At 34.5% G+C, this 69,821-nt stretch overlaps 7 protein-coding genes across 15 annotated transcripts; 1 reads left to right on the top strand and 6 right to left on the bottom strand.

Annotated features, from left to right (window-relative positions):
* Positions 1-3,198: 3,198 nt before the first annotated feature.
* LOC21396950 (pleiotropic drug resistance protein 2) lies at positions 3,199-12,691 on the bottom strand. Of its 6 annotated transcripts, none has more exons than XM_024177228.1 (21): positions 12,021-12,691; positions 11,805-11,925; positions 11,567-11,655; positions 11,328-11,412; positions 10,809-11,099; positions 10,450-10,540; positions 9,321-10,221; positions 8,693-8,853; positions 8,466-8,569; positions 8,089-8,254; positions 7,884-7,970; positions 7,690-7,728; positions 7,400-7,536; positions 6,946-7,278; positions 6,156-6,446; positions 5,979-6,062; positions 5,178-5,311; positions 4,773-5,000; positions 4,496-4,685; positions 3,873-4,127; positions 3,199-3,664 (listed from the first exon to the last, which is right to left on the bottom strand). In XM_024177228.1, the coding sequence occupies exons 1-21, from the start codon at positions 12,374-12,376 to the stop codon at positions 3,392-3,394; spliced, it is 4,416 nt and encodes a 1,471-aa protein (XP_024032996.1). In that variant the 5' UTR covers positions 12,377-12,691; the 3' UTR covers positions 3,199-3,391. The 6 variants fall into 6 exon arrangements, with proteins under 6 accessions (XP_024032996.1, XP_024032997.1, XP_024032999.1 ...); XM_024177229.1 differs by having other exon boundaries at positions 4,514-4,685; XM_024177231.1 differs by having other exon boundaries at positions 9,321-10,023.
* A 5,875-nt stretch (positions 12,692-18,566) lies between these two features.
* On the bottom strand, positions 18,567-21,994 carry LOC21396949 (26S proteasome non-ATPase regulatory subunit 7 homolog A). Its single transcript, XM_010091090.1, has 9 exons — positions 21,619-21,994; positions 20,514-20,606; positions 20,336-20,417; positions 19,935-20,031; positions 19,654-19,729; positions 19,440-19,498; positions 19,129-19,251; positions 18,781-18,838; positions 18,567-18,673 (listed from the first exon to the last, which is right to left on the bottom strand). The coding sequence occupies exons 1-9, from the start codon at positions 21,992-21,994 to the stop codon at positions 18,567-18,569; spliced, it is 1,071 nt and encodes a 356-aa protein (XP_010089392.1).
* A 4,427-nt stretch (positions 21,995-26,421) lies between these two features.
* LOC21396948 (protein BUD31 homolog 2) lies at positions 26,422-27,616 on the bottom strand. 2 transcript variants are annotated; one of them, XM_024177226.1, is made up of 3 exons: positions 27,496-27,616; positions 26,795-26,908; positions 26,422-26,684 (listed from the first exon to the last, which is right to left on the bottom strand). In XM_024177226.1, exons 2-3 carry the CDS (start codon positions 26,886-26,888, stop codon positions 26,437-26,439), a joined length of 342 nt encoding a protein of 113 aa, XP_024032994.1. In that variant the 5' UTR covers positions 26,889-26,908; positions 27,496-27,616; the 3' UTR covers positions 26,422-26,436. The 2 variants fall into 2 exon arrangements, with proteins under 2 accessions (XP_024032994.1, XP_010089391.1); XM_010091089.2 differs by having other exon boundaries at positions 26,795-26,896.
* Positions 27,617-30,432: 2,816 nt separating this feature from the next.
* On the bottom strand, positions 30,433-41,317 carry LOC21396947 (BTB/POZ domain-containing protein FBL11). The gene is made up of 19 exons (XM_024177238.1): positions 41,065-41,317; positions 40,926-40,976; positions 40,713-40,833; positions 37,970-38,105; positions 37,668-37,717; positions 37,319-37,407; positions 37,136-37,241; positions 36,566-36,602; positions 36,321-36,472; positions 35,562-36,087; positions 34,690-34,959; positions 34,230-34,375; positions 33,519-33,863; positions 32,751-32,994; positions 32,431-32,486; positions 31,839-31,919; positions 31,370-31,414; positions 31,202-31,270; positions 30,433-30,872 (listed from the first exon to the last, which is right to left on the bottom strand). Exons 1-19 carry the CDS (start codon positions 41,241-41,243, stop codon positions 30,699-30,701), a joined length of 2,877 nt encoding a protein of 958 aa, XP_024033006.1. The 5' UTR covers positions 41,244-41,317; the 3' UTR covers positions 30,433-30,698.
* Positions 41,318-42,313: 996 nt separating this feature from the next.
* Positions 42,314-47,006, bottom strand: LOC21396946 (serine/threonine-protein kinase D6PKL1). The gene is made up of 3 exons (XM_010091087.2): positions 46,791-47,006; positions 43,718-45,871; positions 42,314-43,393 (listed from the first exon to the last, which is right to left on the bottom strand). The coding sequence occupies exons 2-3, from the start codon at positions 45,661-45,663 to the stop codon at positions 42,550-42,552; spliced, it is 2,790 nt and encodes a 929-aa protein (XP_010089389.1). The 5' UTR covers positions 45,664-45,871; positions 46,791-47,006; the 3' UTR covers positions 42,314-42,549.
* A 14,450-nt stretch (positions 47,007-61,456) lies between these two features.
* On the top strand, positions 61,457-65,610 carry LOC21396944 (monodehydroascorbate reductase). 3 transcript variants are annotated; one of them, XM_024177222.1, is made up of 11 exons: positions 61,457-61,595; positions 62,691-62,762; positions 63,157-63,208; positions 63,375-63,455; positions 63,568-63,686; positions 63,781-64,000; positions 64,124-64,242; positions 64,329-64,454; positions 64,740-64,880; positions 64,985-65,143; positions 65,268-65,610. In XM_024177222.1, exons 1-11 carry the CDS (start codon positions 61,545-61,547, stop codon positions 65,430-65,432), a joined length of 1,305 nt encoding a protein of 434 aa, XP_024032990.1. In that variant the 5' UTR covers positions 61,457-61,544; the 3' UTR covers positions 65,433-65,610. The 3 variants fall into 3 exon arrangements, with proteins under 3 accessions (XP_024032990.1, XP_024032991.1, XP_024032989.1); XM_024177223.1 differs by having other exon boundaries at positions 64,985-65,173; positions 65,298-65,610; XM_024177221.1 differs by having other exon boundaries at positions 64,985-65,218; positions 65,343-65,610.
* Positions 65,611-67,178: 1,568 nt separating this feature from the next.
* LOC21396943 (60S acidic ribosomal protein P2-4) lies at positions 67,179-68,918 on the bottom strand. Its single transcript, XM_010091084.2, has 4 exons — positions 68,838-68,918; positions 68,665-68,753; positions 67,870-68,102; positions 67,179-67,385 (listed from the first exon to the last, which is right to left on the bottom strand). The coding sequence occupies exons 2-4, from the start codon at positions 68,750-68,752 to the stop codon at positions 67,359-67,361; spliced, it is 348 nt and encodes a 115-aa protein (XP_010089386.1). The 5' UTR covers position 68,753; positions 68,838-68,918; the 3' UTR covers positions 67,179-67,358.
* Between the last annotated feature and the right edge of the window lie 903 nt (positions 68,919-69,821).

Raw genomic sequence — 69,821 nt, 5'->3', positions numbered from 1 at the left:
TTAAAAAAGTTTTAGGTATCTCAACGGGGGCTGGGTATCAAATAGAAAATTTATAGAACTATAAAGTATAACAAGAATGATCCTTTTTTACTTCAAATATATGGGCACTTAGTGTAACTACCAGTATAAATATAATTAAGAAAATATTTAAATATTTTTATAATAATTTCATTAACCATAATTATCCTATCAACGTATTTAAGGTTCTTAAATAGAATTCCAAGTATTTCATCAACGACGTTATAAAAAGTTATGTTTATCAACATTACCAGCTAAACTACTTTTATTTATATATAACAACCTCTCATTAGTTCAGTATGCATGTAATGTATTCTTCAAAATATTCATTTCACTGTTATTGACTAAGTGCAATTTTTTGATCTTTTTTCGTTTTGTTACTTGAGGGATTGGAGAAGATACAAATACTAACGAGGAATATTAATAAAGAATTTAAAAGAAGAAAAATTCTAGAGTAGAGTATTATAAATACTTTACTGTTAAAACATATTTAAATGGTCAGATTATATACAAATTATTATATCAAAATAAGGAAAATAATGTACAATATTTAACAAAATATAACGATATATCTAAACTATCACTGATTCTCTTATAACATGATGTGCAGTAATATTTTTTAGTTTTTTTTTTTTTTTTTTTTTTTTTTTTTTTTTTTTTTTTGTGGGTAGAAACACAAACCGTGCCCTATTGGACTAATTTAGATTCCACATCTGCAAATAATTCTATTGAATGACCAACTAGAAAAAAAAAAAAAAAAAAAAAAAACGGACTCACCTCAAGAGACCTGAAAATTAAAAACTTATGTATATATATTCATGCGCATATATGCTCAAATTCTTTTTTAACTCCAATAATATCAATTACGATCTTATATCACGTCAATTAAAAAAATTATAAGAGTTAAATTAATATTTTAATTGACGTGACATAATTTTCTTGGGGAGATACAAAAGAGAACACGAATAAGAGAACATATAACCTCAATTCACATATGTATATACCATAGAAATTGACCAAAAATATTTATGACAATTAATGAAATTAAATTCTGGATAACTATTAAAACTCACACACACATATATAACGTTGGACCCACCCTCACATTAGCTTTCAATTCTATTTATTCAAGTCAACACTCTAAGTCCAACATATTAATATCCATGCTGATACATCAACCACGGATGCAGTCCAAGTCCAACTATATATGATTATATGAATATCTACAGCTCAAACGTCATCTCTCAAAATAAATTAGCTGTTGAAACTTGAAAACAAAGCTTATCTTAATGCATGTCTGGCGACATTCATGTGCATATGAATCCAAGGATATATTCGTGACTTCAGACTACAATTAACCAAATCCCACGATCTGAGGATTTTTTTTTTCTTTTTCCCCTAGCTGTACAACTCTTTTCTATTCTCTCTTTTCTTGTACACTTGTGTATAAATAGGCTCGATCCGTCTGTTTCAATAATGAATATATATAGTGTTATCAAACTTGACACGTTTTGACCTTTATAAAATTTCAAAGTTATATTATATTTTACAACTCATGAAGAGGTATGATAAAATCTTGTATACCTACATATCTGTTTAAAGACTTTTTCATTTGCTGACAAATTTTGAGAAGCTTCCTCACTATTACATTAAGCTTATCTGATAAGTAAATTGTATTGAAGAATGACAATAAATAGGCTTGGTAATGAGGCAAGATCATGTACGAGAAGAAATTGAGGAGTAGTAATAGAAGGAAAAAAAAAAAAAAAACGAGAGGGGAAAACTATTGAATGAAAGAATAAATAAATGTTGTTCTAATTTTCTTGTTTTTCTATCAGTTCCTTTAGTTTTATTATTATTTTCTTGCAGTAGTATTTATAACGTATAGCCAGTTTTTATTCGTAAACTCACTTCCTTTTATTGTATTCTTTAGGGAACCTTCCTTTCTAGATTATACTTTCAATAATATTAGATAGACAATGTATAAGAACATATGCCTGAGAGCATACTCTCACGTACGCTTACTGTTAACGCATTAATATTTGGGAGAAAGAGAAAAATAGGCCAAGATTTGAGATGAATTAAAATTAATAGACCAATAATTTACATAAGTTAATAAATAGGCCAAATTACTGTTTTTGTCCATAACTTGTCTGACTATGAACCATAACTTGACAAGTTTGTCCATAACTTATCTGGTTATGAACCATGACTTGACAAGTTATGGCCTATTGATTTCTATAACTAAAAGTTGACCTATATACTTTCTTAAGCTTTTCATATTGGCCTATTTTTTACTATTTCCGTTAATATTTTACGGGATTGGATGACGCTCCTTGTTAGAGGGGTACGGTGCGCCTGTAGGAACTTAAGCGAATATTTTAATTAATGTTTAAGGGTATGCTAATGTCGATCGCTCCCTCACGATACTTTTCTCATCCAAAAAAGTTGTACAACTAACGTTCCGGCCAAAAAAAAAAAAAAATGTAAAACTTAAACGTCATGTACAATTATTTAACTTCATATGATCAGCCTACTTCAATCGGTGTGGGATTTTGAACACGACTAGTTGCCAATAGCATTGTTCCTATATAGTATATCCCAATATAATATTTTTTTTAATTATTCTATCTGTTAATTATCTTTGTCTATTCTCTATCATAGACGTCTGCTGAATGGTCCCCCGCTCAATCAGACTGATCTAATAATGGAGATTTAGTGCTGCCATATCGTCCTACATGTATTGATACATACTGTATACGTACGTATGAGTCATTAACTTGTCTGTGGCGAAGTAGTTGAGTTTTTTTATGTCTTTTTTGCTGGAAAAGTGCTCGAGTTTTCAGTTGCATTTATGTAACCATTACGAATCATGATATATATATATATATATATGTGTGTGTGTGTGTGTGTGTATATATATAAAGAAAAAAAAAAGAGGAAATAACGAGAAAGTTAGACAACAGACCGCGGTTTGTGCATACAAGTTTGTTCAAGATGGGACCCGAGAAATCTTTTCTGTACTTTGCAGAGTGTGTAAATGATGTTCGTTGTCGTCTTTATCATGTTTTTAATGCTATATATATATATATATATATATTATTGTTATGTTTGGTGGTTTGGTGCACATTTAAGAAACTTGTATCATGAACAATATTTTAGAAGTGCCCATTCTGGAAGAAACATTTATTTTCCTGATAAATTAGAAGAAACAAAGTTAAATTTAGAAGATCATGAGCAATATTTTGGAAGTGCCCATTCTGGAAGAAACATTTATTTTCCTGATAAATTAGAAGAAACTAAAGTTAAATTTAGAAGATGTCGTCCTATAATCTATAATTCTATATATGGGAGTGAGACTGACTATATGATTTTATCTCCTCTGGTAGTTGAGGAATTTGATGCCATATGCAAATACAAAGAAGAAGAGGAGGACCCAGCCAACATGGGCCACAGCAACAGTTGGAAGGAAGTTATAGTCAAAGCCCAAGTTGTCCTTAAGGAACACCTTCAATGGAATACTAGTCCCAAGCCCAGGTATCTCCAGATCAGCATCTTTGTCACCCACTTGAGACGTGACAAGCCCATATAGTGTCCAGGCCACAGGAGAAGCCCAATAGTACCATCTCCACCAGATGGGGATTTGCTGCAACCATTTAGAAACATTTAAGTAATGCAATTTATTATAAAATAACATATAAGCGCATAATACAGTGCTAAATTAGTCTGTTAACATCAAAATTTAGTATTTTAGTAGGAAAACTACTCTTAACAATATTACTATTTAATTTAAAATAACATTATGCATTTACATTGAAGATGGTCTAAGTAAGTGTATATTATGATAGACTTACCATCCTGGGAAGGAGAAAACCAGAGAACAAGTTCCAGAAGCTGAGAAAGAAGGCCATAACAATGGCGGCGATTTGGTGGCCAGGGGTCAAAGCAACCACCATCATTCCGTACATTGTGAAGTAGACAAAGCACATCGTCATGTAGTAGTAAAACCACAAGAACTTTCCTGCTTTCCACTCAAACCCAATCATAGAGTAGAGAAGAAGCGTGTAAATGAAAGTTTGTATTGCTGTGTACATTGTCTCTACGGCCACCTGCAAAATTTTGGGACATAATTCTTTAGGTTAACTATTATATATTTCCCCTAAAGCATACTTTCATTTTGAAATGTCACTTATTTTGAATATATACCAAATGATATGTCGTATGATTTTGTTATTCTTTTATTGGTTGGAGAGAACTTTTTAAAACTAATGCTTTGTTTGGTTGAGAGATTCGTCTCTGATTATGAATCATAATTCTTGATTCTCTATCTCTACAGTGTTTTTATCTCATAAAAAATTTAAATTTTAAAAATTAGAATTATGAATCATAATTTTGAATCACTCAACTAAACGTCCACTAATATTTTACGTACAACTATTTTAAATATCTATAAATAGATTGATAATAATCTATTTACCGTGATTTGTCGTTGTACCTGAGCAAATGCGTAAGGAAGTGCTGAATACATTCCCGCGGCTCTTTCGCGGTAGAAAACCGTTCTCTCAATGGCAACGATGGACTGCACAGCGGAAGCATTGCAGGCTCCAAGGAAAAGCACAGCAGCATACATGGCTCCCAAAAGATTCGTTAGATCTTGTTGTTTGGTTCTGTTAATATTATTAAACAATAAATAGATTATTATATTCAAAACCAAAATCAAACAGAATTATTTGTTTATGGACGCCATAACTTACGTTTGTTGTCCCTTGTTCCAGAAAATAAGACCAAACAAAACACCGATGACTATTGTCATGAAGAACCGGATGGCATTGTATTGAGGGTTTCTCCAATAAGACCAGTATTGCTTCCAAACACAGGCATTGCACTGAACATAAAATGGTTGGGAGTATTTGGTAGGGAAGAAGAGGTCCTTTGACCCCGGTGCCGGCGTGCTAAGCTCTTCGATAAGCTCCTGATTTCTCCTAAAAGAATATCAATATGAATCTTAAAATTAGAGAACCTAGGTAATGGAAGAAAGTTGATGTTTAGGGCAAAAAATATATATATCAATATGAATCTTAAAATTAGAGAACCTAGGTAATGGACGAAAGTTGATGTTTAGGGCACAAAAAAAAAAAAAAAAGTGTCAAATTACTTACAGGTAAAGTGAGGAGTTGGCATAAAGTTCTGCAAAGTCAACATCAAGTTGAGCCCCAACTTGAGGGGTGGTGACCTCAAGCATCCACGTGGCAGGATTATAACCATCCCTAATCTTCGGTACCCCAGGGATTGCCTATAGTGGATCAGAGATATTACTCTATTGCTCGGAGAAAGATATACGGCGCGTTTAAAATTCGTTTCAAAATAATTTTATTTTTTATATAAAAATAAAAATAAAAATATTTTTAATCTTACACAGAAATTATTTTTAAAAAATGTGTTTGGTAGTATTATTAAGATATTTTTTTCAGTGTAAAAAAACTCATTAATGTCTATCTTTCTCTCTTTGCTGAAAGAGGAGAAAATGAAAATAAAAAATGAAAAACGACTAAAATTCATTTTTCATTTCTCTCATTTTACACTAAACCAAAAAATCGTTTTCATTTCTGCTTTTTATCTTTATTTTGCCAAACGCCGTTTTGGAAACGTTCTCATTTTCTTTTTCTCGAAAAACGCGGAATCAATTCCAAACATGACCATAGATTGATGTTTCACGGGTTTGAATCACAGTTCCCAATTTGAACTGAAAAACTAATCTAGATTGGTGTTCGGGGGAGAAAATAATGAATGCGGTTCAGAATTTTTAAAAAGAGAAATATTCTCAGTTTAAATTGAGATTTGTGGTTCAACTATGCAAAACAAACGGATGCTAAAGAACACGAGATTAATGAACTTATGAATAAGTACTTCTTTCTAACTCATCAATCTGTAAAAAAGAACATGGAAAAATAAATACTCACTTCAAAGTATTCAATGAGCTTGTGAGAACGGCGACCAAGAGGTCCAGCATAAATCACTTGTCCTCCTCGTTTCATCAGTAGTAACTGCGGAAATGCAATATCAAGTTGGAATAGGCTAAGGAAATAGTATTCATGAAAGAAATATGTTAACAAAGATTAAGAAGAAGCTATTAATACCTCATCAAAAGCTTCAAAAATATCAATACTTGGCTGGTGAATTGTGCACACCACTGTTCTTCCTGTATCGACGGTGTTTCTCACGGTACGCATGACAATGGCGGCCGCTCTGGCGTCAAGACCGGATGTTGGTTCATCCATGAAGATGATTGACGGATTAGCAACCAACTCCACAGCTATTGTTAGTCTTTTTCTTTGTTCTGTTGAAAGACCATCTACACCCGGAAGTCCCACTAGAGCATTTCTTATTGGATTTAACTCCACGAGTTCCGTAACTTCTTCAACAAACATCTGTTCCACGGTTAAACATTAAAATGAAAAGGGCTATTAGAAAGTATACTATCAGTTTTGTATTTCATCAAATATATGCATTCGGATTACATTTAATATACAAATCCAAACCTTTTATGGGATCAACACTCGATTTGACTTAAAATATTCAAAATACCCTTAAATAGAAACATTAAAAGAACTATGGAAAGAGAGAAAAAAAACACATTTAAGAAGACTTTATTTTAATTTTTATCTTTCTTTAAAGATTTTGTTTTTTTTTTTTAAATATTGTATTCAAGAGTATTTTGGGTCTTTTTAAGTAAAAATCAAGTAATTACCATGAAAATGTATAGATTTATGTACTTAATGTAATCTAAAGATATATATTTTATAGATAAAAAACTAAATATATACTTTTAAATAAACTTAAAATACATGGTACAGAAATATATCATACTTGGGATGTAAATAATATATGATATCCTTCAAAAGAGGGACCCTTTTGTGTTTAACATACCTTCCTTGTTCTTAAATCCACATCTGTAGAAAGACGAAGCCACGCCGAATAGAGAAGGGATTCATAGACAGTGACATGTGGTGAATGAATGTCATTTTGTTCACAATAGCCACTAACCCTAGCAAATGTTGCTTGGTTCTTTGGATAGCCTGAGATAAATATGCTTCCTTCAATGTAACCGCCGGTTTTTCTTCCGGCCAAGACGTCCATAAGGGTCGTCTTCCCTGCGCCACTGACCCCAACTAGCGCCGTCAAGATTCCGGGCCTAAAAGCGCCACTGACATCACTCAACAGTTGAAGACGATCTTCTTCAACTCCTTGACTCTTCATTTCTTGGTATGATAGACCAAATATGTTCCTCAATCTTTGCTTCAAATAAAAATTGATAAAAGTGGTAAATTTTTAGAGGTCTAATTAAGTTTTGGACGTTTTTGTATTGATGTGATTAACTTACAGCAGGCATGTCCACGTAGTAGTTCACATGGTTGAAGGCAAGAGATAGGGGTTGGAAAGGCAAAACCATTCCTCTTTTTGGTGCATCTTTAGAAGAACCAAAATCTTCAGAAGTGCTTCTCACTTCCATATCAAAACCTGTCAATTATTACCCAAATTAAGGGATAAAAGTTTTTTTTTTTTTTTTTTGTTCTTATGTGGCAAGCTAAGCAAAAATGTATTCATTTATTTTTAACGCTTTCATGGATTAGTGATTACAGACACAGTTTAGTAGTAAATCCACACTCATACTTTCATGTTGAGGTTTTGAGTTCGAATTCCCCACCGACACTGAAAGAAAATAACATGTTAGTTTTAGTTAAGATTGTTTTTGGTATAAGAAGAGAAAATGTGGTTTTGGTGTTGTAAACTTGCATAATAGTTACTAACTTAAACAATAATAAATATATTAGAAAAATAATTGAGAAAAGGAAAAATGGTCAAACCTTTTTGGCTAGAGGAGTCTGAATTCTTGTTCTTTTTGTCCTTTTCTTCATGATCTACACTAATGACAGCGTTCGTATCTCCAAAAGCTGATTGATTTCCACATTAAAAATAAAAATAAAAAGTGGGATTCATCAGCTTTAGAACATTAATACCATTACTGAAATTCTTATGTCAAAAAGATATAAGAAGCAAGAGATGACTCACGGTTCAAATAGGTCAAAGATGCAATGAATAAAATGTTGAAAAGAAGAGAAAATCCAAAGAGTGCCCCAACGCAAATCCAAAACCAATATTCTTCCGTAAAAAAGCCTCTAGACTTGAGGAGGACTTTCCCAACTGTAGGTTCATTTACTCCAGGATCCGTATTTTTCTACAATATAGACAGAGAATATATATATATATATATATATACACACACACACCAAGGATGGAATATAATTAAGTGAGACTTAGCTCAAAGGCTCATATCGTCTGTCTATTTTTTCCGTTTCGGTTGTTAAAAACCAAATGATTTGACGATGGAACAAGAAAATAAAGACAACAGATCTAGACTCAGTTTTCGAACCACTAAGAAAGCTTACCGCGCCCCATCTATCATCAAGGAATTCATTGATGACAATTGCATTCTGTCCGTACATCATGGGAGAAACGTAATAGCCCCACAACATCCAGGGCTCAAGGTCATCTACGGACGAAAAAGAAATGGAGAAGGAGAAGATGCTTAGGCGAAATTGATTTTCACATATACATGAAGTATGAGGAAGAAATGAATACATGAATTTGTTAAAACCAAGATCGATTTACTTACTTTTGGCGACGATGAAACCTCCAAGGACAAAAACCAATAACAAGGTAAAAGTACCCAGTGTATTCGCAACAACTTGTGTTCTTCCGACTGCGGCGATGAAACGGAAGAGAGATAGAGCCATCTGATGAATTCCAAAGAATGCTAACAACTGTTTGAAAAATCTGTAGTTCAAAGGAAGAAAAGTAACAAGTTCTGTAAGAGAATGTGGTTTGTTGTACTTTAAGTAACATATGAAAAAACTAAGGATACGTTCCATAATTATTTTGTTTTTTTGTATGAAAATTAAAATGATAACGTTTTCAATCTCAAACATAAATAATTTTTAAAAATGCGTTTGTTAGTTTTATTAAGAGATTAATTTCAGTATAAAAAAACTCATTAATGTCTCTCTCTCTGCTCGAGAGAGGAGAAAACGAAAATAAAAAATGAAAAACGACTAAAAGTCATTTTTCATTTATCTCTCATTTTACACTAAACAAAAAAATCGTTTTCATTTTTTTTTTTTGACTTTAATTGTGTCAAACACTGTTTTGGAATCGTTTTCATTTTTCTTTCTCAAAAAATGTGAAAAATGAAAACAAGAACAATTCTACACAGTAAAAATGTGAACCTTTTTTTTAATATATACCTGCTAGCAGCTGGAGCAAATCCAATTGAGTAGTATGTTAGAAGAATCCATATTGCGGATTCGAGAAAAGACAATGGAATCCTGAGGACCCAAATTGGTAAGCAAAATGCCCAAGCAGGGTAAAACAAGAAATCTCTTTGTTTGAAGAAGACAGGAAGTCTGAAAACGGTCATTGCGAGCTCGGCCATCCCATTGAACATGACATTAATTAGACTGAAAAACAGTGCTCCAAAGAACTTTCCTCCGTCTTGTACCGTTCCCACCGGCATTTCGGTCCTAAGAAAGACAGTCAGGGCAATCACCGACATAATTGTTATTTGTGTTGTCTTGAATACATAGACAAAAGAATTGCGCTTCATCAGTAGCCACTCTCTTGAAAAGCATGCTTTGAATAGTTCCCAATTTGAAATCCCGTATTTCTCGGTCACCAATGCAGCCGGGTGGGCTGTGGATTTGTCGTAAGGAATTCGAAGATCGTCTGCGAGTTGTTGACCTACATGGAAAGATTTGAAGGCCTCAGCGAAATCCGCAACTGATATGAATGTGTACGGTTGGTCCTTCTTAAACCAATACTGTTCTTGGTCCTTATTCGACATTACTTCTTGAAGAAAGTCGGCGACTCCTTTCCTCTCGGGGCATTTGAAGCCCATGTGCTCGAAGAATTCGAGGACATTTTCTCGGGGACCATGGTACACAGCCTGACCTGCAGAGAGCAAAATAATGTCGTCGAAAAGGTCATAAGTCTCAGGAGCTGGCTGTAGAAGAGAGATGACCATTGTCACATCAGAAATGTGAACCATTTGTCTCATGTACTTGCAAATTTGGAAAGTGGTGGAACTATCTAAACCAGTTGAAATTTCATCCATCAAAAGAACCTTCGCTGGCCCCACCAACATCTCCCCTAGAACATGATTCATATGATGAAACCTATTAGAAATAGACGCAAGGGATAATAACAAGTGGACTGGACCTACCACAGGAGTATGAAGTTTCTACGGATGACCTAAAAACATATTATATAGTTTTTCTGGTAGACCGTCCTACCGGTAGAATCAATTTTCTGACCGTTAGATCTGATCAAAATTAAATTAGATTAAAAAAATATGTAGAACATACATGTACAGTGTACCTGTAGTAACGCGCTTTTTTTGCCCACCAGAAATACCTCTTCTCATGTCGTCACCAACCATGATATCCGCACAAATATCCAACCCAAGTATCTGTTACCATTGTTGAGAAATCAGAATTTTCTCAATAAAAAAAATATCATGTATCTTTATCAATATTCTGCATAATTCTGAACGTCAAATTACATTAAAAAAATGTATTAAAACAACATTGATCAGATTTTGATGATAATATGACATTTCAAAACTGCGATAATTTGTAGCCTACCAAATAATTATGTGTGTGATTGTGTGTGTTTTTTTTTTTTTTTTTTTTTTTTTTTAAATTAGAAGAGATAGATTAATAGAACAACTAATTAACCTTGAGAACATAATCCGTGACCAAACTAGTTTTCTGGCCGGACATTGCGGTAGCCTTCATGAAGGCATCGATCTCGGGATCCGGCTTAATTCCTGCCTCTCTCTCTCTGTTTGAGAGTTCAGCCAACATTTCATACCTTGTGCCGACACCCAAACAACGTCCTGAGAAATCCAGTGTCTCTCTCACCGTCATCTCTCCGTAGTGAAGATCATGCTGACTAATGTAAGCGCAGGTTCTTTGAGGAACAAATTCATCCATTTCATGACCACAATATGTCACTTTCCCAGACACCTGCTCATGTATAGTTTCAACTAATCATCAATAAAAACAAAGATATAGGAGATAGGTTAGAAATTGGCTTGATAGTTCCTATTAATGCCTTAGACCGTTTGGTGTCGAACGGGATTTTGGAAGATTGCAGATTCGATCTTGTCTTTGTATTAAAAAAAAAAAAAAGAGAAAAAAATTAAAATCAAAGACCATTAATACCAAAAAAAAAAAAAAAAGATGGAAACACACCCTGAGATCTTGATCAAGTTTCCCTGCAAGTGCCAGCAATAATGTTGTTTTCCCTGCACCAGGAGGGCCCAAAAGTAGGGTCATCCTAGAAATTAAAGGATTCAATTTATAATTACCATAAAAAAAGAATCTCAGACACTAAAATAAAACACTGCACTCATTATAACTCAACCAAAATGAGATTAACAAAAAAAAATTTATAAGCTCATTTCATCATTTATAGATTAACAAAAATATACCTACAAGGCCTGACGATCCCACTGACATCTTTCAGTATCTGCATCTTCCGCTTCTTGGACGGAGCTAACCGAACTGAACCGAGTACACTCTACCCTCCGAACGATATATTCAAACACCAAAAAATTAAAAATTATCAGCCTTAAGTACCTATTAGATTCCCTTAATCTTGTTTTATTTCAGTTCTATAACAAAAACATATATATATATATATATATTTTTTTTTTTTTCAAAAAATACCTCTATGGTGTTAAGTGTAGCATTAAGCAGAGTAGGAAGAGCTCTGCTTCCAACGTACACATCTCCTTCGACCGATAAATTCTCGTATCGAACTTCAATCTTCGGAATCTCAATTCCCACCCTTTAAAATAAATAAAATCGAAAATTTATACATACAAATTCTAGGATTTTTTTTTTTTTTTTTGGTGTGGTGAATATAATATAAATTAGTATTACCGATCAGTCCTCTCCCTTAGGCGTTGAAGGAACTTCTCGTTGTCTTCTTCCACAAGGCCAAGGATGCTCTCCATGAGCTTCTTCCTCTCCGGCATCTCGAGCTTCGTGACGTCGACCTCGTCGTGGACGACGCGGCCGTTCTCGAGCACATGCCGGAGCATTCCCTTCCTCAGGCGGTCGTAGGTCGGCAACCGCTCGATTGCCGCCCACCGCAATTCCTCCTCGTCGTCTTCCCGCCGCTCGCTTTTGCTGAACACGTTCGGCGGCGCTGTCCACGCCTCCTTAAAGCTCGACGACCTCGAGCTCCTTCTGCTCGTCGATCGAGCTAGATCATCTCCTACTAAAGCCGCCGCCATAATCGAAATTAAATTGAATCTCAACTATGATCTTTATTCCTTGAGTACTCTCCAAGTAGTACTATAAACAGTTCACTTAAAGCTTGTGTAGAAATCACAATCTTCGAATCTCAAATGGAAATTGGATTTAGTTAATCTCTCTCTCTCTCTCTCATTTTGTTATGGCCACTCCGGCGATGTACCGCTCTCTCTCTCCCTCTCTCTTTTATTTTGTTATGGCCACTCCGGCGATGTACCGCCGGAATTTTGGAGTCATTTTGTATAAGAGAGGCTTTTTTATAGGCGTTTAGTTTTTTCTGAGTCAGGGAGAAAGTGGGAGTGAGAAAGCGTAGGAAAAATAAAAAATATTAATATTCATGATACTAATAATAATAATAATAATAAGGTGATAAGAGTGACGATATATATTACATAATTATGAGAATGAGAATATTGGAGAGAGATATTTCACAAGGAAGCAAAATGAACCACGTTTTTAAGGTCAAAGAGTGAAAATGTGTTTCTCTTTTCTTAAGAAAGTTTTTATACGTCCCGAATGCCCAAGATAAGTATCATTGGGGGGTTTTGGGAAAAATATCTATAATTTCTTTTTTGAAGAATTATTTATTAGTTAGGTACAAATGTTATCAATACTTTGCAGTTTTGAACTGTTATCAGACGCTCACTTATATATAACTAACGACAACGTACAATAAGACTATACGAGTTTGCATGTCTTTTTTTTTTTTTTTTTTTTTTTTTTTTGGGGGGTAAGCTTTAAGGATTCCTTGATGAAAGCCATTGTCGTTCTCATAAGCAGGAGATCCGAATTGTCGGCCTTCAAGAAACACCAAGTGGATTAAATCTTCCATTAAATAACGTCTTTGGTGATTTTTCTTAAAGCGCTTTTAGGCTATTTAGTGGAAACTGTTGAATTTAAAGGATAAGATGCCTCAAAATAGAGTACATCAAGAACATTTGAATACGTGACTAGTGTAATAATAATGATAATAATAATGAATAAATGATTGTATCAGTCTAATACATATAGCATTGCCCTTTTTCTTTAGGTAATTAAATAGTAAAATATAATATATCATTATCTTTGAAGACTCAAGAGCCATTCTTACTTGAGAGAATACTTGTGGAAGATTATTTTATAGCTTACTTTGGAAAAGATTCATGACTTTAACGAGTAATATATTCCACACAAACTCTCACTAGAGTTAACAGATCAACTTTATAATATTCACTAGAGGCGCAATAGGACAGGAGTCATTATAGCATAAGCCACATTAATATATATATATATATATAACACTAAAGCATTGATTTAAAATATTATGCGTTCCAGCTTCCGGCCCCAGGAAGTGCAGTAATAATAATATTAATATGGAACTGTAACTAAATAAGCAAAATTTATTAAATATATAGTACACGTGTCATCAAAAGCAAGCATATAATTTATGAAATTTAAAGGCAGTTAAATTAAGCAGAAGCTACGTATGGTTTGGTGTTCACTAGAGTCCAAATATGTCATCCCCACTTTTTTATCTTATTAGTGATCATTCACTAATTATTTATCGTATTATTTAAATTTAATAATTCAACCACACAGATATTAATTATATATTAAAAATAACTAAATAAATTACGAATTATCAAAATTTAATTTAAATAGCAATAAACGAGAGATAGGAAAATGAAGTTGTCAAAATTTAATTTAAATAACAATAAACGAGAGATAAGAAAATGGACAACAAATCTTGATTTCACAAAAATAATGATGCAGGATTAGACGGTGTAGGGCAGGGCCGTCCTACCAAAACGACACAGCAGTACCACGTGTCTCTTTATGTGCTATTCTTTTGCCATGTCAAAGAATTGTACCATGATGGTCACTTTCCTAATACCGCCAGGTTGGAGAAAATCGTTTTTCTTTTTTTTTTTCACAATATATATATGGACTTATTTTAATTATTATTAAATATAAAAATTTAATGAGTAACGTGATAATAATTTAATTTTATTAATTTTTATTAATTTTTTTAATTAATCATTTAATTTATTACAATTATCATATTAATATTTTACGGTTAAAATAATAATACAATATTCAAATAACTATTAAAATCATATATATATATATATATATAATCTATCTATGTGTTGTGTAAATGGTATCTGGTCAATAATATATACGATATACATCTTTTGCTAACATTTTCGTCTAGTTTTGATTCATGATTCCTGACCTTTTCCTTGTTAGCTCTTTGCTAGTAGGTTATTTTGTTCTTGATTTACTGTTTGGCCGGCCTTTTCTACCCAAAAATTTGTGGATCAATTTGAATTCCCTATGTTACAACTATTTGAGACAAAAATCCATTTAATTTAAATAATGATTAAATTTAAATTGAGTCTTTTCCATGTCGTTTGATTAATTTCACAATTTTCCATTTGCATGCTTTCTGATTTGCTCTCTAGAGGCAATTCAGAATTTCATGCATATATATTCTCGGAAACATATGTAATGATTAAATTGGTAGTTAATTCGTTCTTTTTTGTAATACATAACTTACTCCTTCTAAGTTGAAATAATTTGTTGAATAAATTAAAATGGTACATATCACGTTGAGATCTTAATGTTAAGATATTGAGACCTTGTGTGTCACGGACTCACAGGACTACCGTCTTATTCAGCTCCTTCTAGAAATAACTATTCATAATAAAAGAAACTTTCAGAAGTTGTTATTATTACAACCACCCCTCTTATTTGTTATGACTAAAAAAAAAAAACTATCACTAATTTCTTCTTTTTAGTCGTTAAATAATCTATATAAAAAACTATCAATTCTGTATACTTTTCAATCTGATGTGATTTTGATTGGATCTAATGGTCAAAATACTGAACCTATCAGGCCATACCAAAATAAGTCCCTACAAACAAATGATATTGCCTCCTACTTTCAATGCGACAAACAAGCTAAAAGTTTATAAAGTCCATCCGTCTTGGACATATCTTCTTAAAAAATATTTGTAATTTGTTTTTTTAATTTTTATGTCCATTTTAGGGAATATGTTTAGAAAAAATGATTAAAAAAAAATAAACTAGTAATTTGAAAGAGATTTCTTGTAAAATCATGATCTAAAATATCAAAATTAAGGTATTTTAAGGTATAGGTATTTCTATATATCGTGCTACATTGAAATATCAAAACTAATTAAACAATATGTAAATTTTAGCCATACAAAAGCGAGCCCTAGATTTTCATACTTTCAATACATGCGAAAGCAAAAGGGGGGATTAATTATTCTCTACCTTTTAGGGAAAATAATAATAATAATAATAATAATAATAAAGAAATAGTTCTTCTTCTTCACTAACAAGTGGAAGCGGCGATAAGCTTTTGGAATTAAAGGTTAACAAGTCAGCCGGCTTAGATTTTCATCTTTTTGTTCTCTAAAACCAATTGCCGGATTGGTTATCCAAAAAGAAAAGTGCAAATTGCCGGAGCCCAACATTTCAACATATTTTTTTTCTTTTTCTTTCTTTTTCTGAGTAGATAATTTAATTAATTGCAATATTCGTGTACCTTAAACTTATAATATTTCGCAATTTGAAACATATATTTTAAATTTTATCTTAAATTTATGAATTTGTTACAATTGTGGTCCATTAACGAACGGATCTCAATTAAATTGCTCAAAATTTGTAAACAAGTGCACCCCAAATTTTTTATTGAGTAGCAAATTGAATCCTAAATTTTTGAATTTTAGAATTTCAAACCCCTAATGGCCATCCATAAATTGAGTTGTGGATTAAATTGTATTAGCAAAGATTATAAACTTTGAAATTCAAAGTGCAACCTATAAATGATGATAAATATTTTCTCTCCATGAGTACAGTTTACCCCACGTTTTCCTAGTTGCCGATTGGTGGGTTGGAACTTTGGATTGAGTGTTGGATTAGACATAGTTGAGCGAACAAAAGTGAGTGGAGTGATCAAAACAGGTCCGTTGTTCAGGTTTGAAACTAAAGGAAAAGTTAAAATTGACAAAAGAGGTTTCCTTTTTTTGGAGTACCTCTAAATTCCACCAATCAGACAGATTTTCGTTTGAAGTATCCCTATAAAATGATTAAGGCCATGTTCACTTCACCGATTCGAGTTTAGAATTTGAGTTTCGTTACAGTAAAAAATTCTCAGAAACAGTCACATCTAAATTTTTTACTACAGTAAAAAGCTCTCACATAAAATCACATCTCAACTTGAATTACAAACTCGAATCAGCGAAGTGAACGGGCAAAAGTCTCTCTCTCTCTCTCTTCAGAGAAAAGGTGATCAGGATCATAAGTAGGTTTCCTCGTGCCTATCAAATTCATAATCAAAACTAATCATTTCTTTTTTTTTTTTTTTGGTTGAAATGAAACTAATCACTGGTAAGAGTAACTTCCGCCCAGTTTCACTATAGTATAATGTACCAAACTAAATTATCGAAATATATATATATGTACCAAACTAGAATTTTCAAATATAATTAGAATAACAACAGCAATTCTAAATACTATTGACCGACACAATTCCAAACTATTAAATTTTAATCATTTTTTTACTTGATATGATCCGATGGTTTAATGTTGTGAATTGTTGATAACCTTTTCTTTCCCACGTAATTCTCTTAATAACAAACTACGTAGATTTTGTTCTGCCACAACTATATTACAACTTTTTTGTGTTACATTATTGCACGAGCTATTTACCAGGTGTTCAATGAATCAATTTGCACCGTTGAAATTCGAACTACATTTGCCAGATAGGGACAATATTTAAAAGAAAAGAAAAGGGAAAAAAATGTGATATAAACATTTTTTTTTCTCTGAACCAGGAGCATATCCAACCATATGAAATGTGATATAAATATTTAATATGGCTCGATAATGCATCAACATCACCAAACTAGGAGAAAATAGAAACTTCACTAGTAAAACACTATCGATGGATGGACTCTATATATATACAACCAAAGCTATCAAATATCTAAAAATTAAGAGCTTTCATAAATTCAAAAGAAATACAATTAATTTCAATCTATTGCTAAAGATAACGACCAAAAAAAAAAAATCCCTAATGAGTAGGAGCCAAAAAGAAAAAAAAAATCCATAGTTCAGATATTTTTTGGCCATCATCCTCTCCAACATAACAAATTAGATCACAAGAGAAAAACCTACTTCAAAATATATTTTGGACACATATTAATATAGTAACACTAGATTATACATTAAGTCAGATCCAAATCTTGTACGTGCATGCTTATATATAGATATATATGAAAGAAATATTTTCTGAGTGAAAAGAAAGAGAGAGAAATCTCTGTAAACCATATTTGCTGTTATGTTTGCTTCGTAGTACATCATCTTGTTCATCGTCCTACATATGGATAAATTATTGTAAAGGAAAGCTACAAAAACAATGAGCTCACATTTTATGGAGAAATTAATGTTGGGAGTTGAAAATGCATTTTAGCAATTCCGTAAGATAAAAAAAAAAAAAAAGAATAAGAAAATATAGCAACACAATGGTATGATTTAATTAAGACAAAATCGTGTTAGCTTGCGATGGAAGCCCACTTTGGCTGTATATATTTGTTTCGAGAAATAGTCCAACACTTGAGATGAATTAAAATTAATAGGCTAATAGTTTACATAAGTTAATAAATAGGCCAAATTACTGTTTTCATCCATAACTTGTCTGGTTATGAACCATAACTTGACAAGTTATTTCCGGTTTTTGTCCATAATTTAGCTGGCTATGAACCATAACTTGACAAGTTTGTTCATAACTTATCTGGTTATGAACCATAACTTGACAAATTATGGCCTATTAATTTCTATAACTAAAAATTGGCTTATATACTTTCTTAAGCTTTTTATATTGACCTATTTCTTACTATTTTCCATTTGTTTTTTTTAAAATGGCTTGGCCAAAGCCAACTTCCCTTCATACCAGTTCCCGGGTCAAGATATTCGTTGGGAACAAGTCAAATAATCCTACTCTACGTATAACAACACACATAAATAGTTTTCCAGCAATATATATATATATATATATATAACACATTGATAATCATAGTGATGTTCCTTTCAAGTCATATATACATGCAAGTTGCAAACGATAAATGAAAAGCATGTCACTGGATGCTTCTGGTAGAAGAGTTAGAAGAAATAGCATGATACCTTGTTATTGATCAAGTTATGGAGGGCAATCACACTTCGGATGAGAGAAGAAAGATATATAACCAGCATCATATCATTTGTTTTCACTGCATATGACAAGGATCAGATGCTAATAAAAAATATCTGGAATATAATCAAAATGGACTTACGTTACTAGAAACTGAGAACATATATTTCTGCGTGCATAACATACCTGCAAAGGCCTTGACTAACTCGGTCACATTGAGATTTGGAAGCAGATTAAACACGTCCTATAATTGTAAATATAAATTACTTTGAGTATAAATTACTTTGGAAAGTATACTCAAATCATGATTTGGGTTCATTGGCGGGAACTTTGTGAGAGAGAAAATTTTAAAATTCGAACTCTTTGTGAGATAAAAAAATACTGTAGCAGAATCATGACTTGGGTTTGAGTATATCTTCCAAGCTAAAGCCGGAACAAAGAGATTGAAAACGCAGAAGCAGTAAAGCATACATAAGAACTGCAAAACAGGATAGAATGCATAGAGGGAGCTGAGGAAATGGCAACAGAAAGTACCTGCAAATGGTAAAGTATCTCATGATTTAACGGAAGCTTGTTATCAACAACAAGATCTAGGTAACCACGTATTTCTCGCAAGCGTGCATCCAAACCCTTTAAGGCTGTAAGTTTTCCAGTAACCTGAAGAAGGGAAAACGGAAAGGAAAATAAAATAAAACAAAAACAAAATAAAACGTAATCCATTATTTAAGTTTGATATTAATACAACTAAAGCATCAACTGAAAACGTACTCCTGCAGTTGATAATAAAAGATGGCAGCCTAGAATAAGAAACTGCAAAAAGAAACAAAGAACAAAGTCAATCTGACCTGCGTTGCAAGTGCACTAATGGTTGAATCCTTGACATCCCTTAGTAAATGTTCCACTCCTGTTATTGGATGTCATATGGACACGGTTAGTTTTTATATGAACATCACTAGGTAAATAATCAATCAACTAAAGTATCAAGTTTGTGTCTACAAATACCAAACACCGGGAATGTGCATATTAATTATTACTCAACATAAAAATCCATACGCATACCTATTTCCTCAACCTCATGAGCAGCAATCTCAGAGGGCACATGAACAAAAATCTTTTGGCTTTTCTGAGTAGCATTCTGTTACCACAATCAAGGAAGATAGGCTCGGCAGATGTTTAAATGGAGATAATGGACAGGAAAAAAAAAAAGGAAAGAGAAAACCTTGTAAATTTTATAGCCAGTCTTTTTCAATATTTGACAACGTTGTATCAGTTAACAAACCAGAAAACAACATAATTGATTAGGGCACAAGCTATATAAAAACAAATGATGCAACATCTACCTCTTTAACCTCTTCAACGTCATAGTAGGCCTTGGTGGGTATTCCCAGCTCCTTCGGTTGGACATCAATGATGACCAAAACGGGATTTGGAACATAGCTGCAATATCAAAAGGATTTGTTTATAAAAAAGAGCAATAAACACATACAAATACTGGGGTTTATTATAACCAAACTAAAAGTAAAAGTTAAGCCATTAATCCAGATAAAAAGTCTCAGAGCAAAAAAAAAAAAAAAAAGACCAGGTGAAAAGCCATGCTGGTGAAGTAGAGCTCCAAATGAACTCAATTGTTAAAATAAACTTGAACTATATCCACACATTTGGACAATTATAAAAACAGAAATTAGATACAGAAATCAACAACTATAAACAGTTGACTCCAATTGAATGCCCATGATCTTACTTGTGGAACAATCTGTGAATATCTAGATCATTCTCCCGTAGCTTTGGTCCAGTACTATACCAACCTACAACATGCTCCTTGGCTGAACATTACAAGAAATCCACACAAAGATATAAGTAATTATTCCGTTGAAAATTCAGAAAATAATCAGTAACTTAAAAAGTTGAGGTACACTTACCATTTATTCTCTTGAACATCGAAAACATTGATTCATGGTAGTTGTGATCAAGAAACCAAATACTGGGGTCCTTCTCATCCTCTTCAAAGGGAACTGAAATTTAAGAAACATTTCAAGTAAACAATCGTGTCTAATTACACGGTAAATCGTGTCAACAAATGACAATGCAGGCATTTAATTATTCAAATTTAGCTCGGTGTTAACTCCACGTCCTCCTCCAAAGTTGAGATCCTAAGTTCAAATCCCCAGACTCTGAGTCTCTGATTAAAACTTTATAGAAAACTATGAATTTCATCTCACGGTGTCTCTCTAATACTATACATTTACAATGGTTTGTGATATTAAAACAATATGAACCATTAAAAAAACGGTAGGCATCCTCTCAATCAATGATAAATGATAGGATCCATATATTTTGGCCAAAGAATTACTTATATGAACTTATTGAACGTGAATAATTTCCCAAATAGTCTGCATAACATTTAAGTTGTGGTACAAGTGTTAAACATTACTACACATACGAATTGTGGATTATCTTTCAATAACCCATAATAAAATGTTACCAACTACAGATTTTAAAGTAGGACGAGTCAACAATAAAGCATAACAAATCAACATCTAAAAGCCTTCATGATGATACAAATCTTGGAGCTTCATGTGATAAGCCTCCCCTACGATTCACTTATGCCCGGAAGAGACTACGCGAGAAAGGTCATGCGGGGACAGGAAAGGAGATGGAAGCTGCAGCACAGGGGAACACTTTCTCAGGACGGTTAGGAGGGGGCTGAGTTGGCACGAGAGGATGAGCTGGGTTGAGAGAGGGAAAGGTCTGTTAGTTAGTTAGCTGCATTGGAGTCTGTAACTAGGGAAATGTGATCGAATAAGTAGGGAGGGAGGACACGTGAGAAGGGCATCAGAAAAGTGTAAAGTTGAAGTTAGTGAGGGAGTGCATGGGGTCACTCGAAAACCCCCATATCCTGTAATTCTTTCCCTATTTTCTGCCTATTAATTTCATTGATCCAGTAAACTTACTCATATTCATGTGTAGAAGTGTGCTTGCAATTTGTTATTAGTCTGTGAGCTTATCATTTGGTATCAGACTCACCTTTCTGGGAATGATGAAGAGGACTGACGACCGTGAGAAAGAGAGGGCGGAGGGAACGAAAGAGGATTTCATAAGGAATTGGAAATGGTGAGAGAAGATTTGAAGAAGATTCCCAGGCTTGAGTAGGGAATGGCGCTGATGTTGGAAAAACTAGACGAACTGATGCGCCAGAGAGCTGAATGGTAAGCTTAAATGGAGAAGCTTTGGCTTGGTTCCAGCCGGCGGGTGATACAGGACTGGGCGGATCTAAAAGTGTTGGTGCTCGAGAGGTTTCGACCAACACAGGAAGGAAGTTTATGCAAGAAATTCTCATCTCCGCGCCAGGAAACGTCGATCCGGAAGTATCGCAAGCTCTTCGAAACGTTGGCTGCACCATTAACGGAGGTTTCCGAACAGGTCCTAGAGAGTATGTTTGTGAACGGATTAAAGCCCGAAATCAGGGCTGAAATTCGGATGCTGAAGCCCAAGGGATTGGGCCGAATTATGGAATTCACCCAGCGGGTAGAGGAGCGTAACCTACTAGTACGAGGCCCAAAGGCCCACAACTTATAGCCCAGCCCGGGAAACAAAGTAAGTTCTAGAATTCCTGAGTTTGGACCAAGAGAAGGTTCAGTTCAAGCTGGGTTGGGACCGCGAGGAGGAATGGCGCCATGAGGAAAGATGACCCCCGCCACAAACCGACCATTGAGCAGCAGGACCGAAGCAGCACCGTTCCGGCGTTTGACCAATGCCGAACATCAGGCGAAGGGGGAAAATGGCCTCTGTTATCGCTGTGATGGAAAGTATGTTTTCGGGCATTGTTGCCCTAACCGGGAGTTGCAAGTGTTCATCGTGCGAGATGAAGAAGATCAGGAGGAGATGCAGAAAGGAAAGGAGGAGGCACTCGAAGAAGGTGAAGTGGTGGAGCTCTCCATCAATTCGGTGGTTGGACTCACCGCCCCGAAGACTATGAAGCTCCGAGGAGTGATTCGTGGGAACGAGGTAATAATTTTGATCGATAGTGGGGCGACTCACAATTTTATTTCGTTACTTGGTGAGACGATTGGATTTACCTATAGATCGGACTGAAGGATATAGGGTGGTTATGGGAACGGGGTTATCGATAAAAGGGGAAGGAGTTTGCTGTGGGGTGGCAGTTTCGCTACCAGAGGAAGAAATTGTGGAAGATTTTCTTCCCTTGGAGTTGGGTAGTGCAGATCTAATTTTAGGGGTTCAGTGGCTAGAAACTTTAGGGATGATGACAGTGAATTGGAAGACTTTACTAATGAAATTCAATCTCGGGGATCCCGGGTTAAACAAATCCCTAGTCACCCTTAAGGCCTTAATGCAAGCTCTTAAGCACAAGGTATGTGGGTGGAGTTGAATAACCTGGGGATAAGCCAAGAGAAAGAGGCTGTGGAGGCACCAGAAGAGCTGCAAGCCGTGTTACAACGGCACTCAGCAGTGTTTGAATCTCCGTCAAAATTTCCACCAGAAAGGGCAAAGGATCACTCGAGAGTGTTGAAGGCAGGGACTTCTCCGATTAACGTCAAGCCATACCACTATCCACAGATACAAAAGGACGAGATTGAACGTTTAGTGGAGGAAATGCTAGCAGCAGGTATAATCCAGCCCAGTATGAGCCCATACTCCAGTCGGGTCCTTTTGGTGAAAAAGAAAGATGGAAGTTGGAGGTTCTGTGTGGATTACCGTGCACTAAACAAGGAGACAGTGCCGGATCGTTTTCCAATACCGATAATAGATGAATTATTCGATGAGCTCCATGGGGCTACCATCTTCTCTAAAATTGATCTCAAGTCGGGATACCATTAGATTCGTGTGAGGCTGGAAGATGTGCCCAAGACGGCTTTTCACACACATGAGGGGCACTACGAGTTCCTTGTCATGCCATTTGGCCTCACGAATTCATGTTGTTTGGCCTCACGAATTCATGCCGTTTGGCCTCACGAATTCATGCCCCGACAACCTTTCAGTCACTCATGAATGAAGTGCTACGAGCTTTTCTCTGTAAGTTCGTCTTGGTTTTTTTTTTACGACATATTAATCTACAGCCGTACTATGAGGGAACATGAGCACCATTTGGATCGGGTATTGGCCGTTTTGCATCAGCCCCGTTTGTTCGCCAATGGGAAAAAGTGTAGCCTCGGGCAGAACTCAATCGAGTACCTTGGGCATATTGTGTCTAGGGAAGGGGTGTCGGCAGACCCAACCAAGGTGGAGGCTATGGTGCTCCACCCTCCCGAACTTGAAGGAGTTGCATGGCTTTCTTGGGTTAACCGGCTATTACAGGAAGTTTGTGGCAGGTTACAACCACATTGCGGGACCATTGACGAACTTACTACGGAAGGATAATTTTCACTGGGATGAGGAGGCCAGAAGCGTGTTTGCCGCACTAAAGCATGCCATGACAGTAGTACCCGTCCTAGCCTGATTTCAATGATTTCAATAAACCCTTCGTGTTGGAAACAAATGCTTCGGGTCATGGGATTGGGGCAGTGTTAATGCAAGAACAATGGCCCATTGCATATTTTAGTCAGGCTCTTTCTGCGCAAGCACGCGAAAAATCAGTTTATGAGCGAGAATTGGTGGCCATAGTCCTAGCCATTCAAAAATGGCGGCCATATCTCTTGGGACGTCATTTCGTGATCTGCACCGATCAGCGTAGCCTCAAGTACCTGCTCGAGCAACGCCTCGTGTCTCCAGAACACCAAAAGTGGTTAACCAAGCTCTGATGGGTTACGACTTCGAGATCCAATATAAACCGGGATCGGACAATAGGGATGCAGACGCTCTTTCCCGCCTTGTTAGCACCCCGGACCTGGGTGCCTTGTCAGTGACCCCAATTGTCGACACTAGTGAACTGCACTAGCAGGTATTGCTCGATGAAAACTTAGCTAAGGTATGGTCCGAATTAGAGCAGGATGTTACAGCACATCCGGGTTTTTCCATTGCTCAAGGCAGGTTATTATACCACGGCAGAATGGCAGTACCTCGGGAGTCTCCATTTATCAAAACACTGTTGCATTCCAACCACGATGGTGTCTTGGGAGGACACTCGGGCGTATTGAAGACATACCGGTAGATTGCAGCGGAATGGTACTGGACTGGTATGAAAAAGGACGTCACTGCTTACGTAGCTGCGTGTGCAGTGTGTCAGCGCTGTAAGACTTCTACACTGGCCCCTAGTGGTCTCCTACAACCCTTACCTATCCCAGACCGGGTGTGGGAGGACCTTTCGATGGACTTTATTGAGGGCTTACCGCGTTCAGAGGGATACGACACCATCTTGGTCGTCGTGGATCGACTAAGCAAGTATGGACATTTCCTTACGCTGAAACATCCTTTTTCCGCAGAGATCGTGGCCAGAATCTTCATTCGGGAAGTAGTGCGCCTCCATGGGGTGCCCCGTACTATCGTGTCAGATCACAATTGCATTTTCCTGAGTCATTTTTAGACCGAGCTCCACAAGCAGATGGGTACTACTTTATTACGGAGCATGGCCTACCACCCCCAATCCGACGGCCAAACCGAGGTGGTCAATAGGTGCGTGGAAACGTACTTGCGTTGTTTCACTTCGGACAAGCCCAGCCAGTGGCACAAATGATTAGCTTGGTCGGAGTACTGGTACAACACCTCTTTTCATACAGCCACCCGCACCACACCCTTTTAGGCAGTATACGGCCGCGCTCCCCCTCCACTGTTGTGTTATGGCACGGGCTCTTTTCCGGTGGACTCCGTGGAGCAGCACCTCATGGACCGCGATGCAATGCTGGACCTTGACACGTTCTTCTTCGCGCCCAGCAGAAAATGAAGTACGTGGCCGATAACAAGCGTCGGGATGTCCAGTTCACCGTGGGGGACTCAATGTATCTCAAGCTTCGCCCCTATCGTCAGGTGAGTTTGGCGCGCATACGCAATGAAAAGTTTAAGTCCCCATTTTTATGGCCCCTTTGAGATCATTAGCTGTGTGGGACCGGTTGCATACCGCCTCAACCTTCCAGCGGAGGCTGCTATCCACCCGGTGTTTCATGTATGTCAACTACGCCGTGTTGTTGGGCAAGGGCAGCCTGTCTCCGCCTTGCCACCACACCTCACAAAGGACTTGGAGCTGCAGGCAGAACCAGCTGCCCTGCTTGGGGTGCACCAGTGGGTACATGGGGGACGCTCAGACCTAGAGGTCCTGATACGTTGGGCTAATTTACCTGCCCATGAGGACACGTGGGAGTCCTATCAGGCAATAGACCAACAGTACCTTCACTTTCACCTTAAGGACAAGGTGCGTCTTTGGGGCGGGGGTAATGATAAGCCTCCCCTACGATTCACTTATGTACGGAAGAGACTCCGTGAGAAGGATCATGTGGGGACAGGGAAATAGATGGAAGCTGTAGCACAGGGGAACACTTCTCAGGACGGTTAGGAGGGGGCTGAGTTGGCACGAGAGGATGAGCTGGATTGAGAGAGGGAAAGGTCTATTAGTTAGTTAGCTGCATTGGAGTCTGTAACTAGGGAAATGTGATCGAATAAGTAGGGAGGGAGGACACGTGAGAAGGGCATCAGAAAAGTGTAAAGTTGAAGTTAGTGAGGGAGTGCATGGGGTCACTCAAAAACCCCCATATCCTGTAATTCTTTCCCATTTTTTGCCAATTAATTCCATTGATCCAGTGAACTTACTCATATTCATGTGTAGAAGTGTGCTTGCAATTTGTTATTAGTCTGTGAGCTTATCAGTGCGGTAGTTTCACATAAACTTAAAGATTCACCTTTAGGTCCTAAAACCTAAAAATTACCGCTTTGAGCAAGGCTAAACAGTTTCAATTTCTACATTACTACTATTGCAAATGATGGCTGAATTAAATAAAATATAGACTTTGGACAAACCTTCTTCCACTTTGCAATCAGATTGCGGTCAGCATAACCTTGGTCCAAACAGAACTCATACAAGTCCTTGGATATTTCCTTTCGCCGATGGTAAAGGTCGAAGATATAACGGCTCTTCTGATGTGCTATCTTGAATATAGGCCACAAAGTCTCACACTTTCTCTTACCATCATGAGAATCATTCTCGGCTGCCCAAGAAATAGAAATTCACAAAAAAAAAGTGTCACCTCAATTTTCTTGTCAAAAAATATAGAGAATCACATTCAGTTAAGTGTGAATAACATGAAAACTATCAAACCTTCTCTCATCTTTGCTTGTAGTTCACGAAGAGTAGGCTCAATCAATTCCCAACCCTCTGGGTGTTTCACACGATTTGTCTTCACTTTCGGCATTCTTCTATCTACAAAACAAACTATGAAAAAAATAATAATAATAAATTTAGAAGGGGGGAAAAAATCTTAAAAATCACAATATTAAGTACTTAAAGGTCTCTATATTCAAGGTAACAAAAAATAAAAAAAAATAAAAAAACTGGTGTTTCTCATATAATCAACCAAAAATCCTAAAAATCACAATACTAAATACTCAAGGCCTCTATATTCAAGGGGGGGAAAATGTACTGTTTCGTTTGTATTTCAAAATCAACCAAAAAACCAATTTAACGTAATCAAAGAACAACAATAAACGAATACGAAGTTATCAAATCACGGATTTTTCTTCTATCACTGAATTGGGAGAAAAATTCTGTCATAAACAATTAATCAAACATGTAACGTGCATTATATACTGAGTAAAGACATCTACTTTTCTTTATAAATCATCAACATGAAACAAAAAAAAAAGAGAATAATTAGGAAAAGTATCCGAGGAACTAGCTCCTTCAACCTTAAAACCCTAATCGAGTTCGATTTTGCAGAACAAGGTTTTAGATACAGCAATATGTATGAATCGTATATGTATATACGCAGAAAAATATAAGAAGAGTGGAAAGAGGCTTACAGATTTTCCGGCGAAAAGAGAACGACAGAGTTTACTCACGGATCTCCTTCGGCTACTAGAAAATTCTGGAAAAACCAAGCTCAGAAAGAAGAGGAGCGGAAAAACAGTTTTCTTATTTAAAGGGTTCTTTATCTTTTCATCCCGTATATTTTGTTTTTATTCAGAAAGTATGCCCAATATTTTGAAGTCTTGCATTTTAGTTTTGGACATTTTACAATTTACTCCCTAAACTTATATTAAATTTCTAATTTTACCGACTCTTCCCTTAATTTGTAAAATTATTTTAATTTGCCCATTTTGATAATAGCTGTGTTAAATTAGTGATAAAACCAAGTTTAAATAAAGATTCCAATACTCAATTTAAACTGTAACACAAATATTTCAATTCTCTACTATCAATCCTAAAAGCTAACAAAGCTAACAAAAAATCAGAAAATTAGTAAAATGAACCACATTATAATAGCTTTGAAAATTAGAATGGCAAATTATATCAAAATAAAAAATTTAGAAAATAAGTCGATAAAATCCTATAAGTTTAAGGGTAAATATGTAAAATACCTAAGTTTTTTAATTAAATTTAAGAACACATCGCCGCCGTTTATGATTGTCGACTTGCTGTCGCTTAATTTAAATAGAAGACATGTCGTTGACAATAAATGAGTTTATGGCCCGTTTAGTTTGCTCATTCGAGTTTTTAATTTGAGTTCATATGTGATTTTATGTGAGAGCTTTTTACTGTAACAAAAAAGTTAGATGTGACTGTTTTTAAGAGTTTTTACTGTAGCAAAGTTTGAATTCTAAATTCGAATCGGTGAAATAAACGGGGCCTTTAATGTCTTTTCTTTTTTTTCTTTTTTTTTTTTTTAGAAAAGTTAATGTCGATTCTTTAACCAAATGACATGTACTGTATATTATTACTTAATAACGACACATTGTTTTTGTTCTGAAAGTTTGTAGTCGTTTAAGTGAGAAAACGACGTTATTACTTTTGCCATTACTCCCAAAACGACATGTCATTTATCGCTTACAAGTTCGTTCTCATTTTGATTGTAAAGACGTGCATTTTCTTTGTCATTGAAACTCTTAATTTCTGGTCGTCTCTTCTTAGAATTATATGTTGCTAAGAAAGAAAGTATTAGTTTCCGGTCGTTTATAAAATTCTGTCATAAAAGCACTTTTTAAAGGTTTGAAAGTGCTTTAATCTTTACGTCATGAAACTGTGTCCATAGTTTACCATGATTTTCTTTTGTAATAGTATTTCTTCTTGTCGTTTAAGTTTTAAAAAAAAATGTAATTTACAGCTTATAAGTTTGCTGTCGTTTAACTCGTAAAACGACATCACATGTCAATTATCATGATATCATCTAAGTGTCGTTTGAAAGTTTACGAATTCCATTGTGTTGTTTGATGCTAAAGCCTTTTTGTGTTATAGCAGCAAATTTAAAATTTTTGTTTTTATTTTTGAAAAATCTATAGTTGTGTTTGTGTGGTCTTTCAAACATTGACTTTCTGCGGGCTGATCAACTTCTCTCAGCTCCCTCTTCTAGTCACTCCGCTTGTAGAGGACGTTAGGGAGTGTCTTTTGCAAGACACTCCGAGCGCTTAAGTCAGGCAAATGTATGAACAGAAATAGAATGACAGAAGGATATTTTAGAAAGCAGCTTGAGAGTACAAGGAAAAGCTTCCTGGAGAATGCATCACATTCTATTTATGAGTGAGTGCCATGATCAGATGAATATTCTTTATTTCCTCTGATCATGACACATCATAGATCTTTACCCGATTAGGGTTTCCCTTAGGGTACTCCCTCCTCGGAAAAGTCCTAGGAAATTTTCCAATTTGATAGATGTCACTTTCAATTCCGTTATCACTTTACACACATCATGTTTTTAGTGGTCATATCATTCTTTGGAAAAGGGGGAACATGCGCCTTAGCTTTGGGACGGTCATTTCCCCTCACGCATGTCATTCCCATCTTTTTCTTGAACTCGGTCCATTTCAGTGCGTCGGAGTTCTCTGACAACATTGGACTGAGTCCTTGATCGAGGTCCGTGATTTCCTTCAACCTCGGCCTGATATCGATATGGGACCTCGATTGAGGTGCGTGCTTTCCTCAGTTAAGGTGGGCGGCCTAATTCGGCATGAATATTTCTTCTTTGAACTTCCCTTTAGTCTCAAAACCCATTGCGAGTACTAACACATGGCACGATTCCGCACTGGGAGTGAAATCTTCTCAACAAGTTGACATTGGACAAGGTTTAGAACACTACATATTTTATATATATAGATATATATAAATATATATATTGCCAGAATCTTATTTATTTTTGTTTTTTTTACAAAGAGTTCTAGAGTAAAACAGCATACAATATGGACGCAACGAAAGATGCAAATGAAGACCTTTGTCAAAGTAAAATGAGGATGTTTTTGCGGGACAACATACTAACACTAGTATGGTATAAACCAACGCTTCCTGTCAAATTAAGAAACAATATAACAAGTACGACAACTGCATTCAACATGTCAAGTATTCAACTACTCTCAACAACATCCTCTCCTGTATATTTTCCAACATGTCAAGTATTCAACTACTCTCAACAACATCCTCTCCTGTATATTTTCCAACATGTCAAGTATTCAACTACTCTCAACAACATCCTCTCCTGTATGTTTTCCCTTTTAACAGTGTGTTTGGTAGGGTGGAAAAGAAAGAAAAGAAAATAGAAGAAGAATTTTGGAGAGAAAAATGAAATTTTAGGTTATTTGGTAGAGAGGAAATGAGGAAGCAAGGAAAATAAAAATCTATGGGACCTACCAATTTTTAATCCTTCCAACTTTGGAAAGAAAAGATGAGGGAAAAAGTTAGACAAAAAAATGAGATGTAAAATAACAATTTTAACCTTTACTATTCATCAAATTTTTATTTGTATTGGGGTATTATTGTAAAATACTTTAAATTTAATATTTTATTTTCACTTTTCTTTCTCTTCTACTAAACAACATGAGAGAAAACCATTTTACTTCCTTTACCTAGGTATTTTACTTCTCTTTCCTTCCTCTTTTCTATCCATCCTACCAAACATAACATAAATGTCTTGGAAATGCTCCGCCTTTGTGTTTTAAAATGCCAATGGCTGAACTTCGGCTATCACCAGAGAAGACATTGGAAAGGAGTCCATGTTGCTCCACATCACTTGTAATAACTACAACCTTTCCTTCGCCACCTTTTTAATGACATTTTTTCCGGTCCATTCTAACACCAACGTCTCTTTGTGAACTGGCTTTCTACGAGGCTCCAAAAATGGGAGAGTTAAACCACATTCCCTTGACTTACATCTTGCTAACTTCACAGCACGCAAGGAACACTTCTGATCATCCTAAGATGGCATACAAAATAGACTATAAGAACTACATTTAATCGGAAACAGAAGCTAAGGACACTATTCACCAACATTGGATATTATGTCAAAACACAAGAATACACAACTTCAGTGCTAGGCGTAACTTATTGATACCGAATCACGTGATAAGTGCATTGTCATCCTTGAAGTGTTGCCACATTTCAGTGATAATAAAAAATTGTATCTACCAATGTAAAGATGACAATTCACTTGCCAAGTGAGTCGGTATGAAAAAGTTGATAAAAGAATTGATACACCTGGCTTACTCTAAACTTCAAGACACCTTTTCGTTTTTTGCAACTTACAGGTGGAACATCAAAGCAGCCTTCACTTGCATCACAAAAATCGAGCGACACTTTTCTAAGTAATGGCATCTGTACTTAATGCAAACGGGTAATGATAACTAATGTTACTTCATAAACTTGATTCATGTAATTGAAAAAAAAAAAGTGAAATAATAATGTTATATTTACCTTTGAAGCAGCATAACAAATGAAGCTTTTTTGTAGCCCAGGACCCTGTATAAAGCAAGAAAAATCCAGCCCAGCAAAATGAAGTCATAAGGATTAAGGAACATTTGGAAAATATATATATATATATATATATTCAAGGTTTAAAATTAGACTCTAAATCCGGCTATCCAATCATGGCTAGACGGTATAAATCTCATATCTTTAATAATCTTTTTTTATAAAAGGAAGAGAATTATGTCCAAACAGAAGACTTTTTATGCTCTTAAACGAAGACAAGTACATCATCTACAAAGATGTCAAGAACTGAATGATTAGGGTATTTGGTCAACGAACAGACGAAGACAAGTACATCATCTACAAAGATGTCAAGAACTGAATGATTAGGAATATTTGGTCAACGAACATAAAATAAGAGCAATCAATCTTTTAATTGTTGTGCACAAGCCCCTATGTGGAAAAGAAGTCTCACATTATGTCGCAACAACAGATCTTCAAGAGCCACACACTTAAGAAGAGAAGAAACCCCATTTGCTGTAACCTCTCCACATTCCTGACAAGATCATCAATCATATTGGAAAATTTTAATGACTACTTAAAAGGAAAGCATTTCAACAAAGTTTTATGAGAATATGTACTAAATACCCCTTGAACATTTTGATAAAAAAAAATAAATAAATAATTGACTTCCTAATTCCAATACCCATCTTGAGCATACAACGTTTAAAAATAGGCCGTGATGGATCCACCATAAACAAAAAGGAAAACAACTGTAAAAAGTGATACGCCTTTCAACATATTACAGTGGCAGAATGATGATTATCCTATAAATGACAATATGTACACAACCTGTAACATGTGTATACCTTTGGTGAGTGTAGATAGGGTTAAATTATGTTTGTTGGAGCTAATGTGAAATTATATTCCACATATTCAGCGTTAAGATTATATTCTAAGTAGTGCTTTTCACTTTATTCTCTTTGAACATACAGAAGGAAAATAAATGAATAAATAAAAGGGACAGAAATTGGTATCCAAGCATAAGAAATATGTAGATGGAAAACCTCCAGATGGATTGAAACTAAGCCTGGCCATCCATGTGAGATGATTTGTTGAGAATCTGCAACGAAGATAAAGTATGAGATATATAACATAGCAAAGTGTGTATTGCCCTGAAGAGTCGGTGTTTCAAATTTGCTTTAACCACAAACTGATGAAGCAAAAGAATATGATATCTCTTATTAAAATGTTCATCCGGAGCTTTGTTTTCTCAACCATATAAAGTATATTGATAATTTTAGAGATATAAAATTGAAGGTTTACAGTAATGTTTATCACCAAGGGAAACATAATGATAGTATCCTGTGTAAAAACCACCACTAACCTGAATTCAGATGTGGACAACCTAGTAATGCAAGCTCAACTAGATTCGGAAAGCTTCGAATCAGAATAACCAAATCTTTATTGGTCAACCATGGGGTTACCCGTTCAAGCTGCAATTTTCTCAGATTTGGCATAGAGAACTTGAAACCTAAAATCGATATATCACCAAAACAGTAACATAAAGCTAGGACTCGCAAGTTCCTCAGAGTTTCCATGATGTTTATAATGATGTCATCCGATATTACCTGTAAAGAAATGATGTCAGTCTATGAAACTTGATCCCTAAAGAAACTTAGGCCTCGTTCAGTTCACCGATTCGAGTTTTCAATTCAAGCTGAGATGTGACTTTATGTGAGAGCTTGTAACTGTAGTAAAAAAGTTAGATGCGACTTTTGTGAGAGCTTTTAACTGTAGCAAAATTGGAATTAAAACTCGAATCGGTGAAATGAACGAGGCCTTAATAACTCTTAAGGAGGGATGTAAAGAAACTAATCAATTAATCCAATATAACCAAGTAATAGCACTGGAAAACAATGCTTGCACATGGGTACTAAGAATTCGTGCGCACTAGTTAACCAAGGTAGCAACTCAATAATTCACTCTTCATCACACAAGACCTGATAACTGATTTGGGAGAAAAGCAAGCAAAATGGTCTGTAAATAACCAGCCTAAACAATGAGACACCAATAATGCAGGGAAGCAAATGCTGGTCTTTATTTTGTCAACAGAAAACTTGGAAGTAGCTTAAACGTTGTTTATGAGTAATACCTGAAATTGAAGAACTATGGACTGTAGACTAGGACAAGCAGTAGGTAGTTGTATAAGAGCACCTTCACCCAATGATCCACCCAAGCTGACAGTTATCTCCCTTAGTGATGTAATTGCAGCTTTCAGAGCTTCAATAGAGAAGTGAGAAAATCCCCATCCAACTGAAAGTTCTTCCAATCTGCAAGTTTTTCCTAAAGCCATCTCCAGTTCTCCACAAAAATAGGAAGAAATTTCTCCCTCTCCAGTATTACTTTCCCTTTGACACAAATTTCTACAACCCTTCACTCTCAAACACTTCAAACCGGGGTTCCCATAGACTACGTGTGCTACAGCAGCTCCAGAGACCTGAAAACTTATAAGACACTGTCATTGGCTTGAAAAGCTCCATTTCCATTTAATGGCATTCAATGACACAGTTGAAATGAGAAGTGGAAAAAGACACGGACAATTTTGCCATTTATTGTCAGTCAAATGCATCATAAATCAGTTTTTCTTTCACCATTATTTGTTTCAGTTGAAACATTTGGAGGCTACTTAAGCATCTAACCGCTCACTTCTATATTTTTTTTATTAGCAGATTGAACTAGCCGATATCTGAAAAACTTATGACCCTTGACAACTTCCCACATGACAATACGTGAAAAGCAGGTGATATTTCCAATCGCTCCCTGGAAACTACGGTATCAGGTTCTAGTATAAACGATGTCTAACCATAGTATTAGAAACATCAAGCATCTCCAAGGAAGAACCAGCAAGACTATACAGTGTGCGGTCTGTGAGGTGAGTGTCCCCCAAGCAAAGACTCTTCAGCATTCGTGTTTGAGACAGAAGCTTTAGAAGAGAGGTTTCATCAACACCTAAAAAGATTGATCATAAGGTCCCATGAATTTAAGTGTTAAATTCACGAATTCACCAAACTTAGAGGAAGGAAAAAAAAAAAGAAAAAAGAAAAAAAAGAACCATCCTAATTGACTGTAATTGTTCAGACTGAAAGCCTTCTGAAAAAAAAAAAAAAAAAAAAAAAAAAAAAAAAATCATCTTTAAATAATAAATAAAAAATGCTCACTTCTTCCTCTTCTTAAATTGTTGTGAGACTTGCAATTCAATGCTTTTAAAACAGTTGAAAGTTTGCCTGGAAAACAGCGCTTATAGCAAAGAAAATGAAACTTACACTTGCAGCCCCCAATATGCAGTGTCTGGAGATTGAATGCCATAGACTCTGGAAAGTGAGCAGAAGTATCATCTGTACCATGAGAGCTAGAGCATAGAGCTAGAACTGAATTCAATCCAAAAGAAGTATAGCAGACTAGAATCGATTGCAGAGTAACATGCTGTCTCTGTATAAGAGTTGATATGCCAACGTCTGTTAATCCAGTACACCCTTTAACGTTTAGGTGCTGTAGGTAGATACAGAATTTTGAGATATGAAGGAGATCTGAATCTGGAAATAAGGATATGAATAACAGTTAAAGTTATGGTCAAAAAAGAAAATCAAGAGATTTTTGCAACCGAAAGAACAGAAAAACAAATATTGAAAACTCATTTATTTAGTGGTATATACATGCTATGCAATTTTCTTTTTCCCATTCCCACACAACCAATGAAAACTTTTAAAATAGAAGCTAATATTAGATAACCTTCAATTAAAAAGAAAAATTAACACTGTTCACCAGCATTGCTTACATTTTTGCAAGATTTGAGGACCCATATGCTATCATCAATATGATGCCATTTGTGAGCCAAATCTATTTCACTTCAGCACCACAAACATGTTGTGCAACGGAAGCTTCCAACGAACTTACTAATGTATTATATTAACTGCTAGTTACCACTTTTAGGGAGGATATTCAATGCCCGGTAATGTAGCTGAAAGTTACAAATACTTTTCTACCAACTTCTGGTACAATTTTTAACAAATAATAGGTAGTCACCTTCTTGTCTTGACATAGTTATGTGAAACTATTGAGTGCAATTTTTTCGCTCACGTTACTGCAACATTAATATATTGGGTAACAATAAAGTGTAGATAGAAAAGCATCTCACCACAAAGCTCACTACGGCCCTCTAGTATGAGTTTTGTGATATTTGACAGCATCAGATGAGACTTATAAATAGATGACTTATCCACAGCCACGGGTTTATCACCAGTAACTACGAAATTATCAGAAACTTGTTCTGATATGACTGGACTAGTATCAAGGGTAAGGTCAACTTCACGGATCGTAGGGCATTTCTGCACCAACAGACGCAAAGTTTTTATATTGAAGTCCAATAAATAAGCTGCCTTCAGTATTTTCAATGATGGGAATGACATGGAGAAACATTCAATTGAGGCTTGAAGATGCAATCTTCCACACTTTGAAATATTCACTTCCTCTACTGCTTTAAAAGACAACATTGGCAACAATCCATGTGAAACTGGGTTGAGATACCTGTCAACGCTTTCAAGCTTAACCAATAACTGCTTAATGTTTTTTCTTAGCTTGGAATCTGTACTGTATGTAGAAGGAAGCAGAGACAAGAGTAGCATTGCTGACGTTATCTGTATACAACTTGAAAGGTTCATTGTCTGCACAGAGGATAAACCAAGTAAAACTATGAGAACCAAATCCTGAGGCTTGTATCAAAGGCTTTCAGCAAAGAGTTTTGGGAGGACAGAGAGACTACTACTTCCTGCGAATTAAGAAGTATCACAATTACCCTTGAAATATTTGGATATTCTTTGAAAATAAGAAATAAGTTTATACCAGGAAGTGCTGAATGATCCTCAACAAGAAAAATGCAGGAAAATAACATGAATACCTTAGAATGTTCAGTTAGTCGTATTCTGGTATCCTTAAAGTCGCCATCCTCCAGGAAATGTATTGAGTCAGTGGGTGGAACTTTAAGTAGTCTGAAAACTGAAATAATGCTCTCATCAGCAAGCTTGGAGAAATGGCAAGATCTTCTTTTTCCTGGAAAATGTCCCAATAGATATCGTTAATGCAAAGAATGAAGAAAATTCGCTTTTGGCAATGCTGAACAAAACATTCAGAAATTAAGCATACCTTCAGTAAACCACAGTGGTAAAAGGCTCAGATGGATCTGCTCAACACCAATAAGATTGAAAATGTGACAACCTTTTAAGTTTAGTTTTGGACAATTGCAAATTCAATTCTGAAACTGGTTTTTTATTTATCTTTCAGGATTGTGAAAGGTCAATACATCAATTTTTGTATAGTGAAAGTTTCCTTCCTTTCCATCAGCTCAAATGAATAAGATCTTATCACATTTTTTCAAGTTGTATTACTACTACTGAACCTATGATAACAACTAATCCACATATCCTGCTTGTCCTAGTTTATGCAAGCAAAAAGTAAGAGAACTGCATTTACACGGATTTTTCCCATCTGAGCATGTGTACTTCTCCAAAAGGAAAACTTCACTCCAACAATCATTGTATTTATTAGGAAGACAAGACCACACCCACCTGTCACCACACCAACCATGCACAACAACCCGAATTCAAATTTGTGGTACAGACATACCAATTAAACTTCTTTCTTGATCTATCTTAGATTTATTATATCCTCACCACAATGGCCTACACAAGACAATATATTGAAACATCAATGTACCTGTTTTAGAATGCTACTATAGTTGGTTTCTGTGCTGCTCAAGCCGTCAGAGTCTCCTGTGTTAGCATCAAGCCAGATAAGAAGCGCATCACAAAGATGCATCTCACTGTAAAAGACCCCCAAAATGTTAGAATTCCAAATATGTTAAAGGAATTTCCATCATGCTATTGCAAAAATAACTACCTTTCCATTGTCAAATGAGGGTGCCTTATACAAATTACCAACAAAGAGTATGGGATATCTACAAAAGATTTACGAGAGATGGCCCACATCTGCAGAGACAATGTTAACTGTCACTTTCAATTAGCATAAGAAGAGGTTACCATACTAGATTGATAACCCTATTGATGTAATATGTTGGGAATCTTTGTATTTCAACAACATTAGCCACACGTGCTAAGTATATATACTAACTCACATAGTAATAAGAATTCATTGAATACCTCACTGTATGAATTATGGAATACACTAATATCACTACAAATTGGATAGTGAATCTAAAAAGTGCAGAAATCAAAGTTTGGGCACGTACAAAATTCTTTGCAAGATAGCTTCCACATGATTCTAAAAGAAAATCATTCCCTGCAATGCATTTTAAATGTCTCCATTAGACCAGATATCATAACAAATAACAACTTTTCTAACCTTTATAATATTAGTTTTTTTTTTTTTTTTCTTGAAAGCCCCCTTTGGCACAAACCCCCCCAGGTTTTGAACCTGGGACCTAATACCCAAACTCCCCACCATCTGGGCTAGCCCCAGATGGGTATAATATTAAATTCTTTTTTATTTTTATCAAATGCTAGGATGAATTGAGATCAAAGAGATTCTCACCAGACTTGATACCAAAGTTCCAAATGGAAATCAGATTATCCAATGGTATTTGGGGTATCACGATAGATGATGCTGCCTCAGAAAACCAGGTTTTACACTTTTCAAGAAGAAACTTGACTCCAAAATAAAGCGCACCCTGAAAATTTATTACATTAACATTTTAGGCGAGTTTGTAATACATGTTCACTTTTTCCATTACATTTTTACTGCTTGCTAATGAGTATTAGATCTCTGATATGCCAATGTCGTGTCTAGACAGATGATATTTAATTAACTTTGTCGTTTATCAAAATTATCGTCTCATACCACAATGTCGTTTCCTAAAGATGATGTTGTTGGTTGTCGCTTACAAAAGTGTCCCAGTTTGTATTAAATTTTCTCATTTCTAAGGCTATTGTTATTTTAACATATCATTGCTGGTCGCTTGTGTAAGGGCATTGTCGTTTGTTCATTGCCGTTGTTTTTTGAATTATTGTCGTCTGTAGGATACATTGTCCTTTTCAGTTTATTGTCCTCAACTTATTGTCGTTGGTAAAGTTATCCTCATTTCTCCCACAAATTGTCCTCCTCGTGTAGTTTGCTTTCTTTTAATGATTTTTTTATTATTTATTTCATAAAGGTTGTCGTTTAGATTTTATTGTCGTTAGCTACTTTTAAGACATTGTCGTTTAGATTTTAACTTCTCGTCCTTTCATAAGACGCTGCCATTTACCTACGATGATGTCGTTTGTCGACTTTTCGATGATGTTGTCAGGTAGTAGAGTTAGCCTCAGTAGATTTTGCCGTTTTTAAGTCGTTTGCTTTCCTTTTTAATTACTAGTCTTTAGCGCGTGTAATTCACTTAAAATAGCGGTAATTCAAATTGGTTGTTTTTTTTTTAAAAAGGACAGAAAAGAAATGAAGACAAAAAAGGAAAAAGATTTAAAGTAAAATACAAAAAAAAAAAGATTTTAATTTATTTTGTTGTGTTTTAAATTAGTTATATTTTGTTTTATTTAATTTGGCATGATTTTATTTTATTTTAGTGCATTATTGTTTAATTTTTTTATTTGAATTATTTATAGTATTTGTATGTGAATAGCATCGCAAATTTGGTGCGAAACGGTGTTAAAATGTATAAAAGGGCAACAAATCCGTTAAAAATAAACAAATAATAATGAAAAATAAATTCAGAAATTATTACGACCATCGGATAGAGAGACACGCGCATGATTCATTTAAAATAGCAATCATATAAATTGCTAAAGACAATTTTCTTAAGCTAAAGACAATAAAAAACGACTTTAACTTCTTTTATTGTGTTTTAAATTAGTTTTATTTTATTTTTCTTAATTTATTTTTATTTAATTTCATGCGATTTTATTTATTTTAATGTATTTTTATTTATTTTTATTTTTTATTCTAATTATTTATAGTATTTTAATCTGAGTAGCATCATAAATTTAATGCAATACAGCTTCAAAATGGACAAATTGGAGAACATATCAGTTAAAAAATAAACAAAATAAATAATAATAATAATAATAAAATAAATTCAGAAATAATCATGATCGTCCGATCAATGGTAAAGGCCCACGACAGTAGAAGTTAGGGGGAAAGAGATCAATAAATAGGGACTTCATGTCTCTGAGAAAGAGGTTACGACCCAGGCTTATATTTCTATTTTCAGAGTGTTTCAGGAGAGGAAAGCAGTGTAATTCTGAATTTTGTATCAACATCATCCGTATAGTGAAGAACACAATGGATGTAGCTCTCAATTGGAGTGAACTATTATGGGCTTGTTTAGTTCGTTAATTTAAATTTTTAATTTGAGTTGATATTTGACTTTGTGTGAGAGCTTTTACTGTAGTAAAAAAGTTATATGTGATTGTTTCTGAGAACTTTTTACTGTAATAAAACTCGAATTCTAAACTCAAATCGATGAAATAAACGGATCTCAACCTCATTTACTTTATTTGCTTTACATTTTTTATGCTTTATTTGATTGTTCTTTATGATTGTGCTAAGTTGTTTTCAGTATAAAGGTTTTCCATGAAGCCTGATTCTATGGTTTAAATGCAGATAATAAGGATGAACAAAGGTCCAATATCGTATAAATTCAATATTAACTTATGTTTAAGCACGTCTACAGTTACAAAGCCCAAAAAAAACCCATTTAACCTTAGTAATGTTGTATATGGGGATATATTTGAAAATATATAGAAAATAAAGGCAAAAGATGTAATAAAGAAAGTTGAGGGCCAGGAAAAAAAATGTTTATTAGGAGAAAAATAATAGTTTAGATAATTGTGAGAAAGTATTAAATGAGGATATATTTGAATATATATTAAAATTAAAGGGAGGAAAAGAAAGAGAATAAGAAACAAAAACTAAAAAAAGGCCACACAAAAAAAAAACCTTAAAAAGATATTGGGCTTTAGTATTGCTGATAGATCTATTTTATAAAGGTTGTCGTTTAAATTTTACTGTCGTTTGTTAGTTTACTTTCAAAATATTGTCGTTTTACTATGACGATGTCGTTTGTTAATATTTCTTTTCTTCTTTTCCTTTTTTGGAAATCCGTTTCGTGTATTTACATTGTCGCTTACCTAGAATGTTCCCAAGATGTTATCGTTTAAAAATTAGTTTGCAGTGTCCCCCTTCCCCCCTACAAAACTGCATCCCCAGTAAAACCCTAATAATCACTCCGTCGCCGGAGTTTGTTCTGAAAATGTATACGAGTAAAAGCCATTCAATTGTTTACCTCATAAAATGCCAAGAAATTATCGCCGGTGATGTCAATTGGGCAGCCATAAATGCACTTAAGAACATTCAAAAACGCTTCCAAGTCCCACTCGATCGAAATCTGATCCAGCCGTGATTCACTGCACAATCAATCAAAATTCCATGATTTTGATTCAGTTTTGGATTCGTCAATAATTTCTTGAACAAAATACGTACAATTCCCTATTTTTACCTGAAGCTCCAATTGAGCATCCCATGGAAATACGAAGACTGTTCGACAAGCCTGAAACACAAGATTCTCGCTCATTTCGGAGGAAACAAACGGAACCAAATAGAAAAAGAGAGCGAGAAAATGAAAGGCGCACACTCGCCTGCTCCGATGCGCTTGAACTTTCACTCGCCGATAACGGAGGATTGAAGGCAAATCCCAGGTTTCGATCTGTGTGGTTGAGATTGAAACCTCTTCGATGGCGGTTTCCGATCCGATTTGATCGGAATCAGTAATCGCGATGGCGATGATGTCGTTGTCGGAGCTTGAAATTGAAGCCATGAGCTAAATTTGGTCGCTCATGTATGTGAAAGAATTATTCTATTTACTTCATCGCTTTGATTTGGAAAAGTGGAAAATTAATAAGAGGATTTAGCAATCAATACTATCAAGTCTTGACTTTTGTTGAGAAATGGTGAAAAATCAAGACTGTCAATAAGACAATCAGTGTTAGTTTAACAAGTCATCCCAAAAGTTTAAGCTGTTAGGAGGTGAACTAACAATAATTTTATACTTTAATAAACCTAACACGTGAATATTTAAACCTGAGATATATTAAAAATTCAACACATGATGATAATTTTAAATGGGGATAAAGAGTGCAATTACGGGGGTTTGAACTCAGAATCTCCCGCTCTGATACCATGTTATTTTACCAAGTCATCCCAAAAGTTTAAGCTGTTAGGAGGTGAACTAACAATAATTTTATACTTTAATAAACCTAACACGTGAATATTTAAACCTGAGATATATTAAAAATTCAACACATGATGATAATTTTAAATGGGGATAAAGAGTGCAATTACGGGGGTTTGAACTCAGAATCTCCCGCTCTGATACCATGTTATTTTACCAAGTCATCTCAAAAGTTTAAGCTGTTAAGAGGTGGACTAACAATAGTTTTATACTTTAACAATCAGAACTATCAAAAACTAGCTAAATATCACATTTGTCTTTTAACTTTTTTATAATTTAAAGTATTATATATGTTTTTAAATTGTCCCAAAATTATCCTCTTCAGCTTTTCAAAAGAATGAAAATATAATCCTTTAACCGGTCAATATAAATTATGTAAATAATTAATTTGATGAGTCAAAACTTATTTTCCATAATCCACCATAAAATTCTCCATTTTTTTTCATCCGCTTCTGTTAATTTGATATAACTTTCAAATCAAATTCACATATTGTTTAATTACTAACATTTTTCATAATTTTATTGTGATTTCTAAAAGTGCATAATATTTATACGAATTACTTCTTATCTTATAGCTTTTAGTGCCGTAATTTTGACCTTTGAGCATCTGGAAACGAAGTTAACCAACTTGCATTAGTTTTTCTTAGAGAGAGAGAGAGAGAGAGAGAGAGATTACTCAATTTGCAAAGCCGTTTTTGTACACTCGAGCCGTGTCACATCGTGAAGTTGCTTAATTCCTGTATCAAATACTAGAACTTGGGACTAATATCTCTCTACGCCTCTCGATTGACAAAGCATTGCCACAGTATGAACTACCACATTTACATTATAAGTTACAACAATGGAAAAAGAGGTCCCAAAATCTTACGGTTTTCCTTCTTGTTTTTGCCACCTAAAACAACTCAAACTCCAGAAGCTCTCCCGTGGCTTTGCACTCTAAAAACTTGCTCTGCTTTTCTGGAGGGACCAAGTTTGGGATCTCAAAATCGCAAAACTCTGGCACTTCTGGTGGATTGGTGCATCGTATAAGTGCCCAGTTCAGGCCCTCGAAGAACGGGTGCTGCTTGATCTCCGCAGCCCCCTTCTCTGATCCAAACCGATACTCGGGCTCCTTTACCAACAGTCCTCTTATGAGATCCCTTGCCTGGAAACTAACAAGTGGGGTGTCCGGAAATTTAAGGGTTTGCAACACCACATTTGCTAGCGTTTCTTCATTGTTGGCACCTTTGAAAGGCGTCCTTCCGTATAGCAGCTCATAAAGAAATATTCCAAACGTCCACCAATCAACCGCAGCTCCGTGACCCTCCCCTTTGATGATCTCCGGAGCCAAGTACTCATGGGTCCCCACGAAGGAATTGGACCGCGCATCTGTAGGCTCAGCCACAAGCTGTGGCAACGATCTGATCTGCGCTGCCAGGTCATTTTTTATCTTCTTTGTTTTTGCAGGGGCTGGTAAGAATCTCGGGCTAAAACATGGGACTTGGCAGGGCGGTTCAATGCAGAAAGGCTGGGCACAGCTCGAATCTGTACAGGGACCAGACCTCCTAACAGGCTCGATATCCGAACAAGATTTTAGGAGAGTTGGACTGACAGTGCAACGGAGTGAGAGGTCAAAATCTGTGAGCATAATGTGACCATCCTCCCTGACAAGAACGTTCTCTGGCTTCAGATCCCTGTAGACAACGCCAAGCATGTGCAAGTACTCCAAAGCGAGGAGGACTTCAGCAACATAAAACCTGAATTTAAAAAATAAAAAATAAAAAAAATAAAAGAAGATAGGATTAGATTAGAATGAGCTCATATGGGAATACATGACTGAAAAGAACTTTCAATTGCGTGATACAATTTAGTTGGCCTGATTTTGCCTTTAGTTTCTAGTATATAAGGATAGAAGCATATATAAGAGACAACTTAGATTTAGCGGCCCCAAGAACGTGATATTCTTAATCCAGTATATGAATGGGTCAATCATGGCTATATTTCCAGGAAATATATATATATATATATATGCAATATCCCGACAGCATCCAAAGAAACGCTAAGGTCATATGGAGTTGTACCTTGCTGCTGCTTCGGAATAGTTCCTGCTAGGCTGCTTTTGCCGAAGGACGTGCAGATCTCCACCAGGACAGTACTCCATAACCAAACACGATAGATTATCCGACGTAAACTGAGCATACAGCGTAGGGAGAAAGGGATGATCCAACATCCTCAGTATTTCTCGCTCGGTTTGAGCCCTAGGCATCTTCTTTCTTCTAGCCAAAAAATCATTGTCCATGACCTTTATGGCAAATAGGCAATCGGTACCTATTAACTCTGCAAGATAAACAGTACCAATGTCTCCGCAACCAAGCTTCTTTAAAAGATTGAATTGGTCCAAGGCCAGGACTCCATCCTGCATCCAAGCATGCCGGATAGCTTCCCACCTCACATCTTTTGACATGTGAGGCCTGTTGCCACAACTGGACCCACTCAGAGTGCTTTCATCACTCATAGTTGTACTACTACTGTACTCGCCTTGGCTGCTTTGTGAGAACTCTGCCTGTTCTCTTGATTTCACGTTCTTTTTCATTTTCGTGACTGCAGCTCCACTTCTAGCACGGCCATCAGATGTGAAGCCTGGTTTGTTTGCATTGGACTGAACATTAGTTGAGTTTACCTTAGAATTGAAACTGCTCGATTCAGGTGCCAAGGATACTTGACCAAATCTTTTAGTTGCATTCTTCAAGGTACATTGGCATCTCTCACAAACCAGCTGACTTGTAGCAGGATCTAACTTTGTATCTGCTTCGTTAAATCCAGTAGACGTACCAGTAGAACTTAAATCCGGCTTAACTTTCCTCTTATTCTTGTTTCTGCTGACCGATCTCACCAAGCGAGGATTATTTCTGGATAGCTTGCTTACTCTATTTCTGCCGACTAAGCTAGATGAAGAAGATACTGCATGTAACCTGACTTTCTGTCCTGCCTTTGGACCTGATGCCTTATTTCTTAAGTTGGTCGAAACAGGAACATTTTCAACCAATTCTACAGATTTTCCACCATGATACGAAGAAGATGGAGAAGGTTCTGGTGTGTGCTTCTCTTTTTCCACCAGCACAGACTTTATTGTTTGAGTCCCAACTTTGCTTGGTGTGGAAATACCTTCATTTCTTTTTGATGAAGCTCCAGAAATGTTTTGCTGCCTGGCAGTAACATCTTCTACTAATTCTAAAATGTCACCACCATGATCTGAACAGGATGGAGAAGGTTCAGATGAGAGCTTCTCTTTTTGCACCATCTTTGACTGTATTGATTGAATTCCAACTTTCTTTGTTGTAGAAGTACTTTCACTTGGAACTGGGACATTACCCTTGACATTTTGCGTTGTAGCAAATCGAGGAGAAGAATCAACACTTTGGTTTGGTGACTTCATCTTGGACATTTGAAGACGCTCAGGCCTCCTGTCCAAAGCATTTGATAGGCTTTCTTCTGGCACCAGAGATATCTCAACCATATTTCCCCTGCCTTCAACAGAGAGAGGGCCAGACTTACTTGCTTCGAGTACAACTGAATTGTACAATGTCTTGATCCTTCCAGCTTCAGAGGCTGCAGGAGAACTTGTCATCTTTGATAAACGTTTCATCGCAGCCATTTCCGATGCTTTAGTAAGGGATAGCTCCCTTAATGCTTGTTTCAAATTCACCGGCTCAGAACTCCCATTCCCTGGTGAGCGAGGCATCCCCATAGTAATTGGCTTCTTTGAGGCATTCTTATTCAAAGGGCTAGATGCTGCTTGGTGTGAGAGACCCAAACCCTTTGACGTTTTGAGATTGATCGCCTCAAAGAGCTTATTAATATCATCTTCCAGAGAATCCTTGTATCCCAGTTGTAGCACAGGAAGCTTCTCATTTTTGCCTCTCACACTCAATCCTGAATTTAGTTGGTATATTCCTTTGCCACGTTGACTTGAACTCGGCTCGTCTTCTGCTTCAACAATTTCCGAACTACCCGGAAATGAACCCATTATCACAAAGACCCACTTTGTCTAAGTTATTCAATTGCAGAACTGGACGACAGTATGAGCTAATCCTGAAAATTTACAATAAATATTGCTTCTGGAACCATTCACTTAAGAAATTCCAAGATACAAAAACTCCAAACGAGTGCACTCGAAATTGCTCTTTGCTGACATTAGTAACTCAGTGATCTATGAGTGAACACAGATTCAAACCCTGACAAGATCACAAAAGTAGAGACGCATAACCAACTCAAACTTTATGAAAACAACAAAATGAAAAATGGAAAGCCATAATACAATTGCCATTGAAGAAAAACAATGTATCGCATAAGCCACTCGAATATCTTCTATCAGGCATTTATAAAAGAACAAAATGCAGATTTCAATACAACAATACAAGACTGAAAAGGACTATTCCACAAATTTAGCATTTGCCCATTCTTCAGGGCTAAACACAACGTGAACCTTTCAAGTTACAATGCTATATCAAAGTAACGCACACAAACAAACATTCGAAATATTATAGCGTTGAATATTTGAACGACAAAACAGTTCGCCCGAAGACAAAAAATTTGGACTTCCTTAATCTTTACAATTTGTTCTTATTCAAGCTACAAAGTACAAACAGAGATCTGGGTAGACACGGTTTAACAACTAAATAGAATGAATTATGCTCCCAAAATCACGCGAGATTGAAAAAGAAAAACAAAACAAAAAACAAAAACAATTTTGAGGTACATTTTTATAACGAAAAATTCCTGGTATAATGTATGAATGCATCTGAAGCCCCCGCAGAGAACTCAAACTCAGAAAGAAAAAGAAGAAGAAGAAGAAAAAGCTCTTCTTTGACAGATTCGCTTCACACGTGCCAGCCAATTACCCATGTTTTCACTAAAATCCCCAACGAACAAGCGGAAACAAAACAAAAACAAGAATTTCCCAAGGGCAAAACACCAGTAGCTCAATCAAATTCAAACCATGAAAAACAAACAACTTGGCTACAAAGAAGCAAACTTGAGCTCAAACGAACAAAACAAGATCTTAAAGCTGAAAATCTGGAGAAGAAAGAACTTTGAAGATTCACATTTACACGAGAAATGGAAGAGACAGCAGATCGGAGAGACGAACAGTACCTGAAATTGGCCGAGCTGAGGAGATTCATTGAAGGCGAGATTAATCCTCCGGAGGGCGATGAAAAGGAGGAAGGAATCACCGAATCAGAGAAAGGAAAATGCAAAACCCTAGGTGCGGAATGTGGAGGACGAACGATAGCTTGGGGGTTTGAGCTTCTCTCTCTCTCTCTCTCTCTCTCTCTAGACTTGTAAATGGGATGAGAGAAAAAACCGCTTCTGAACTCTTTTCTCTGTAGTGTGCTTTGTTTTTTCTCTCTCCATACTGGGCTCTGATTATTGTGTAGCTAGTGGGACCCACTGTATATGCCGTGGGACCCGAGGCAAAATAAAAATGGATTTAATGAAAATGTGTTCGGCCAATTATTACTGTCTACGAAACTTTTTCAAAATTTTTATTTATTTATCCAAATCTAATTATATCTGCAATTATTAATTGTGAAATTTAAGGAGAAATAAAGCAGAAATCCTTACTGTCAAAAAAAGTGGGAATTGAATTATATATTTACTGAGTTGGTTATTTGGTCAAATGTCGCTTCAATTGTCTCCAACTAACACAACTAACCTCTGTAATCACCAGCAATCATTTTTACTTGGTAGCTTGAGTTATCAGAAATTATTAAAGCATATGCATATGGGAATTTGTTTAATTATTTATTTATTTATTATTATTATTAATTATTAGTAGGAGATTTTCACTGTATGACCTAAAAAATAAACTGACCAACTCTTAAATTTTTGAGAGATTTTTTGATACGTCGTGACATATCATATTTTTTTAACCATTAAATATGCATATTTTTTAATTTTTATGTAATTTTATACATATATGACAAACAAAAAACTTAATTTATCGATTTGTTGGCATACTGAAAAAGATTTTTAAATTTAAATTTGAAATTTTTTTATTTATTTTTCTCGATAATCTATTATTAACAACTTCTTCTAAACTCTTTTTACGGTGACATAATATAATATTATATATTCTAAATATGGATAAAAATGAATAAATAAAAAAATATAAAATTATTTATATATATTCACGATATATTTTGTATGATAACCGAGTTGATGAATTATGGTCAACAAACAGCTTGTATTACAAAATCAATAAGAGCCCGTTTGGTTCATAGATTAGAACCGTGATATTAGAATCATTTTTTATTTACGTGTGTTTTTTGTGAGAGAAAATATTGTAGCGAACCATGAATCATAATTCAAATCAGAGAACGAATTCTCCAACTAAACGGGCTCTAAATCTTTACTTTTTAATTATTAAATTTATATCAAAAACTAAATATGTTGTATTTTTTTTATTTGTGATTTTAATCAGAGTTAAGAGCCACCGTGGCTAATATAAAATCCTACCATAAAAGTACACTTACTGCAATTATTATTTGCTAATGAAGGAAGTTTTTCTTGCAGCTGAAAAAGAGAATAGCTGACTTGAATAAGGCTTGTTAGACTTTTTTTAAAAATTGTTGACATTTGATTTGAGTCTTCGTGAAAGGACTAAGAATTGTAAAAAAAATAAATAAATAAATAAATAAAGGAGAAAACGTGGTGCTTCTTAATCAAAAACAAAAACAATGCCAAATATTATATCCATGTTCATGTCAAATACGTGTAAGTTTACTAAGTTAGACGTGTTGTATCTAAATAGAATGATTGGAAAGGGTAAACCATATTATAAGTATTCATTTGCCAAAGCATTATTTATTATGAATCAAAAACGTCACTCATTCATAATTTTGATTTAGACCGGTGATTCTTTTCCCCTTAAAAAGACAGCCATGTTAAAAAATAAATAAATAAAATAGAAAATTTACTTTTAAATGTGTATAAGTATAAATCTTTACTCTTTATTCTTAATAAATATCTTTTTATTAGTGTAATTATTTAATTAAAAATATTTTAAATTAAGAGTAAAAAGTATAAATTCTTATGCATACACTTTTAAAAGGTATTTATCAAGATTACCTTTAACAGATTGAGCCTTTATTTAGCATACCATGGTTTTTTCTTATTTAGGTATGAATGGTTCTATATGCACTCATTTTTACTCTTCACAGCCCCCTTAAATTAAAAATTTCTAATTACAAAAACACCATTAAATAAAATGACAAAAAAGATAATAGATTTAATTATATAATTGAATTTTATTACAAAATGGAAAGCAATGATAGAGGGTTTTTTCTCTCCACATACCCCCAATATCATATTAATAATTATAAATTATTTCCATTTCAAAAATCTAGAACAAAACCCTAATTTCCACCTTTCAATCATTATTCTAAAAAATTACATGAAGTATGTTAATTTTTTTTATGAAGAGGTATGTTAAATTTTCTTTGCTATTGTTTTTCGCTTGTATTTATATTTGTTTACTAATCAATTTTTTAAGCTTATCATTTTATTTTATTTTTTTAAAATATTTCCAAGTACTCCAAGATTAATAGTAAAATTTTCATGCATAAAATTGTTTATTTTTTCTTTTTTCTTTTTCTTAAAGATTTCTTTTTAGAAAAAAAAGCTTCATGCAATTACAATTAGGGCTGGCAATCATGTAGCGATACAACAACACGACTCGAAACCTGCATGAAGTTAGCGGGTTTAGGTTTACTATCAATAGGTTTGAATCATAATCGGGTTGACAAAATTAACACGATTAATAAAATAGGTTGAGTTAGGGTTGACGTCCTAATATGAAGTGACACAAATTAACACGATTAACTATATGTGTCATCTGCAATCTAATGATATGTGATATAACATGAAAGTTTATATGACATATTAAATACAAATAATATGAATTTTAATATTTGTATGTAAAATTCATTTATTTTTCTTAAAAGAAAAGATAAATTGACCAATAAACATGTTTAACGTGTATTTATTGTGTTAAATAAGTCATTATTATATTAATTATTTATTTAATATATTAATTTAAACGGATTGACACGATTAACACAATTAATAAATGAGTCGTGTTTAGATTGATATTTTTAACACATTTAATAAACATGTTATATTTAGGTTGATACTTTCTAACATGATTGATAAATGGGTTGACATGAATAAAATTCAGAATTACCACCCTTAATTACAATACAAAAGACAGTAAATAAAAGTTGCTTTTGGAACATTTTCTGTCTCTTCCTAGTTTTGTGGTAGTTGATCTACTAGAGTGGAGTGCGTCTGATTAGTGGCTCTGGCTGTTCCTTTTGTTGCCTTGTTTGGCCTTTAATTTATAAAAGTTGCTTATTATCCAAAAAAAAAAAAGAAAGAAAAAACAAAAGACAACAAATAAATAAAATAAAAGAGATAGAAACAAAAGATAGAAACAGTGTGGAATAAAAAGGTTGGTGTGGAGAGAAAAGAGCGGGTGCAAATAAAACTATTCTTAATAATTTTATTAAAATAGTTATGTGTAATTTTAGAATTATAAGAGTGTGTAAAAAGAAAATTTAACCATTTAAAAATTATGTGGAATGTGTAGTTAGAAAAGGGATGTAAAGAATAAAAAGAGGTGTGAATAGAATCACACTTTAAGTATTGATCAAATATATTTACATTTTTTTTACAAGCATAATGATTACACATTTACCTTCATCATAAAGTGATATTTATGATGAGTTTTTGCTCACTCTAAAATTCAAAAAATATATATAATATAATGTTTTTTTTTCTTATAATGTGATAGATGAACATAGATTGTCTTTGCTGTATGAACATATCTTTAAAAACAAATTATTATTGGGACATAATATATTCTCCAAAAATAGGTCAACAGGATATATGGTTGTTTTCCAATATATTGATAGTTTTTTTTTAATATAAATAGTACAACAAATCCTCAAAAAATGCCATTAATAGCTTACAGCAACTGACTTAAAACTCTCACATGTGAGACTAATTGAATATAGCATACTATTAATCATAATGCATAAAACCACCCACTAACCCAATTAAAGAAACAATCCCATCATTAGGCTCCACTAGTGGCGCACCACAACTAATATAGATCACCTACTAACTTTTTGCCATTAACGTTTTCCATCACCCATTGCAAGTCTAAAATAAAAATGTTTTATTATTGTGTTACATATATTAATATTTCTCAATCAATGCAAAATTTTGCCCTCTTGCATAAATTTATTTATTTTTCAAATTTTCGAGCCAACAAAATCTGAGAACCACGCTTTGAGATATTGTTACAAAAGTTGTCTGCATCAATAATTGATGAAATGTGCAGAGGCTAGTCGGTAAGAGCAGGATCTATAGGTGTAAATGGCTAATGAACAAAATACTTTCTGACCAAATCTGGCTTCTTGTGTGTTATGTGTCCCTCAGGGACTCGTAATACATGATGGTCTCTGTCCAAATGAAGATGAAATTTGAAAAGCATTGCAATAATACTCTTGGGTTCCATAAATGTAATCAGGTCCCTATGAGCTCATGTGTAACACTATTTTTACTATTGGTTTTGTGAAGACCATTCATCGCGGCGGCACGTGTCTGTTTATAAATTTATCATAATTTTTATAATTTTAATATTTAAAATTTATAAATATATCGTTTAAATTACAAATCATTTTTTTTTTTCAATTCACAAACCTAAAATTCTATTTTATCATCAATCTAATCACCGTTCACTTTTTTTCTTTTTCTTATCAATGAATATGTCCCTTTACTTATATGACTTAGATGTCTCGTATTTCTAAAAAAAAAAAAAACAATTCAATTGATGGAATTTAATATGATACTTATGAAATTGATGATATGATAAGATTAATATTTAAATATTTCTTCTTGATTTGACCCCATAAGTGAGTTATATAACTCCAATATTTGAAATTCACAAGTTCTAATATTAAGTACATATGTTATATGTTTATCATATTTTGTTCACCAAAAAAAAATACATATGTTATTGTATTCTCAGTAAAGTGCAGGGAATTCTTCTTCTCCCAGCATCATAAAAGTTTCATCATTTGTAACCCTTGTAAATTTCATTTATTTATTATTGCAAAAAGAAAAGACAAGCATGCTAGGACTACAAAAATAAGTAATTCGTAATTCTACTGTCTTTCTCTCTTTGAGATATACGGTATCCAATCACGTTTGGTTAGTAAATACTTTGAAAGTGAGAATAAAAATAAAAAACGGTGAAAATGGAATGAAATAAAAAATAGATGAAAATTGTTTCCCATTTTTATTTTCTAAGCTATAACTTAATATATATTTTGTAAAAAAAAAAATACCCAAATACAGTTTCACATTTTTTTATACGTAAAACAATTTCTAAGAATATAACTAAGGGCAGTTTTAGAAACAATCTCAATACCATTCCCAAAAAGTTCTCATCTTTGTTTATATACTCAAAGTAAAACTATTTTGAAAATGGGTTCTTAGGGCATGTTCTTTTGTCTAAAAAATTTTTAAAAAAAAAAACTCGAGTTCTAACTTTATTCAAGTTTACGTTCTTTTAAGTTTCAACTTTATTCAACTTTACTCAACTTTATTAAAGTTACAACTTTAACTCAAGTTATAACTCAAATTCAACTAAAAAATTACACTTCAAAAGAATAACCTCTTAATTTCTCGAGGAGAATAATTGGTATAGATATTTAACAATTGGTATGATGTTACTTGTATTTAAAACTACAACACAATATGATTGATGTTATTGATTGTGACATACTATGATTACTTTATCTAGCTAAAGTTACGTGGAGATTTCCCAATACAATATTGTGACTTAGTTTGAAGGAATTTGGAAGTTAATGTAGGTCATGAGGGAATCAAACTAATTGGGAGAAAGAAAAGAAAGAAAAAAAGGAAAGATTTGGTGACCAAACTCCATAGAATCCTACAATTCTAACAAAGTCACCCATAAGATTTGGCACCCACCAAAATTGTCACAACTCAGATAAAATGCAATATCTAATTATAACCATATTGAATTCATATTCCCTTAGTTGTATATTGAAATAAAAAAAACATTGGGTACACTTTGGATTCCTCCATATCCTTTTACTTGTCGGGAGTTAACAAGAGAGTTAAAAAGGCCTAAACAAATACGCTTAAGTACAAAGAATACAAAGACAATCTGAGTTATATACAGTATTTTTTTAATGATAAAGAAATGGGGAAACAAAAATCTCTTTCACATGGCATCCCAAGTAGCCAAGTTCAACTTTTCCTCGAAAGGGATGGTTGGTGTTTGTCTTGGCCCGCCTTAGAACTCCAAGTTTTGGTAGTAAATAATGGACGCCAAATCTGACTGCAGAAAGTGTCCAAAATTTGTTTGTTAAATCTCGAGCCTTACTCTTTGCCAAAGCCCAAAGCTTTTCTTCTTCTCCTAGGCAGATTAAAATCACTTTCAACTTTTTTTTTTTTTCTCTCTGGTAGGTTCCGAAAAAATAAGCTATTTAAAATTTATATTTTCAATCATCTGATCTGTATTAAAAATTGTTAATTCTACATTTTTTAATTTAAAGTGATTTTATTAAATTTAACAGTTAAAAACTGACCCTAATAATATGGAAGTCTTACAAGAGAAACGGTCATTTTTGTTATTATTATTTGTTGTTCAACTTTTGGGATCTACACCAGGCCACTTTAAACGAAATTGTTAGCAAATCAGAATTCATAAAAAGCAATTGTATTTGAATACTATGATTTAGAAACATCAAAGATTAAAACCCTGTTTATTTCACCGATTCGAGTTTTGTTACAGTGAAAAGCTCAGAAACAGTCACATCTAACTTTTTTGTTACAGTAAAAAGCTCTCACATAAAGTCACATCTCAATTCGAATTAAAAACTCGAATCAACGAATTAAACGGGCCTATAATAAAGGACTTAAGGGGACACTATGTTGCCTTATTTGGCACTCACATCCCCAAAGTTGACCAAAGAGAAGGGAAAAGAAAACGACTGTGTAAATGATAAGGCACCCACCTACATTCTTAAAGAGAAAAGCAATTTGTTTCACCCAAGGTGGTCTACAATTCCAAATTTCTATTTAGATTGGAAGCCTAAAGGCAATCAGGCATATCATGAAAAGTACCAAAATAATTGATGATCGCTTATTGTGCTACATTAAAGTAATGTTTGACTATTGGTGACTTGTTGAAGCAAACTAAAAAATGCCATCAATCTACTACTCAAATGTATCAAGATTCCAATCGAGGGTATATTTTGAATTTAGCACCGATAAGCAAAGATTGTCTCATTTTATTTCCTATAATTCAAAATGGTACAGAATTAGCTACTAAGTTTTTATACGTTGCAATTTTGATATTTTCGTTTATGAAATGCTAAATTTTTAACAGTTTTTGTCGTGTGTAAATCATATGACTAATTAGTAAAAAGAAATATAGAAGAGCAATGTTGAGACAGAGTTTAGAAGCAAAAGATAAGCTAACACTTGGGGTAAAAAGAAATATAAGAGAGTAATGTCAATACAAGTGTTGGAAGTTTGTTTAAATTTATTCTATTGCCTTTTATTAAGTAGTCACGTAACTACATTGATTAAAACCGTTTTTAAAAAAAAAAAAAAAAAAAAAAACTAACATTTTATAGATAAAAGTATTAAAGTTGTAACTTATAAAAAACTTAAAAATCAACTTTGTCTCATTTTAAATTGTAAGGAGTAAAGTGAGACAATCTCTATTTTTTCAAGACCAAAATTAATAAAAATAACTAATTTTATGGAGTTAAGTTCATTTTTTTGTTATTATAAGTTGAAAGTTTGCATTCTCTCTCTATCAGTGGATGAGTTAAAATTTTTTTTTCAGGGCATAAAATTGAACAAAAATTTTGAACTAAAACTGCAATACAACAATTTTGTACCTTCGTATATCACTTGTACCTTTGAATTTTCCCTAAATGAACTAAACTTGTATAGAATTTGATTCAATTTTTAAAGTTTAGAGCCTAAAATATTGTATATTTATTTTATCGAAGCTTATTTTTAATTTGTTTGAGATTTTAAGTTTAAAACATGAGTACATAAAAATCAAGACTTAAGGTATAATTATATTTTTTTTAAGTCTTGTAACGTATTGTAATTATACAGAAGCTTCAGAGGGGGCAAAATATACGGAAGAACTCTTCAAAAAATAAAAAATAAAAAAATCAGATTCAGGGTCAAAATCTAAAGAGCTTATGGGCCCGGGAGGTAGCTGCCCTCGGGCCTATTATAGCTTCGTCCATGACTGAGCTCCGCCCTCGGGCCATTTGTAGCTCCGCCCCTGCTCTGCACTGTGAAGTATCAGTACGATGATTTAAATTAAAGTGATTCTAATTATGATTTTGAAATCAGAATTACGTCTTATGATTTTTTGTTTAAATTATGATTCTGAAACCATGATTCAGAATCAGGGTTTGAATCACCTTGAATCAAGAGGATAGTGGTTTTAGAATCATGATTTGAACTAGTTTAAAACATCACATCAGATTCTGAATCATGATTCAGAATCATCCAAACTAAAAACTGATTTTGAATCATGATTCAGAATCACTGTAAACAAACACTGATTCAAAATCACTGTAAACAAATACTGATTCTGAATTAAGATTTAAAATTATAATTCTGAATCCATCTACAAAACGCACCCGAATTTGTTGGGGAGAGACCCACCGAGCGATGTGGGAAATACATTGAGGTATGGATTCTAGTTGACCAATATACCAATCAGAGTTTGAGCCTAAAATTCAGATGGCTCAGTTGTGTGTTCTGTACAATATAGCTTGAAGTCAGCCGTGAATAGCTGGAACTAAAGAATAAACGATTGACATCGGACATGACGTGGTGGATTAGGCGTTCCATGTTATTACACGTTACATGCAAAGCATATATGAAACATGGCATGTTTGGTCTTTGACGAAGACGCATACTGTTTGAAGTTTGAACCGCTTCCAATAAAGAGGGAACATGGGCCTCATCTTATAGCCCAATCATGTTTTCTTGTCTTGGGCCGTAGATCCACTTTCTCTCCATACCAAGATTTTCTAAGCCCAAAACTGGCCCGTCCTTGTTTCACTAATAACAGCCTGTTTAGAGAAACGGTTCGAAACAAAGCTTTGGTAATTGGTATCATACTGGCGACTGTGGATATCATGCCATCATGCTTAAAAATCGCCAATCGAATACTGCCAGTTTACCAATATCTCAAAACCAAAGGGTTAGTTTATTTTCTCCCCATTTTCAGATTTTCTTACCTAAATCATATTTTTTTGCTGGATTCTTACCTAAATCATGTATTCTGTAGAGAAAATTGTTTTTTCTTACTTTTGATTAATACTTTTAATTAATATAATTATTTAACTAAAAAATATTAATAAAAATAAGGGATAAAACTTCAAATGCATACACTTGTTAGGACTCTTTTGTGGCGGGCTTGCTGACGTGGAGGGTGCGGCGTTTGTGAGCTCTCTCGGTCAGTCCACATGAATCAACTCTAAGAAGCAGAGACGCGTTCGGTGGCTTGACGAGTCTGAAAAGGTCGTCCTTGTGATTGACAATGATGGCCCCAGCTGGGTCGGGCTAGACCCAAGTGACCCAAGGAAGGCGGTTTCAAGGGCGACACTTGTTGCGATTCTGGCCCCATTACTACGTAGACTTTTGTGAGGAGGATCTCCAAGTGAGCCAATAGCGTGGGAAAGGAATGTAATTAGTTTGTGGAGGAGGTTTTATTTAGATTTGTGGCAGTGTGAGGGCGTCCATAGGCGTAGATAAATGATTGGGAAATTTTGGTAGCATTGTGTATTTTACGTCTAGCAGTGGTTTCGTCACCGGAGTTAGAAATCAACCAAACCAAAGAAAGTGTTTTGTAGTCATTTTGATGCCATTTTGTGCTTGGAAATTATAAATGGGTGTGTTTTGGGATGCTTTGAGCCTTGTATAGATGTAATTTTGAAGTATTTGGGTAAGTTTTAGCCTTGTGTGTTGTATTCGATGAGGCAGTTCCGTCATTAGAGGTGAAGATCAGCCAGACGAGATGAAATCATTCATGGTTGTTTATAATGTTGGTTTTAAGCTTGGGAATGATTGATGGACATGCTTCGAGAGATTGGGGAGACTTAGTTGCTTCCAACGGGGAGAGAACTGAAAAACGGATTATAGAGTCTCTACCGGGAAACTATGGAGGTTGAGTTCGTCCAGTGGTCGTGATTATTGAGTGTTCAGCTCATTGATGTGTGTTTTGGACGTTGTCATGGTTTAAGATAATGCTGTTTTTTGAGTGGGGAAGAACTTTTGGGAGTGCCAATTTGGAGGAACTTCACCGAAAATAACGGAGAAGAGAAGGATTTTCTCAAGTGAAAGAGCTTTGTCTTGTTTTTGCTCTGAGATGGATTAGATTGGGATCATATGTCATGATTTGAGGTGCAAATAAGCTGGTATTTATAGCCAAATGATGGGTGATTGATTAACCAGAGGCCTCCTTGGTTTGGTTGGTGGGTTTCCTCTTAAAGCTATCAGTTGGGAGCGGTTACAAGCTTAATTCTATGGTGTAAACTAATTGTGGAAGGCACCTGACGCGGGAAGACCTCTCTCAAGGTGAATTTGAAAGTGACGGTCTTTCCTTTTCTTTGTATTTTGGCATCTTTAGACAACATTTATTGTGTATGTTTAGGAGTGGCCTTTTTGGGACGTTTGCAGATGGGTTTTCATGCCTTGAAAAAGAGTTTTCCTTGTTTAATGTATGTTTGCAGCAGGTTTTGGGGCTCACGTGTTGACTTGGCAGAGGGAACAATAGAAAGCAATTAAAGAAAAAAGAGGAGGAGATGCTTAGTGCCGTTTTGTAGTGAATGGAGCTGGTGGGCTTTATCTAATTTTGGGTAATGGGCTTCAGGTGATGCAAAAAGAAAAATAAATCAAGACTTAAGATAGAATTAAAATTAATAGGTTAATAATTTATATAAGTTAATAAATAGGTTAAATTATTATTTTTATCCATAATTTATCTAGTTATGAACCATAACTTGACAAGTTATTGTCTATGCAAAAAGAAAAATAAATCAAGACTTAAGATAGAATTAAAATTAATAGATTAATAATTTGTATAAGTTAATAAATAGGTTAAATTACTATTTTTATCCATAATTTATCTAGTTATAAACCATAACTTGACAAGTTATTGTCTATAAATCACGGTTTTTGTCTATAACTTGTCTGGCTATGAACCATAACTTGACAAATTTGTCTATAATTTATCTGGTTATGAATCATAACTTAACAAGTTATGGCATATTAATTTCTATAACTAAAATTTAGCCTATATACTTCCCTAAACTTTTCATATTGACCTATTTTCTACTATTTCTGAATTTTATAATGATTTTTGGGCTGATTGGGCTTACCAGATTTTCTAGGAATTGGATGTAAAGGAATTTGATATTTTGGTTTGATTTCCTCTGCAACCTAAAGGTGCGCTTGGTTGGTAGATTCATACTATGGTTCGGATCATGATTCGTGACTCGTTACAGTATTTTTTCTCACAAAAAATATACATAAATTGAGAATGATTCTGAATCATGATTTTGAATCCATGAACCAAACGTCATCTAAATTACTCCGAATCCTCATAGGCTTGAAACCTCCAAAGTAGACGACGAGTGTAATCAAACGGAATAATACAGGCCTAATTACGTTCTCTGACCTTCCAAACCGCAACCCACTTGAAGATCCCCGAAATATGGCTTGAGCTCACGTACCATACCTTGAGCCCACGTACCGTACCTTGAGCCATATCGTGGGATATGGATTGGGCTTATGCCTTGTGAAAAAATGGGTATCAACAACACTCTAAAGAGTATTAGGCCATGTTTGAAATTGATCTCGTTTTTATTTTTTACATTTTTCAAGAAAAAAATGAAAACGTTTTCAAAACGGCGTTTGGCGCAATAAAAACAAAAAATGGAAATGAAAACGATTTTTTGATTTAGTGTAAAATGAGAGAGAAATGAAATACGACTTTTAGTCATTTTTCATTTTTTGTTTTCATTTTCTCATCTCTCGAGCAAAGAGAGAAATATAGACATTAATAGGTTTTTTTACACTGAAAACAATCTCCTGATAAAACTACCGAACGCATTTTTAGAAATGATTTCTGTCTGAGATTGAAAACGTTTTCATTTTCATTTTCGTACAAAAAACAAAATCATTTTAGAACGAATTTCAAACGCGCCTTTAATCTTTTTTTTTTTTATATTGACTCGTCCAGTTCATAAATTTAAAAATGTTATAAATTTTTTATATATAAAAAAAATGATATAATAATCTAAAAAAAAAAAAAACCATTATTCTTTCCGTCCTACCAACACAACATTAATGTTCCATAAACCAACTTCATACCATCGTCTATTTATTTTCACTCATTATTAAAATCTTGTGAAGGTCTCTCTTTTATTTTTTATTTTTTTAAAGCAAAATCAATGGCAGTTCTGTAACCCCACAATATTAGCTAATAACTACAATATCCAACTTCCCAGCAAAAATTTCATATATATCCGAACAAATTATAAGGAATGTTTGTTTCTTATATTCGTCTATGATTTTAAGTCATAATTTATAATTCTCTATAGTATTTTTTCTCATAAAAAATACACATAAAATGAGAATAATTTTAAATTATGATTCTAAATATATAAACTAAACATAAGATATTCGATCCTTAGGAAAAAATGATTTGGTCACAGTAGTAATATTAATTACCAACCTCACACGGGAAAATGTTAGATTAACTTTTTCATGGCCAAATTAATGACAAAAGTTAGTGTGAATTACTATTTTTTGCATCTGACATTATCATTAAGAATACGACCGACATATGTTACAGTATGATGGTAATTTCCACTCGTCAAGAAGCTATGTGCAACGACAGCAATGATATACTTGTTATCATCGATGACGTCATTATAGTTGAAACATCTCATTTTCTTCCACGGCCCCACTACTGTACATTCACCTTTGCAGTTCACATCATCGCTTCGTTCTCTTTCACCTTCTTCTTCTTTTTTTTTTTTTTTTTTTTTTTTTTTTTTTTTTTTTTACATTTTAAGATCAAGAAATTATTGGTCCACGTAATTGTCACTCGTCAAAAAGTAAAAAAAGCAAATAAAGTAAATGATGAAAAAAAGTTCCATTTTTATTCCTTAAATATGTTATTGATGAATAAAGCATGTGTTTTGAGAAAATAAAAGAAAAACTCCTTGACCGGTTATTTTTTAAACATATCTTTAGTAAGTCTATTAAATATTATTTTTATATTTTCATATCACATTTTAAAAAAATTTAATCAGTTCGAGGATTATTTTTTGCAAAAGAAGATTAATTTAATAGTTTTAAAACAATTTAACTAATAATTAGGATAAGGTGAGATAAAGCTTGAGTTTGAAATAATGGTTCATGCTAAATTGTTGTTTTTTTAAAAAACTTTTTCTCAAATACATACACGCACACAAACGCGTGCACACACATGTATGCAAAAGCAAAGAGGATTAATTAAATAATTCTAAAACAATTTAGTCAATGATTAAGCAGATAGGTTAAGGCGAGATGAAGTTTGAATTTGAAATAATGATTCATGTTAAATTGCATAAAAAACATCTTAATTCTCTAATACACACATACACATATATATGCAAAAATATGTACAAACAGATTAAAATCATTGTATCTATTTTTTTTTTGTCCCAAATGAGTTACTAATCAATTGACATATCATTTAATGGATTCAACTATTAAAATATAGAAACGTCAATTAAAAATCATTTTTAAATATTTTAAATGACGAAACATAATGTGATTGATTAGGCCTGATTTTGGGAATAGTTACTAATCAATTGACATATCATTTAATGGATTCAACTATTAAAATATAAAAACGTCAATTAAAAATCATTTTTAAATATTTTAAATGACGAAACATAATGTGATTGATTAGGCCTGATTTTGGGAATCAAAAATGTTTAATCCATGCACAAACATACATCTAATAAGGGTGAGTTGACCAAAAAAAAAGAAAAAAAAAGGTTAAAAAAACCTTAATTTCAAAACAATTTATAGAGGACTGGTTTGCATCTGAACCTGCCCTTATTTTCAGCAATGTACATTTTCACAAAATAAAAACTGAAAAAACTTATCCTAGCCCCTAATCAAAGATTCAAGAGATTCCTTAACCTCATTTAGACAAATAAACGGGTTATTTTAAGGTAACAAATAAACGGGTTATTTTAAGGTAATAAATAAACTGATTTAATCGGGTAAAAGTCGATTTCTAATTTTTCCACGAGATTTTTTTTTAGGGGTTTCCACTTTCCCTTTTTTTTTTTTTTAGGTATCATCCAGAAAACTAAACATAAACTATAAATAAAAAAAAAAAAAAAAATAGAAGAATCAATTGTGTTCACACGGAAGACCCCCGCGGTGTAAGCTCTGGAATATTACAACGTAACGTCGTCTGTTCAAATCTAGACAAGCTCTTAATCGGTTGACGTGGAGTTTGCCCAGTCAGCAAAGATGGACGGCGTAGAATCTGCCACGTGGACGATTGAGTTTATACTGAACGGTCTAAAAATGGCCAATAAGGAGAGCCCAGCTGCCCTATAAATAGCTGACCAACGGCGAAGCTCATCTTCTTGTCTTGCTATATATATCTCTCATTTTCCTTTGCAGAAACGAAATAGGGAAACGAAAAAAGTCGCATAGTAAAGAAGCTTTCTCTTTCTGATCGATCGGACTCCAATGGCGGAAAAGAGCTTCAAGTACGTGATCGTCGGCGGCGGAGTCGCGGCGGTGAGTCTTCGCGCGATCGATTGATGTTCTTCTACGGAAATTTATGATTCGCGATTGTTCTCTCTCTTTTGCAATTTTTGGGGAGATTTTCGCTGCTTATTTGATGATTTTTCTTTTTCGTTTGAATTTTAGGTTGTATCTGGTTTTCTTTTTGTGATGTATGAGTTTTCGCGTCTGATTTTTATACGTCGATTGAATTTCAATCTTCTTCTTTCTCATTTTGTTGTAGTTGGCTTTGGTAAATAAGAGATTTTGCTATTAACGAGTGTATTAGTGAACTGGAAACATACCTTTTGGGAGATTTTCACTGGTTATTGATGATTTTTCTTTTTATTTGAATTTTCCTTTCTTTCCTGTTTTCTTATTGTGATGTATAAGATTTTCGCATTTGATTTGGAAGATGCTTATTGGGTTTGAATGTTTTTCAGACGTATTTTGCTGTAGTTGTTTCTAGTAATGAAGAGTTTTTGCTATTAATGAGTGTGTTAGTGAACTGGAAACATACCTATAGATGTAATTGAGTTAATTATATGCGGATTAAGAGTTTGTTTATGCTAATTCTCTATTTGGTTGCTTAGAAATTTGAGAAATTTATTTAATGGACAAAAATGTCTCAATTCATTCTGTCGTTTAAAGTTATGAGGCCTAAGAAAATTGCTCCTGTTCTTAGATATGGTTGACCAGTTTGTTGCATAAAATGTTATTTGACAATGGAATCTGTGTAAGAAATTAGTGGTCTTGTTTTGTTCGCAAATCCACGCACTAATGTATATTGAGACATTTATCTTAAAATATTATCTCTGAAAATAGTAATAGTATAATAACAATTTGCACTTTTACCAATTAGTTTCAACAAACCGTAGTTCTGGTTGAGATATATCGTTATCATCTCTCTTTTGTAATTTAGTTAATTAGGATCCTCATTTTTTTACAAGGTAAAAATTTAATAGAAACTATAAATATTCTCAGAGGGATTGCCCACCAATTTCAAAGTTTTGTTATTTCTTTTGCTGTGAATAAATATTTTCTAACAATTCCTTTTCCTAATACTCACTCTCAATTATTTTTCATGTTCTATTGCTTTTGGTTTTATAGGGATATGCAGCTAGGGAGTTTGCCAAACAGGGGGTGAAGCCAGGCGAGCTAGCTATCATCTCCAAAGAAGCGGTATGCTTTCAACTGCCTTTCCATGCGCATATGCTGCTATGCATTACGATTAGTGTCAGAAACTACTAGTTTCAGTCGTGAACAGCAGTTAATTAAACACGGTGATTTTATAGATGAGGATGAAATTAAAATCTACGCAGTTATGTATCTAGGCTCTAACTCGTAAGTATATCAGTTGACAGCCTCGGTTTTGTTCTTTAACATGAAATTTGCGTCATAGAACGAAATGAGATACAAGTTGATGTATTTGTTTCTCTTCAGCACGACTATTATTATGGTGCTTGTTTTATGCTTTAAACTTGTTATCTCTGTTGTTGCCGGTGCTTGATTTTATTACCTCCTGAAATCAGTTTTGAATTTTTTTATGAAATATTTTCCTTTGTTTTTCTCCCAGGTGGCTCCCTACGAGCGTCCTGCACTCAGCAAGGCATATCTGTTTCCCGAGTGTAAGCTATGTAGTTTGTTTGCTCTTTTTATTTTTTATTTTTTATTTTTTTTTGGTATAGATAGAATAGCCAAAGTAAATCCGAGCTAGAGTCATTGCTTTTACCACCCTTCACTCCACTGCTCCGCATTTTCAATGACTGGAGTTTATGTTATTTTTTTTTGCAGCCCCTGCTAGACTTCCAGGTTTCCATGTGTGTGTTGGAAGTGGAGGAGAGAGATTGCTTACTGAGTGGTACAAGGAGAATGGTAATTTCCCCTCTCATTAATCACGGGTCCAATCAGTTTTCTCATAATATCTAACTGTCCAAGGCAATGTTGAAAGGAGTTTTTCTCTGACACAGCTAACTGGTGATTACAGGTATAGAATTGATCCTTAGTACTGAAATAGTTAAAGCAGATCTTGCTGGGAAAACTCTTATAAGCGCAGCAGGGGAGTCCTTCAAGTATCAGATTCTGATCATTGCTACTGGCTCTACTGTAAGGAATCTAAAAGCTTCCCGAAAGGCCCTCCCCCTTGTAATTTCAACCTATATTTGCAATCATAACTGAATGATATTTACTATTTCTGCAGGTCATCAGATTGGCAGACTTTGGTGTTCAAGGAGCTGACGCCAAAAACATTTTCTACTTGAGAGAAATTGATGATGCTGATAAGCTTGTTGAAGCAATTAGAGCAAAAAAGAATGGGAAAGCTGTCATTGTTGGAGGAGGATATATTGGTCTTGAGCTTGGTGCAGCTTTGAGAATTAATAATTTGGAAGTCAGCATGGTTTACCCTGAACCTTGGTGCAGTAAGTGGATATGAATTAAGCCTTTCCTTTTGAAGGTTTTGTGTATTTTGAATTTGTTTGATTATTGGATCGTTTATTTTGGTAGATTTCGGGTCCTTGATTATGCCTTTTCTGTTCTTGCAGTGCCCCGACTTTTCACCTCTGGTATAGCTGCTTTCTATGAGAGTTATTATGCAAACAAAGGAATTAAAATTATCAAGGGGACTGTTGCAGTTGGTTTTAGTGCTAATGAAAAGGGAGAGGTAAATTCTCAGCAATTTGTTATATTGACAGTGACATTTTCCGAAACTAAGCTTTTATTTACAGTGAAGTTTTGCTCACCGTGCAGGTGACAGAAGTGAAACTCAAGGATGGAACCGTGCTCGAAGCCGACATTGTTGTTGTTGGTGTTGGAGGAAGGCCCCTTACAACACTATTCAAGGGACAAGTTGAAGAAGAGAAAGGTGGCATCAAGGTTTGTGTTACTTCTGAAAATTCTCATTCCCTATGCTCTCTCTTAATGTTTCACAGCGTGATGGTGTGACCTATATCTTCTTATCATGTCTTCAAATATTAATTTGTCTGATCGGTTTGTATCACGGTAACAAGCATTTTTCTTTTTCTTTAACGACATAGAAAGGAACTGCATAGACATCCCATGCAAGTTTCTCTGTGAGCTTACAAAGATTGTTTTCATAAATGACTGTTTATTATTTGACATTTTATATGATACTGTCTTTTTCCTGTTGTTTGGTTGTAGACTGATGCTTTCTTCAAAACAAGTGTTCCTAATGTATATGCTGTGGGAGATGTGGCTACTTTCCCACTAAAATTGTACAATGAGCTCAGAAGGGTCGAGCATGTCGACCATTCCCGCAAATCCGCTGAGCAGGCTGTTAAGGTATGTTGATTCATTTACTTTGCAATATGTTGTGAACCATTGATGAAATCCTTCGTCAAGTTGGGATTTCAGTTGTGAATGTAATTTTGTCTTGTTTTTGCCAGGCCATCAAGGCGAGTGAGGGGGTAGGTCCAGTCGAGGAATATGACTACCTCCCATACTTCTACTCCCGCGCTTTCGATCTGTCGTGGCAGTTCTATGGCGACAATGTTGGTGAGCCCGTGCTTTTTGGAGACAACAACCCTGCATCTGCAAAGCCCAAGTTCGGCTCATACTGGATTAAAGATGGCAAGGTTGTTGGAGCATTCCTAGAGGGTGGTAATCCCGACGAAAACAAGGCCATTTGTGCTTTTTGGAGACAACAACCCTGCATCTGCAAAGCCCAAGTTCGGCTCTTACTGGATTAAAGATGGCAAGGTTGTTGGAGCATTCCTAGAGGGTGGCAATCCCGACGAAAACAAGGCCATTGCCAAAGTTGCAAGGATCCAACCCCCTGTTGAGAGCCTAGACCAGGTCAAGAACGAAGGTCTTGCCTTTGCTAGCAAGATTTAAACTTTTTCTTTGACAGGAATAAGATAAAATGATTTCCTACTATTCATTTCTAGATTGGCTATTGCCGGGCTTTCGTTTTTTCTTACAAGAGATTGTTACTATGTTGATGATTTGTTCCTCTTTAGATTATGTTTTGTTGAAATGTGATTAAGAAATAATTGCGTATGTTCTGCGAGCATTCATCGACTCTTGAGCTAACCAAAAAATGTGTGTAGAACTTTATTGAATAAAAATTGAAAAATTTAAATTAAAACCCACTGGACACGGCAAACATAAAAAATGGCACAAAATTGGGTGATTCGGAGGAATTCCACTTTCGCAGAGTTTTATTTGAAAAAAACAAAATGATACATATGAATATCTACAAAAAAAAATTACTGCAGCCCTTTAAAAAAAAATAGTGGCAGCCTCTTTCGGTCTGAAAAAATGGAAATGGAGCCCGTAACGTTAAAATAAATAAATAAATAAATAAAACCTGGATGATTTCGGAAGGTTAACTTGAAATCTTTAACTATTACATATTCTATGTAAAATTTCACTCTGAACTCATTGCATCTTGGCAATCTAAGACTAAAGATTTATACCTCTACTTTTACTTACATACTATAAGATTTATGCTACATTTTCTCTCTCATCTTACATTCGCTTAAAAGAGATAAAATTCAAAAAGAGACTACAAAACTAAAGAAGTGAATTAAGGAGGTTAGATTGTCTAATTTTATAGGAAAATAACCCTGAAACTGCGAAACAAGAGTTCAAATACTCCATCCGTAGAGCAAGAAAATCTTCTATCCCGTTTCTCGTTACATGCTAAAAATAAAAAGCCTTGAGACAGGCAGAGAATATACTAAAATCCCGTTCTTTTTATTTTTTTAAGTTAAAAATTAAATTAAAAAGTGAATTTATGTGAAAAAAAACACTGTAATAAAAAATGTTGAGTTTGAATTTTTATAAAAAAAAATACTATAATAAAAATTTAAATTGTGATTTTAACTACCGAAATGAATACCTCTTTATTTTGTGCCATAAAGCTTCTTAACAGTAAAACGACGTGATCCATGAACATAAAAACGACAGCAACAAAGATCTATTAACAAACCACAAGCAAAGAAACGACAATTGTGCACTTGAGCAAAAAGGAATGCGAAGTAACACCATATTTTCTGGTCTTCGTGAGAAAAGCTACGGGAAAAAAAAATCCAAAAATACTGCTGAAATTGGTAAAAAAATATAATTTATCTCTACTAAAAAAATAAACAATTATCATTTAATTAATAAAAAGAAAAGGACAACAATAGCGTCCAATTAATGACGCACGCATGAAACCATAACCATGACAAATATACTTTTCTCAAAACCCGTCTTGGATTATTAAGACCTCGTTCATTTCATTGATTCGAGTTTTTAATTTTAGATTTCTACAGTAAAATGTTATCAGAAAATGTGACATTTAACTTTTTCTACTACAGTGAAAAGCTCTCAGAAAATGTTACATCTCAACTCGAATTGAAAACTCGAATCCGCGAAGTAAACGAAGCCTAAACATATCCCAAGTCAAGCACAATTCATAGAACCCCAACGAGGTGTATCCCAAGTAAAGCACAATTCATAAAACTGGGGTTCTTAAAATCCTGTCTGCACGTCATGTACCGTAACCGTATGCTTGTAAATTATTGATCTAAGCAAAAATTTTTTAAATTGCATTCATTATCAATAACTGCAAACTCTATTTAAAATGAAATTCCGTACATCTTGAAGTAAAAGAAAACTAAAATCCAAACATTACTAAAGAAACCAAAAAACTGTTAAATGTACCCTCTCCTCTACTTAATATGAACCAAAAAACACTAGACACGACAAAAAATCTTGACATCCACCGCAAAATCGAATGAGAAGTTTGGCAAAGAGAAAAGCACTGCAACCTCTTCAGTCAAATAGACTGAAGCCCATGTCCTGCAAAAAGGAAAAATGTTATGGTAAACTCAAAAATCATGAAAAGTATGTCATATAACGTTTGGTTCATGGATTCATAACCATTCTCAGTTTACGTGTATTTTTTGTGAGAAAAAATACTGTAACGAGCAACGAATCATGATTCGAACTATGACACGAATCCTCATACTAAACATTCTGTAAGTGTATAGAGCATTCTTTGATAGGGAACGGAAACGGGATCCTATTAAACTGTCATACTTTTCTTAATCTAATGTGATTCTGACATGATTTGACCCGTTCAAAACTCTCCTACTATAAGGGGTCTCTTTTCATACCCAACCGCACAATTCTAGTGTTTATTTGCTTTAATTAAATCAGTTCTAGGAGTAAGTTCGTGTATGTAAATAGGCAAATCTCTTACTCAAATCAGCCATGCCAGCAAGCTTTTATATCATTCAACTGATGCTAATTTAAAAAAACTACAACGACAGTAAATACTTACATCATCAGATTCCTCTTTCTCCTCCACTTTCTCCTCTTTCTTCGTCTCAGCTGCAGCAGGAGCAGCAGCACCCCCGGCACCACCGGCGGCAGCAGCCAAAGGAGCCGCAACACCGCCACCGGAAGGCACCGAAGCCAGTTTTTCTCTGCCGGCTGCAATAACCTCTGTTATATCTTTACCCGCAATTTCTGAAAGAAGAAGCTTAATCCTATCTTCATCGGCATCAGCCCCAACTATAAACCCAAAAACAGTTTCGCCAAGTCAATAACTATTGCAACAATATTGTAACTAAAAAAAAAAGATACTAAAATAATTCTTCAAATTCCAAACATATTCTTCAACGCTGTGACCAAGAATTCCAATTTCGAAACAGGATTAAGAAAACTGAAAGGTAAAGAATTATTGTCGCATTATTGAAATTTGAAAGTGAATAAGAATTGAGTAATAAACTAAAAATAACCAAGAAGCCGACGGATTTTCCAGAACATAACATCAATTCATCATTCATAAACAAATACAAGGAGCCTCGAAAAATTAAAATAATAAAGAAAAAACACCAGGCCCAATTACTCCATAATGGGTTAGAAGATTTTCACATAACAACCAAATCTCTTCATTTCTTTGGTTAAAAACCCCCTAATGTTTAAGCAAATTCAGAAAAAACATCAATATAATACAAGGATCAAATAGGAGATTTCGAGCAGTAAAGCATTATTTGACACTGGGAAAAAAAAATAGAAAACAAAATTCAAATAAACAAAAAAATCCAATGTGAATTATTAAAAACAGAAGTACCAGAGGCGAGAATGTTCTTGATATCATAAGCGGAAGGATTAGCGTTCCCTCCCAAAACAGCCAACAAATACGCAGCGGTCACTTTCATTCTGTTCAAATCCAAACGCGTAAACAAAACAATTAGAAAAACCCAGAAAAACAAGTGTTATTCGATACGGAAAATCCAAACTTACTTCGAACGAATAAGGAGGAAATGAAAGGAGATTGATTGTGAAGAACCGAAAGTCGGACGCTGGAATGCGAAGAAACGATGAAGATTTTGCAATTTTAAAACTATTTTAACTTGACAAATGATTCATATGTTGTGTAAATAATTTATTTACAATTGATAAAAATTAATTTACGTGATAAATAATCTTAAAAATTTTTTATTTATATTGAAAACAATTCTTTTTACCAATCATATAAAGAACGTTTACATGAAAAATGTGTTTTTATTGACTGTAAATAAACCATTTACTATGTAAATTATTATTTATTTTAAATAATTTTAAAATATGTTATTTGTTTAATTTAGTTTTAAAAATTTCCAATTTACTACATTCTTCTTAGTGTGTTTACTTAACCCGGAATGTTTTAGGAAAATTTTTACAAGAAAAAATGAAAAATTTATCTTTAAGAGTGCATGAGTCTGAACTTTTACCTCTTACTCTTGATAAATACCCCATTTTAAAGAGAATGAGTGAAATGACATAATTAGTAGACTGATTAGTAAATTATAGCACAAGTTTTTAAACACATGAAGTTTATAGCACCATTTAGGCTGTGTTCGTTTGGTGGACTCAACTTAAGTAAGCCCAACTCAAGTTGAGTCCACAACCCAAAATGTTGTTCGGTGAACTCGGTCCGAATTGTGATTCAAATCACAATTCGAGTTAATGTGGAAGAATTAGAATTCAACCACCCCTTGAATTCCCCTTAACTCAAGTCTGAGCTACAATGAAGGTATTCTGCCTAACTCTGCAGATTCTCTGCGGCGCCTTACCGTTTTCTTGTCTCATTCATCCGTTTTCTTCCCTCTTCCTCTGAAAGCACTCTCTCTCTGTCCATTCCCATCATCTACAGCCTTGATTCCATGATTCGTGTGCTTAAACCCGCGTGGTGAAGTTGCAACCGAGATATTGTCCCGTTAGAGCCAGATCTTTGTTTCGTTTGAG

This window comes from Morus notabilis, unplaced genomic scaffold, assembly GCF_000414095.1.
Source record: "Morus notabilis unplaced genomic scaffold, ASM41409v2 Scaffold705, whole genome shotgun sequence".
In the NCBI taxonomy this organism is placed as follows: Eukaryota; Viridiplantae; Streptophyta; class Magnoliopsida; order Rosales; family Moraceae; genus Morus; species Morus notabilis.
Note: the sequence above shows the minus strand (reverse complement) of the source record. Positions and strands in the feature narration are given on the sequence as shown.

Bases quoted from the DNA above. Each gene is read 5' to 3' on its own strand.
- LOC21396949 (XM_010091090.1), bottom strand. From the start codon at position 21,994: ATGGTGCAGCCAACGTTTCGAAGAGCTTGCGATACTTCCGGATCGACG. The intron at 20,418-20,513 runs GTAAGTGTACCT...TGTAATGTTCAG, and splicing joins GATGTTCAAGAGAATAAATG to CCAAGGAGCATGTTGTAGGT. The intron at 18,674-18,780 runs GTATGTTATGCA...TGTCATATGCAG, and splicing joins GTTAGTCAAGGCCTTTGCAG to TGAAAACAAATGATATGATG.
- LOC21396947 (XM_024177238.1), bottom strand. From the start codon at position 41,243: ATGGCTTCAATTTCAAGCTCCGACAACGACATCATCGCCATCGCGATT. The intron at 32,995-33,518 runs GTATTACTCATA...ATTTCTTTACAG, and splicing joins CCATAGTTCTTCAATTTCAG to GTAATATCGGATGACATCAT. The intron at 32,487-32,750 runs GTTAGTGGTGGT...TCTTCGTTGCAG, and splicing joins TTGTCCACATCTGAATTCAG to ATTCTCAACAAATCATCTCA.
- LOC21396943 (XM_010091084.2), bottom strand. From the start codon at position 68,752: ATGAAAGTGACCGCTGCGTATTTGTTGGCTGTTTTGGGAGGGAACGCT. The intron at 68,103-68,664 runs GTACTTCTGTTT...TTGGGTTTATAG, and splicing joins CAAGAACATTCTCGCCTCTG to TTGGGGCTGATGCCGATGAA. The intron at 67,386-67,869 runs GTAAGTATTTAC...TCCTTTTTGCAG, and splicing joins AGAAAGAGGAATCTGATGAT to GACATGGGCTTCAGTCTATT.
- LOC21396944 (XM_024177222.1), top strand. From the start codon at position 61,545: ATGGCGGAAAAGAGCTTCAAGTACGTGATCGTCGGCGGCGGAGTCGCG. The intron at 63,687-63,780 runs GTAAGGAATCTA...CTATTTCTGCAG, and splicing joins TCATTGCTACTGGCTCTACT to GTCATCAGATTGGCAGACTT. The intron at 64,001-64,123 runs GTAAGTGGATAT...CTGTTCTTGCAG, and splicing joins TTACCCTGAACCTTGGTGCA to TGCCCCGACTTTTCACCTCT.
- LOC21396948 (XM_024177226.1), bottom strand. From the start codon at position 26,888: ATGCCGAAAGTGAAGACAAATCGTGTGAAACACCCAGAGGGTTGGGAA. The intron at 26,685-26,794 runs GTTTGATAGTTT...TTTCTTGGGCAG, and splicing joins ACAAGCAAAGATGAGAGAAG to CCGAGAATGATTCTCATGAT.
- LOC21396946 (XM_010091087.2), bottom strand. From the start codon at position 45,663: ATGGGTTCATTTCCGGGTAGTTCGGAAATTGTTGAAGCAGAAGACGAG. The intron at 43,394-43,717 runs GTACAACTCCAT...TTTTAAATTCAG, and splicing joins TATTCCGAAGCAGCAGCAAG to GTTTTATGTTGCTGAAGTCC.
- LOC21396950 (XM_024177228.1), bottom strand. From the start codon at position 12,376: ATGGCGGCGGCTTTAGTAGGAGATGATCTAGCTCGATCGACGAGCAGA. The intron at 5,312-5,978 runs GTGAGTATTTAT...GATCCACTATAG, and splicing joins AGCTCATTGAATACTTTGAA to GCAATCCCTGGGGTACCGAA. The intron at 4,686-4,772 runs GTAAGTTATGGC...TAATATTAACAG, and splicing joins TGGAACAAGGGACAACAAAC to AACCAAACAACAAGATCTAA.